At 46.2% G+C, this 70,487-nt stretch overlaps 2 protein-coding genes and 1 non-coding gene across 4 annotated transcripts; 1 reads left to right on the top strand and 2 right to left on the bottom strand.

The window, feature by feature from the left end:
• Positions 1-41,796: 41,796 nt before the first annotated feature.
• Positions 41,797-52,401, bottom strand: LOC131088568 (P2R1A-PPP2R2A-interacting phosphatase regulator 1-like). The gene is made up of 10 exons (XM_058032729.1): positions 52,240-52,401; positions 51,873-51,951; positions 50,535-50,591; positions 50,114-50,157; positions 49,979-50,033; positions 49,650-49,751; positions 48,279-48,367; positions 47,701-47,765; positions 45,355-45,451; positions 41,797-44,359 (listed from the first exon to the last, which is right to left on the bottom strand). The coding sequence occupies exons 1-10, from the start codon at positions 52,353-52,355 to the stop codon at positions 44,209-44,211; spliced, it is 855 nt and encodes a 284-aa protein (XP_057888712.1). The 5' UTR covers positions 52,356-52,401; the 3' UTR covers positions 41,797-44,208.
• LOC131088747 (small nucleolar RNA U109) lies at positions 44,431-44,573 on the bottom strand. The gene has a single exon (XR_009115164.1). It is a non-coding gene; the product is annotated as a small nucleolar RNA U109 (small nucleolar RNA).
• A 3,832-nt stretch (positions 52,402-56,233) lies between the features above and the next one.
• On the top strand, positions 56,234-70,242 carry LOC131088483 (P2R1A-PPP2R2A-interacting phosphatase regulator 1). 2 transcript variants are annotated; one of them, XM_058032588.1, is made up of 10 exons: positions 56,234-56,404; positions 59,635-59,713; positions 63,580-63,636; positions 65,690-65,733; positions 65,813-65,867; positions 66,294-66,386; positions 66,843-66,931; positions 67,549-67,610; positions 68,607-68,703; positions 69,827-70,242. In XM_058032588.1, exons 1-10 carry the CDS (start codon positions 56,256-56,258, stop codon positions 69,984-69,986), a joined length of 885 nt encoding a protein of 294 aa, XP_057888571.1. In that variant the 5' UTR covers positions 56,234-56,255; the 3' UTR covers positions 69,987-70,242. The 2 variants fall into 2 exon arrangements, with proteins under 2 accessions (XP_057888571.1, XP_057888570.1); XM_058032587.1 differs by having other exon boundaries at positions 67,546-67,610.
• The last annotated feature ends 245 nt before the right edge of the window (positions 70,243-70,487 follow it).

The following is a 70,487-nucleotide window of genomic DNA, read 5'->3' as shown; positions in this document are numbered from 1 at the left end:
CGCTCCCGCACCCCCGGCCCGGAGGGGCCCCGTCCGCCGCCCCCCGGTGCCGCCGCTGTCACCGCCCGGGCGGCTCGGCCGAGCCCCGCGGCCGCTGCCTTTGTGCCGCGCGGGGCGGCTCCCCCGGGGCGCTGCCGGGGCGCTCCCCACCCCCCGCACCACAGAAAGTTTCTTTAACAGTTTTTTGGGGAGGTGTTTGGGGGGTTTTTAAAGTTCTTCGCGCTCCCCTCGCAAAGTTTCGGCCGGGCCCGTGTCCGGCCGTGCCCCGCGGGGAGCGGCGCGACCCCGCCCACGGGGCAGCGGCGGCGGGAGGGGGTCCCGCCGAGCCCCCCCCTCAGCGCGCCCCGTCCCGCGTGTCCGTCCCGCGGGGCCGCGCCGGGCCGGGCCGTGCCGCCCGCAGCGGGGACAGGGCACGGGGGGAGCCGGCCGCCCCCCGCCGCGCCCCGGCCCCGCCGCCCTGCCCGCCCTCCCTCCTCACCTCCGAGTCCACTCGAAAATGGCGCCGAAACCGAAAAAACTTCGCAAATTTCATTGTAGGCGGCTGCAAAGGCTGCTGGGAGCGGGGGCGGCCGCAGCGCCGCCCGCCGGGGCGGGCCGGGCCGGGCGCGGCGCGGGGCGGGGAGCGGAGCGCGGAGCGGAGCGCGGAGCGGCCCCGGCACGGCCCGGCCGTGGCTGCGGCTGCGGCTGCGGGGAGCGCCGGGGCGGGGATTCACCTGCCCCCGGCCCGGGGCTGTGAACCGGCACCGCCGCGCCCCCGCAGCCGCCGAAAGCCGCGTGCAGAGAAAAGAAGCCTCAATTAGGAAAGAGTAAACAGATGTATGTAAAACACGAGAGCTGCGCGGGAGCGGTGGGAACGCTCAGTTGCGCCCTTCGTGCGAACCAGTTCGTTCCACTGCCTCTTCCGTCGGGGGTTTATGGCCGCTCATAACCCAGACGGAAAAGGGATGATGCTTTTCCAGCCCGGCTTGGTAAAAGTTGATGTCTTATTACTCAGTGTGGCTCTGTCCATGCACTCACATGACATCAGAGCAGGACTTAAAATCATTCTCTTTTTCCCCCCATTACTGTGATGCTAAGTTCTTTACAAACATTGATTCTCAGTCTGCGTTTCTCTGATCTGTAAGGCTTTCCCACGTCCAGCGGGCACAGCCTTATAACCTGCCCGGAGTCACACAGGAGCAGTGGGAGCAGGATTTCAGAGCCCACAGTGCACATCCTGGCTGTGCGATGGCACCACGGCACACTCGCAGGGTGGATGGGCTCTTTTGAGACATGGTTTCTTTTAAATATAAAGTCAGAACTTGGGGAGCATGGCAAGCTCAGACCTGGGAAAAGTGATGCTGAGGCAAAATGTTCCTTTCCAAAAGGAGAACCCAGATCTGGTGGTCAGAAACGTGCAGATTTGTCACATTCATCATTGGAAGTGGTTAAAGCTGCCAAGTCTCTTGTTGGCCTGGTGGGTTTGAATTCTTTCTGCAGTTTTTATTTCTACCCCCACCCCAAACAGCAAAAAAAAAAACCCCAAACCCTGTTGCTAAATAATTGCTCTGTTCTCACAGGTGAAACAGCGAAGCTCAATTAATTCTGCTTTGTAAAGTGCTTCTGATCCTCTGATGGAAACATGTAGGGGCAAAACACTTTTATTTTGCAACTTGCAAAGGCTGATAAGAGCGATGAAAACGGAAAAGCCTCACCACTGAGGGGGATTACAGCCCCACGCTTTTTCCACTCGAGATCTTAGAGATGAGCTGATGGCTGCTGCTTTTCATTTAGAAGGGTTTTTCCCCCTCTTTTGAAAGAAACGCAATCACTACCAAGTATTCTAGAGGGACTTCATCTTTAAACAAATAATGTTTTTCTTGTTGGGTGTGCACTATTATTTTCTTAATTATTCCTGGATTTATGCCTGTTCCACCAAGAGTTTTCTCAGGTGGCAGAAACAATTGGTCCTTTTTTATTACGCTAATAGCAAAAAGTATCCCTAATAAAATGACTCTGTACATCCCATAAACTCAAATGGGACACATTTTGCCAACAATCACACCTCTTCATTGAGGCATCTTATGTGCTGCCTTTTTTTTTTTTACTTTTTTTCCACATTACTATTGTTTACTACTCGGCCTCACTGGCTGGCTAAGTCTTGGTGCCAAAACGAAACGAATCAGGTCATTTATTTAGCACCAGAGCCCTCCCACTCACCCTTAGCATGAATGTTGAGATCTCAGCAGATGTGGTAGGGAATGAATGGGCAAAGAGATTCACCTACACAGAATCACATCTACTTGTGGGTGGCCTCTAATTAATTTGGCTTCGAGGCTCCGCTGCAAGGTAGATGGGTTAGGAAGTCTGGCCAGGAGTCATCTGGTTGAATCATACCTATTCTATGGAGAACTTCATTGTGTAGCTGTGTCTGACTCCCACCCTTGTGAGAACTAATTAAAACATAGGAAAAAAAAAGCGCCCCACACTTATTGGAAGTCAAATATAAATGTCAGCGTTTCGGATGAAATGGTATCTTGGGAGGCTCCTGCACATTTAATCAGCTGGTTGCACCATGTATATCATGGCCTCAAAAGCTGCAGTGAGAACCACGAAAGGCACTGGCTTAACATCAGCAAAAGTGTTTGCCAAGCTTGGATTATGTCACCATTTTATGATCTTGCTTTGTAAAGGGAGAATACTCTTGGGGAGAAAGGACTCGGCATGCCGGATCTACAGCGAGAGCGAGGAATGAATGCTGCTCACAGAGACTGGGGGAGGGCCAGGGGCTCTGTGTGCTGGGGTGGCTTTGCACATCCACCAAGCAGAGATGCACCCCACAGATCACTGGGGCTGAAAGCAAAAACCCAAAATACCCCAGCAGAGCTGTTTGCTGCTTGCCCTCCCACGGGCACACCTGTGGGGGCCCTGCCTGGGTCCTGTTTGTCACTGTCCCCTGGCTCTCGGGGCATCTCTGTCCCATTCCAGGGAATATGGAGATGCTCTGAGGCCCTCTGGTTTTCCCTTGCCTCAGGATACAGACACCCAGCCAGGCTGGGGCTTGTCAGACACTCAGAATGTGATGCCCTTGCGGGGGTGGCAGCCGTGGAACTGGTTAAAAAAATAAACATCCCCCACCACACATGTGAAATGTGGCCTGCTGAGATGCTTCTGTTCCCTGTCACAGGGGTGAGCTGTGGCCACTCCTTCCGTGCTGCAGGCTGGTGGTAAAGGCAGGAAACTCTTTGAGGAGACCAATTCTGTTTGCCCAGCACAGGCCCCAATGCTGAGCTTGCATCTGCTTCTGTCAGTGCAAGGAGAATAAAGAAAAAAACTTGGAGGCTACGTGCCCTTTGAGGAGGGCTGTTGGTGGGACAAGTGACATTGGAGGGGACATACAGCTGAAGAGAAACACCTCTTCAAAAGCAGCCCCTGGGGTCTGGGAGCTGTGCTGCCATGCTGCCCTTGCTTTCCTGTTGCTGCAAGAGCCTTGGGCAGCCCGTAGTCCCTGCTGCTGGAGCATCCTGCCCAGCCTGGAAACTTTCCACTGCTACTGGGCTCATAAATTGTGCTGCTTCTGGAGGAGTGTCTAGCCAGCTCCTGACTGCATCCTAACACTGGCCTTAGCATGGGCAAGGGGGTCCCTGTGCCTGCAGGGGCTGTGTAGGGCACAGGGAGTGCAGGTGGGCAGCCTGGGGTGCCTGGGACAGTGGAAAGGACCAGGTGTGGGTACAGCCACAGCATTTTGTGCTTCCCAATGAAAAGAATGATGGTTCCTGGTGTGCAGAATGGGGACCAGGGTCTTTTATTTATTGCATTACCCCTCTAGCCCAGTAAACTGCCCGTCCTGAGCTCTGGCTTCTGCACTAACCCTTCCTCCAGCCTTTCAGTCCCTTGTGACCAGACTGAACAGTGGGTTAGTGCTTGGTTTCTTTCCATGTCTCCTTCATCTGCCCTTGTGCACCAGCCCTGGCATTCTGCAATTCCCCCAGCTCTGTGTGTGGTGTGACAGTCCCAGCCTCGGCTTCCCGGGCACCCTCAGCGCTCGCAGCCGCCTCAGGCGCTCTGCAGTGTGGAGGACGGGTGTGGCGGCCATGCCGATGGCGTTTTGGCAGCATCTCCCGCCTTGCCTTGGCTCACAGAGTGCCCGGAGCGTAGCACTGTCTGGACAGGGATTTCACTGCCTGCCATCCAGGCTGCCAGCACAGCCTTGTCACTGCAATTTGTCACACGTGTCTGGTGTGTGCTGGGATGATGGAATTGCTCCTTGTCTGGCGTGAGGAGCGGCCGGGCCTTGCTGGGCCTTGCCGGGCCCACACGCGGCTGTGCCGGGCCCGTGCTCTGCTCCTGAGGTGTGAACCAGCACTGTGACATTCCCTCCCATCACCTCCTTTCTTTCACTAGAGTTGGGTTATTTTTGTAGAAAATATCTGGCTTTTATTGAAACACTAATTATAAAGGATCTTTTTGTTGTTTGGAGATGGAAACCTTCAGCAGAGGCACCAGCTCTCCAGTCCTCCCCTCCTTGCCTTTGCAGTTATTTGCTGTATTTATTTACTGCAAAATGTGCTGTATTGCCTGACATTTTTTGGTTATCAAAATATTTTGATTATGTGCAGGGGAGGGGGTGGGTTGATAGCACGGCCGACATCTCGATAGAAAACTGCCTGTAAAACATTCTAACTAAAGTCAGGGCGGGGAAGAGTGAGATATTCCAGCCTGTCCCAGGCAAGCCCTTGGCACTGCTGCTGTGACCTGGCTGTTCAGAGCCTGGGCTCAGCTCAGAGCCATTTCCCTGTATATTTCTGCCTCTTTTGTGAGCTCTCCCCATGGATGCATCAACCACAGCAAGCATGGAAAGGAGGGCAGGGTAGAAGGTGCTGCTGCAGGATCACATCCCAAAATTACTGCCCAGGTTTTCCCATGGAGTCTGAGAGGAGACAGAGGCAGGATACAAAAAGCAAAGGTCAAAAAAGCAAAGGGACGGAAGTTGCACATCAAGGTCACTCCAGAAAGGGCTGAAGCACTTCCCACTTTTTTCCCTCTGGCAGAAGTGTTGTCTTTGTGACATGACCACCAGCCCATTGGCTGTGGGGATGTCTGCTGACTCTGCCCTTGAGCAAATGCCATCAGCAGAAGATGTCCCAACTCATGAGTGAAGAGCTGCTCACATCTTGAAAGCAATTTTTGCATTTTGATTTGAAATAACATTGAGCAATTATCTGTTACAGCAGCTCTCCAGCTTCTGCATGCAAAAGTGTTTACAATTGTGAAGATCAATATTTATCAGCACACAATAATTTTGTGTGTTCCTGTGATTGTTCTGAATGTAAACAAGCTCCTCTGACTTCCCCAATGCCAGCACGCTTAAAACTTTTTCTGACTCGTGTTACCAAACCTGCAATTTGTCATTGATACAGTATTCTGTCAGAAATACAGTGCTGTGGGCATGTACATATAAATATTGTACTCTCTTGGCAAAGCCAAATGTCATGATAGGATAATGTGTTATTTAATACAGAGCTGTAGATTAGACAAGGACATTTGCAATACAAACCAGTCCCAACATCAGACAGTTGCAAAAGTTATTGTTATGCTGATACTGTAGGAAAACTGATATTTCTAGCTGAACATTTTATGTATTGTGCTCTGTGACCGTCCCATGGACCTCTGCCATATGACACTTAGTCTTAAATTATACTGTCCAAGAGCCATTTTGTACAATTCAAGGCAATAGCTCCAGGAGGAACTCCTTAGGCATGCAAGGAGTCTGAAATGGTGGGTTAGTGGTTGTCTTTAGATGCCCTTGGCCCTCCTCCTAGGAAACATGGTCTGGCTCCTAGCTTTTTACCTGGAAAATGTAATTCCTAAAGGCTGGGTCCTAGAACAGTCCAAAGAAAACCCAAGCAGTGAAGCTGTGTGTTTCAGAGAGATGGGCTGGGCTTGTTCAGGAACAAGGGTTCAAATGCTGGGGAGAGCCCAGCACACCAGTCCCAAGCTCTCTGACTGCTGGTGTTTCCCTGCTTTCCCACCCTGGGATGGAATGGGGAGGCTTTGGGAAGTGTCATGCAGCCCTCCAGCCCAAGACCACTTGCTTTGGTGTCTCTTGGACCCTGCCTAGGGAAAGTTTATCTCAGGGGGCTTTAGAGGGACCCAGCTCCCACAGAGGTTTTGATTGCTTTTGAAAATCCCGGGTTTTGTTGATGCTACTCCTGGAAACTGACATTTTTTTTCTGAAGTGAGGTGCTGCTTTCTAATAAGGCATTTTTGAGCTGGTGTAACCATTTTGTGCTGATCCCAGCTGCTTGTGCTGTGTTGCAGGGGGGGAAGGAAATCATGGCGCTGGGTGTGCAGGTTGGCTGTGCTCCAGTCATCCTATTAGCAGAGTTTTAACAGGAAGACAAGCATTGCTCCTGGGGATATACATTAATTAGGTTTCTGTATGGCCAGGGCACAATATACCTTCACACAAGCTTTTTACCCTAAATTGCTCAGGTTTTTTTAATTACTCAATTACCTTGAGTTGCACCTGCTGTACAACAGAGTGTTTTTCACTCTGAGGAGCACGATGAAGAATTGTTGCTCATACCCTTCCATCAGTGCTGGCAGAGCTCACAGGGAGGCACTTTGTTCACATCTTCCTTTCTTTTAAATGCTTTTTATCTCACAGTGCTTCCAACTAGCATGGAGACTTTGGAGATGAATCTGGGATTTAAAACCATGAAGATCTGATTTTCTGTGTAATATTGCAGGTTTGCACCAGGAATCAATTCAGCAACTCAAAGTGCACAAGAAACATCAAAACAGGCTTAAATTTGTGTTTCTCATATTGTCCTGCAAAGAGATGTTGTGTGAGCAGGAGGCCAAAGCCTGCATGGAGAGTGGCTGCACCACACACTGCTTTGCAAATTCACATACAGTTGTGTCTCTTGGGACAGAATACCAGGCACTTAGCTGCCACACCTGGCCCAATTGCAGTGAATTCTGTTAAGAGCTTTATCCTTGCCATTGAAAATACAAACTGTAGCATTATTTGTAGAGAAAGAAGTAGTATTTATATATGTGTGTGTGTGTCTGTCTGTTTCACATCATCACTGGACATTGTCTCTTGAAAGCTGCAGTCATTCCTGGGGCTTCCCATGCCTTGGTGTGTCTGTACCTGTGACCTGCCGTGGCTTCTGTGACAGTGCAGGTGTCCAGAGCACTGTGTGCTGGGCAAGGGTGGAACAGCCTGGGGAGATGGAGGAAATCCTGCACCCAGTCAAGGGGCAGCCAGCAGTGCCTTGTGACCCCCAGACACCAGGACCCAACAGCACAGAAATGCCCAAATGCAGGGATGGCTGTAGGTGCTGGGAAAGGTGAGAGAGGAGCAGAAGTGTGAGAAAGGGAAGCGGCAGCAAAACCAGTCTAGCCCAAAAGGCAGAACGCCAAAATGAGACCACCCAGAATATGTCTAATTAGTGCTTTTCCTAAATTAGTGCTTCTCTCTGCTTGTCTTTCATTAATTTTTCTCCTTTATGAAATGTCAAGTTTAGTGGGTGTGATAAAGCTCTCCTGGGGAGCAGGGGAGGATGTGCAGGCAGTGAGCGGGCAGTGCCTCCAGGCTGCCCTCAGGATGGGGTGCAGGATCAGGCCCATGCCAGCCCCAGATCCTGCCCTGCTGGGAGTGATGCTGCCGGGGGAACTCGACCAGGTGTGAAGGGACAGAGCAGAGCTCCCTGCAGGAATGCACGTGTACATCCAAACACTGTGCTCGGCAGAATCCCCACCCACCCTGAGAGCTGCACAGCTTGAAAAGGGTGTGTAATTATGCCTCTGCCCAACATTATTTATTTCAGTGGGTGCTGAAAATTGCAAAAAATAATTAATGTATTTTAATGGAGGGGGCATGGAAAGTGTCTTGTGGGGCAGCTCCTGTTGCTGTGCCCTGGCTGCAGCCCAGGAGAGCGGTGGCAGACCCATGGCTGTGTGGCAGTCATCAGCTTCCAGGAGCAGCTCAGCCCTTCCCAGAAGCCCATCACCCCAGCAGAGACGTGCATTGGATGGTCCTGAGTGTCCCAGCTTCATGGAGCACACCAAGGGGGCAGGAGACACAGAAACCCAGCAGAGAAGGACTGTGTAACCCACAGGGAATGCTAATGAGGAAAGCAAGGTGACCTCCCTTTGTTTTGCAGACTGATTTGTGATTTGGGAGAGTCAGTGATGAGACAGGCTATTGAAGCTGCTGCCTTTTAGTTTAGTATTTTGCACTGACTACATCTAACAAAGTATTCTAATCTAAAAATTAATTAATTCTCAATTTTTCTTCTGGGAAAAAAAAAAATCTACATTTCTGTACTCCTTGCAGGGAAGAAATCCAATTTTGTTTGCAGGGAAGAGAAATTTCATCCTCTTGGTGAAAATACCTAACTGTAAAGAGACAGAAGAAAAAGCCCAAATTAGTTTCATGATGTCAGTAAATGATACCATGAATTGGGAAATCCATGAGTTTCACTGAAACCAGTCACGGTTTCCATCTCCCTCTGCCTCCCATCTGCTTGAAAACACTTAGTTCAGTCTTGAGCCTGGAGGAGTGCAGAGGTAGCTAAATATTTCCACATCTGGTTTGGGGAAGATTTGGAAAAATAATTTTGCTGCAGAATTAACAAGAGTAACGGAGCTTATGTGTTTCTCTCAGTATAGGGCAATATATTGTAGAGCTTCTCCTTGAGCACATTTGTGCCAGACTGCTTCACTTGATGTTACCTACTTACCTGTTCTTCAGAGAGGAAAGTTTGCTGCCTCCCTGAGAGATAACAGGGCTGTTCTCAACCATAGGAAAATTTGTACTCTTTCATTTTAGAAAGTTTCACCATCTGAGCCCTGATTCTTCTATGCTTTCACTTACTTTGCCTGTGTGGTTTCATGGTCTGAAAGGATATCAGCTGTAAATGATACCAAGGAGAATTAACATGGGAGAAAACTACATGTGTTTAGCTGTTTGTTTGCATCCAGAAAAATGCTCAGAGGAATCAGTTTTAAAAGATGAGGGATTTTTCTATGGAAAATATTTTGCCTAAAAGTCTGTATGAAGTGAAAGGGTCAGTGAGGATGCTTCACCTGGAGAATGCCCTGTGCTGTAGAACACCAGCTGTGCCTGTCTGGTCCTCTATGGCTCTGCAGCAGTCAGTCAGATGTGGAGTTTCACCTCCTCTCAGGCAAGGACTGACCTGCAAAATGCAGAAGCAGCTGGTTCCTTTTAGCAGCCTGCTCGGGGTCACGGTGGCTGCCTGCACTGATGAGTGGCTTTTCCTTGCCAGTGGTGCCAGTGCAGAACAGGACACCCTAAAGGTACTTGGGTTGTGAGGTGGTGGTTAGATGGGAGTAGCCCTGTGATGTGCAGAAACCAACTGTGAGCTCTGCACGAGGAAAAATATCTGTGGGGCATCACCCAGCACTTGCAGCTGGTGTTGGCAGAAGCACCAGCAGCTCCCCCTGAAAGGGTTTCAACAGACTGGGCAGACAGGTGCCTTGGGGCTGGGGAAAAGCAGCAGCTCGTGGTGCTGGTCACCCCTAGGAACCAGCTGTGTCAGTGAAAGGCACTGAGACCTACTGAAACTCCTGTTCAGGTTTTGTTTCCTCCAGCAGTCACAGTTTACAAACTGGAGCCAGCACTCACCTCCTCTCTGCCGCCTCTGCCGTTCCCCCAGGAGGGCGGTGGGCAGGGAGCCACCACACTCAGGAAGAGCCTTTGTTGCAGGGCTCAGCCATTGAATTCAGTGACTTTCAGAGAACCTCACACTTATTTTAAAGTTTTATTGTTTGCTCTGGAAAGCAGCTCTCAAATACTGTGTCTGCACCCCCTGAACAGCAACATGCGCTTTTGGGAGCTGCTGGGCTGCCCTCAGAGAAGGCTGGACTTGGAGACTGCATTGAGTTGCCTGGATTTTGGGGTGGTGGTGGCAGAGGCCAGATTAGTGATCCACCATGGGTCACTGTGGCTTCAGAGTGCAGTGGCAGTGCTGGGCAGGAGGAGAAGCCTGTGTGAGGATAACAGCATTCTTTTTGTTGTTCAATTTGCATCCTCTTCCTTCCCCCTTGCTTTGGAGCTCCCTTTTATGCTGGGCTGCTCCTGGCGCACAGTGAGTTTTAGCTTGCTTGGGGCAGGTATTTCCTCCTTGGTAAGCAGTAACTCCTGTCTGAGTCCCAAGAATATCAGGAACAGGACCACACCATGGCAGTGAGTGGGGCAGCTGGACATCACTGCATGGACAGGGATGGGGATGGGGACACAGCACTTTGACCTGGGAGGGCTGGCTGTGCAGCAGCCTCCCGTGCTGGGTCACTCTCTGAGATGTCTGGCTAAGACGAGGCAGCCTGAGCCATAACCAAGTTATTATGGGGCCTTGGAGAAGGCGTCTTGGCAGCTGCCATTTGCGCCATGCAGAGAGGAGCTCCCCCACCTCAGTCCCTCGCTGGCAATAACCGCTAGAAAGCAGCCTTAAAACAACAACCAGCTTTCTAATAAAGCTGGCAAGTAATGCTGAGACAGAAAGGCAGGAGAACCCCGTGCAGTCCTGGAGCACAGCCTGCAAACCAGACCTTGCAGCACAAAGTCCTGGCCTGATTTGGTGAGTTCTTGTCCCCTTCAGCAGGCTGGTGTCTGACAGCCGCTGTGCTGAGCTGCAGCCTTTGCCCAGAACTGGTGTCCTCCATCTCTGCTGGTGGCAGGTTGGTGGCCAGCTGTACCTGTGTAATGTCAGGGCAGGGCACATCACCTCTGCCAGTGGTGACAGCAACAGTGCAAGCTGTGGAGGTGTTGGTGCAAAAAGCTACTCAGTGTGTTTTTACAAAACTGCAGCCCCAGTCCTTCTTTGCCATCTTCTTCATAGCCATGCCTTGCAGTCTCAGTCCCGAGAGCATGTTTAAGGTTTTTATTTTGAACATGCAGATCCCGTCTGGATGCTGGCACGCCCTGCTTGGAGCAGTCCCAGCAGCACCGTCTGTCCGGCTGGCACTGGAACCCCTCCTTCGCTGCAGGCGGGCTCGGAGACACGCTGAGGGCGCTGCTGGTGCTGCCCAGGGGGAAACGCGGCGGAGTCTGTGCGGGAGCGGTGCGGGAGCGGTGCGGGAGCGGCGGCGGGCTGAGGACCAGCAGAGGGAGCACAAGAGTGCAGAAATCCCACCGGGAAGCCGGGGGACCGAGGGCTCCGGCTGCGCCGGTGTGCGCGGTGTGTGCCGGTGTACGTGCTGCGGTGTGTGCCGGTGTGTGCCGGTGTGTGCCGGTGTGTGCCGGTGTGTGCGGTGTGTGCCGGTGTGTGCCGGTGTGTGCCGGTGTACGTGCTACGGTGTGTGCCGGTGTGTGCGGTGTGTGCGGTGTGTGCCGGTGTGTGCCGGTGTACGTGCTACGGTGTGTGCGGTGCGTGCCGGTGTGTGCCGGTGTGCGCGCTGTTTTTCGGTGTGTGCGGTGTGTGCCGGTGTGTGCCGGTGTGCGCGGTGTGTGCCGGTGTGTGCCGGTGTGTGCGGTGTGTGCCGGTGTGTGCGCGGTGTGTGCGGTGTGTGCCGGTGTGTGCCGGTGTGTGCCGGTGTGTGCTGCTGCGGTGTGTGCGGTGTGTGCCGGTGTGCGCGGTGTTTTTCGGTGTGTGCGGTGTGTGCCGGTGTGTGCGGTGTGCGCTGCTGCGGTGTGCGCCCCGCGGCTGCCCCATCCCAGAGCCGCAGGGGTCCCCGCAGGACCGGTGCGGAAAGGTGCGGGTGTCGCAGCCAGCCGTCATTGCCCTGGCTCTCCATCAGCAGCCCCCGAGCCGCTTTATCCGGTGAGAGATGCCGAGACAACCGGTCCTGCAGTCAGGACACAGCCTGCGAGGACAGTGCACATGCCTGTGCATGGCCAGAGTTCTGCAGTGACTTTGCAGACTCATCAGTCACATTTCAATTCATACTTCTCCTGAAACGGAGTCCTCCTCACGCTGCCGGAATGAGCAAACCCCCGGCTGAGGCTGGAGGGCAGGCAGTGGCTGCGAGCGGTGCCCCAAAGTGCCAGGCTGCCTGCCAGGCCCTGCAAAGGAGCTTTCAGCACCTCCAAGCCCGATTTGCTTTTGGAGTTCACTATGAAAAAGACACCGTGACAAATCCCAGAGGGTTATTTTTGGCAGAAAACTATATTTGAAAGAAAACAGAGCAGCCATCCTGTTGCAGCCAACGGAGCCTTGGATATCCCTGCTGCAGCTCAGTGCTGCCTTTCTTGCTGTCTTTTCTCCCAGAGGCAGAAATGCCACGAGACTCTGGTTATAACCAGATTATTCACATGGGAGTATCTGCTCACACTCTTAGTGTCCCCAGCCTGCGTGTCCTCATTGAATAAATCTCCAGCTGTCTGAGCAATGCATGACCCACCTGGGACCTCCTTGAGCACCCTGTGAAGGGCAGGGGCAGCAGGACAGGTCCCTGCACTGAAAGGCTCTGCCCAGGCCAGGGGATCACAAACTAAAAAGACAAATAATTCACAGCACATCACTGCTGCTGGTGAGGTACCAAGGGCTGGTTTTGCCAAGAAGAGGTGAATTCCACCCGGGAGGAATTCACTCCTCGCCTGTGCTAATATTAAAATGTGCTGGATGATTTAATTTTAGGCCCGGTTATCTTTCTCGCCACAGAGTTTAACACAATTGTGTGGCAGGATGTCTGCAGCAGTCAGATGGGAATAATAGAGGTGTTAGTCACTCCAGAAAAGGAATTAAATTGCGCTGGGCAGTTTGCACAGTTACTTCTGGTGCTGCTGCAGGGAGAACCCTTACGTCTTGTCTAGCAAAGCTTCAGCATTTTTTTTAGGAAAGCACAGCCAGAATTTTTTACATCTTTGTCTGTCTTTCATAGCAGAGCAGTGTGTCCATGTCGCAGCTGCTGTGGGGACTGTCCTGCTGGCATCCAGGCGCCGAGGGAGGGTCATTGTCCCATTGTGTGGATGGGAAATGAGAGCACAAGGATGCAGAGCTCTGCTTGGAGGCTCTGAGCTCAAGTCTCTGGGGGCCTTGGCCTGAGCTTTAACTACAAAACCATCTTGCACAGTCCTCCATGTGCCGAGCAAAGCATTTCAGAGCATCCCCCTCTCTACCCATGACCCTTTGTCAGCAGCTTCCCTGTACTTGCTGCAGGCTGTCCCTCTGGAAACTCAGCCACTCTCTCCAGCTCATGCAGCAGCATGGATAAACCTCCATCACAAAAGCTTGAGCCCCAGCCAGATTTCCCAGAGACCAGCCAAGCTCCAGCAGAGCAGAGGCAGTTCTGACTTGTCCTGGCACCCATGCCCAGCTCCAAACCCCAGGGGCTGGTCCCTGTGATGTGGGCACAGGTGCCACCATGCATGAGGCCCATGAAATCACAGGGATCTCATGACCCAAGGGCTCAAGCTGCAGAGCAAAGAGCTCATCCTCCTGGAGCCACCATGGAGGAGAGGAACTGAGCAAACCCCAGCAGAAGGGAATGGCAGTTTTGGAAATGTGTGAGTCACACTTGGGTCGGACATTCCCAAAAAAGAGCCTGTGCTGGTTTCCTCCATGGGTGACAAGGCTCTGTCAGGGCTCTGGTGGGCACATCCTCAAGGGGCAGCCCCACCACCCTGGGGCATCAGACACACAAGAGCAATTGTGGCTTTCTCACTGTTGGGCAATGAACTCTGAATGGTGGCCCTGAATACTGTTGGGGATTTCAATAGAAAATGCTTCAGATTGAAATGACCTTGATTACAGCTGGTTGAATAATTTATTGTGAATAAGGTTCTGTGCAAAGTTTGGCATTTTCACATTCATTATGTAACAATTGGTGATTACATTTTTTCCAATTTTTATCCTGTGCTGATCTTGATATTAGCCTGAAATGCCAGCAGTGCAATGACAAGAGACAGCATCCATGCCAACATCCATGAAAACATCCATGCCAGCTCGGGCATTACTTGCTTTTTATAGGTGAGGGACATCAAGCAACCCAGAACTGCCCCTCCCTCAGAAACACACAACCCACTGATGCTCATTTGGCTATTTTTAATTTGATTAAGGGCTCTGCAAGTCCCCTGGGGAGGACGGATGCAAATGGGGAGATGCATTTGTCACTGTGAACAACAACTTTCTGTAAACATGTATTCCCATGTAAACCAATTCAGTTCCAATTTATTCAGCAGTTTATTCAGTTTTCTTTTCCATCATTATGGGATTATGGTTTTAGTAATAAAGTAATAAAAACTAGGATGAATTGTCTCTGATAACTACACTGACAATTTACAGCAGCAGAATTTCTTGCCCTCTATGCAATTTCTGGCAGAAATTTGTCAACAGAATTACTCAACAAAATAATAATGCATATCAGTCATTATTTATAGAAATATTATGTAGATTCAGTGCATACTTTTACATGTGATGTGGATATAAGGACACATGTAATTGCACTTATTAAACTGCAAATGCAACACTTAAGATGGGAAAACCTATGTGACCACCACTGTGTCTTAGTCTTAAACCAGATATATCTAATTTTAATTGTTTGGAAGTGGGTTTTAAGTAAGCCACAAGGAAATTTGCTTTAAACCACCAGTCCTGTCTGTACAGGAAGTTGCATCAGTGTCTTTTAGCCGGTGCAGATCTTCGTGCAGACAAGCCCTGCGTGACACGTCCTCCTGGAGGCACATTCCAAACTCACAGCACACTGTACCTTTAGTGGTGGCAGGTCAGCACCAAGAGCTAGGGCAGGAACTTTAAAAAAAATGGAAGATTGTTAGTTTTTCTCTGTGGTGATCAATGAATCCAGGATAAAAACATTGCACTAAGTCATCAGCTGCAGTGAATTAATCGCCCAGGATTTGCTGTTCTGTTTCCTCCCCTGGGGTTCACTGAATAGTGGCATCAACAGGAACTTTATAGCACTTGTAAGAACTTTATGTTTTAGGTGAAATGGGATTTCTTTAAAGGATAACTATGACCTGCAGTCAATAACACCAATGACTTCAAATCCTCACTCTGACTGCCATTGTGGTGTGTTAGCTAACAGGATATGAGCCTGTTGGTCTCTGTGTGTCCTGTTGGTCTCTATGTGTGCTCAGGCTGTTGTAAAACACCAACAGGCTGCTGCTGCTGCTCTGAACCCAGCAATGCAAAGGGGTAGCTCCAAGGATCCACAGCAATCAAGTGAGAAAGGTGTTGCCATAGGTATTTTAGAAGGGCATGTCCAAGGGACTGTGCTGACAGGTGAGCTTGTGCCTCCCAGCAAAAAGAGATGGAAACACAGAGCTGGAAGGTGGGTTTGCAGCAGCAGAGCCCTAAAAGTAGGGCTTGTCCCATGCAGGAGTGGGAGCTGAGACCCCTCTGGCTCCTCCAGCCAGGACCCAGGGCAGCCCAGCCAGCTCAGCTGTAAATGTTATTGTGTATTTATAAACAAGGGCAGGCTGGAGGGATGACATGGCTCTGTTTACCCCAGTGGCATGCAAAAGTAAACACCCCAGATGAGCTGATCATTAACTCGCCTCCCCTGCTTTCATGCCTATGTGAATAGGAACATTCCCCCTCTCTCCTTTGCTCTGTCTGGTTTTGTTTGCTCTATCTCCACAGGGCTCATTTAATAGCCCTCCTTGAACTCAGAGAAGGCTATCATTTGCCTGCAGATCAAAACAATGCTGACTACCTTACATTTGAAAAACCCCCAATTTCTGCTTTATGATCGAGATAAAAATCCTCCTCTCACTTTCAGCAAACAGGCAGTGAAACTTAGTGTGGTTCAGGACAACCCCACAAAAACCAAGACTTTACTGAGAGGTTGGGAGCAAGCCAATTTGATGCATTAATCTCAAGAAATAAATCACATAAATAAGAGATAAGCACATGTTTCCCCCCAAGCAAATAGAGGCCACTTGGCTGTGAAAGGCACGTCCTTCTCAAATAATGAGTGGGAGACTCTAATTCCAGGCTCGTAGTCAGTATTTCTGTAGGGGCTTGCAGGCTGTGAGCAGAGGAGTAGCTGAGCATTATCAGGCATCTATTGAGAGGGTGTATGTCTGACACAGCTCACAGAGCCAGCAGAAAAGTCAGCACAGATTATTTTCCCACCCACACACTTTCACAAGGAGTCAACGGCGCCACTACTGCACAGGTCTCGTAAAGGGTCAAGGATTTATTTTTCTTGAGTGAGCAACAAACTTCTTTTTCCATCAGCAGTAATGTTTTGTGACAGTGAGGCACCATCCCTAGGATCCCAGTAGTCTCTGACCCAACAGACACTGAAACTGCAGGCACACTGTTGAGTCAGTGCCCAGCATTTGGTGGAAAGCCATTTATTTGCTGGTTAGTCCCCAGGGTGTCTCTGGAGGGAGAGGGGGAAGGTGGACACGAACAGGAGTGAAGGGTCCCTGCTCAGCTCAGGCTTCCTCAGGGATGTGAAACCCCAGCCAACCACAGTGTGCTTCCACTCACACATGGGGCTATTTTTAGTGCACCATTTCAACTGGGTTCCTGTTCCCTCTGCTCAGAGCCCAAATGCTCTCTCAGACACTGACTATTGTGAGCAGCCTGAGGCAGGAGGGTGGCACAGCTCCTCCCTGCAAGCTGGGCAGCAGTTAGGGCCCAAAATCAGGGCAGGTGGCAGATTCAACAGCCTTACCTGCAAAGCCCTCCTCTGCTGAGGTCTGGGCTGATAACTCACAGCACAGGACAGGAATCTGCTGCCCTTCTTCCTCTGCTCAGCTCTGTTAAACCCCTGAGCTGGGAGTCCTTTGCACGGACCGGCGGAACCAGCTGGGTGTGCAGAGCAGGACGAGCTCAGAGATGCTGGAGGGCTGCAGGTGACACAGAGGCTTGGCTGCTCTCAGATGCATCTCTCCATGCTGTCAGCTTGTGTCACACCTGCCTTGTAGCAGCTGAGGCATTGCAAAGGGTATATACAGAAAACAAGATCTAAACCCAATGCACCACTGATCTGCATCAACTCTTTTCAGGCTCTTCCCTCACCTGCAGGCAGGGAAGTTCTGGGAAATACTTTGACCTCCTGCTCAGAAGAGCATCCCAACTCCAAAACAGCTTTGCTTTTGCCTCCTAGCCAGCCCAGTATACCTTACTCTCCTCAGGAGCTTCCCCATCAGCTGTAGACATCTCCTTGGGACAATGTCTCTCCTGCACGTGGGGTCACAGTGCAGGGACAGGAATTATTGGACTGCTGACTCCGGGACATGACTCTATCCTTCAGGAGAAACAGAAGAAGATAGGAAATAAATACTCTGTTTTAATGGTTGGTTATGGAGACAGAGGTCATCACCACAGCAAACAGAGTCTCCTCTGGGGAAAGATGAGGGTTTGCAGAGCTGAGCTGGGTTGTTCCCACATGCTGTGTGCTCACCAAGATGCTTGGGAAGTGCTTTGTGCCAGTGAGCTCTGCTGTGTGTGCGTGTCTGCTGGGGCACAGGGCAGCTCTTTCTGTGCCTGGGCTGGAAACATTTTAAACAGGACACTGAAGAGTAGCAAATAATAAAAACCACACTGAATCTGAGATTACTGGATGAATAATCAGTGGTGTTGAAATACACGAAACTCTGTGAGTCTGGGCTCTCAGTGCTTTGTCTGGGCTCACAGTGCTTTCACCAGTACCCAGTGGATGTCCAAACACAAACAATGAGCAACCACAGCAAATGCAGTGTGGGGAAGGGGAGTGACAGTTTGTTCTGTCACTGGGCAAGGGGACAGGGACTTGCCAGTCTCAGGGGTGCTGTGGCCTCTGTGTGTCCGGGCTGCACAAAGGAGGTTTTGTGCCCAGACCCCCTCCCCAGCTCCTGGTTCCCTCTCCCTGTGCCTGCCTGTTCTGCTGCTGGTGGGCTGCAAACCTGGGTCAGCTGGCTCTGAGGGGCTCCCAGCCACACACAGCTGCCCCATCTGTGCCCAAGTGCTGTGTCTAGAGCTCACCCAGAGCTTTTTCCATGAAGAAATTGGTCTGGGAGCCCAAGGCCATGGCAAGATGATTCACACTCCCTCCAGTAACCTTTGGAAAAGGTCCATAGCCAGCTGAGCCATTGAGCTGCCAGCTCCAACCAGAGAAGCAGGTTACAAAACAGAGACAGATGGCCAGGGTTTAACTTGGGCACTTTTTCATTACTTCTATCACGACACAGCCATCAGGAGTGTCTCTCTGCCTTTGCTGTGACTGAAGGCCTGGGCTCCCTCTCACCCCCAGCTCGGTGGCACCCTGTGCCCTTGCTGGGATCTGGGGGCAGATTCTCCCTGCCAGGACTGGAACCAGCCTCTGTATACACAGCCAGGTTGGGAGCAGTGGTGCAGGGGCTGCTGTGTTCAAAGGGGAGGGGAGGGCAGGGGGTCCAACCTGCAGGGTGAGAGCAGTGTCCTACAGGGATGAGGAAGGAGGTAGGACAGGCAGGGAGGGATGCAGGGAGGTGCTGGAGCTGCTGGGGATGAGGACGCATCAGTGCAGGGCCACCATCTGTGGCCACATCATGGTAGCAAATCTGCCATTCCCCAAACCCCTGGCATCAGCACTGACTGCACAGATGTACTGAAGGACTTGGCTGCCAGATTGCACAAAAACCCCACAAAAACCCCACTCTAGGCTGGTGTCTGGGTTTAGGGTGGGCAGCAAAGGTTCCTGGGCCTCGTGCAGCACCCTCAGTGTCCAGTCCCACACGCTGCAGGGGATAATTGCACTGGCCATCCCATTGTCCTGCAAACTGGGAGCTGCAGTTCCTGGAGCTACCCTTGGCCGTGCCTGGCTGGATCCCCCCCAACCTCAGTCTGTGCAGGACAAGTCTGCAGGGGGGAGCTGTGCCACTCGTTCTTCAAACCTCACTGGCCCAGGCCAGTGTCCCCTCAGCCACACCTGGAGTCAGTTGGACCCTGATTCCAAATCCAAATCATTGTTAAATAAAACCAAGAGGGATGTATCAGTAACAGCATGAGAGAGATTAATTCCTTGCACGGGTGGAGAGAAAATACATGCCAGGCAATGTCTGTTTTCTATCAGCAATTTAAATGGCTCTCTGGATGTAAGATGAGTATGTTCCCTTTCTGGGGAGCACCACACTGCACTTGCAGGGCTTTTCCCTCTCTCAAGCCCAGCTGCTGCAGAAATACAGGCAGGCAAAATTGTCTGGGGATCAGGAGTCACCAGCACTTAATTTTTAAATAGTTTGGCTATTTTAAATGCTGACAGTGTTGGTTTTTTTGACCACAAACTTTGCCCAGCCTCCCACTCCAACTCCACCTGAAGCAGAGCAGCTGGCCACTGGCACAGTGCTGCTGTGGTGGCACCATGGTGTGACACATCTGCCCAGGGACACAGCATCACAGCAAATCCTTGTCCAGAGCCCCCTCAAGTGCTGTCTGCTCTCGTGTCCCTATTGTTGGTGGCCCTGAGTGACACCTGGCCATGGGTTCCTGGCTGGCATTGGAGTTGCTGCTTTGTGCTGGTCACGGTGCCTGTGCTGGAGTCTTGCCAGCAAACTTCTTGTTCAAACATCAGCTGTACTAAATTTGTACAAAGCATTTCTCATGCTGTCCAGATGCCACTGCTTCTAAAAATAGTCCAGTCTAGTCTGTTTTCCCAGATTCCTGCCTTTTATCAGCAATAGTTTTAATAGTCCTTGCAATATTTAATGAGTCATTTGTCCATGTCAGGCCAGCAACTCCTGGGTATGAGAGTCAATCCCAGTTGTCCCATATTCCCATTCATGCCCTACATTAAAAAAAAAAAAAGAAGACCATGAACAAACTTTTTTCATTGGAAAGCAGAAGATTTTTATGCACACTCAACAAGAGCCGGGTGGCAGAGGGTCAAATCCAAGCTTTCCCTGCAGGACTCCCCAGCACACAAAAGCTGCTGTGGTTTGGTGGGGAAAGCTGAGGCATACAATCCTGCCTCAGTTTCCCCATCTCTCAGTGGGTATCAGTGTGCTCCTTCAGAGCCTGGCAGCTCTGTCAGACTGGAAGTCACCACATCAGCTGTTTGGAGTGTCAGACAGACACTATCTGTGACACTGTTGTCTTGCTATTATTTTATTTCATGTAAAATTTATGCCATTTCTGAACCATTTCTGCAAACACAGCTTGTAGGGACCTTGTCACCCTTTAAGTATCCAGTGATATGTCCAGTTCTTGAATGCTGTGGCTTTTCCTGTGTTTATTTTTCCTCCTCCTGAACCTTTTGCTCAGCAGACAGTCTGGTTTTGGGGTGGTTTTTTTTTGGCTTTGCCTTCCTGGAGTGAGCATCCTAGGAGGTGTGCAGAGCTGGTGCAGGACTGTGTTGAAGTCCCAGGATGGTCACAGGGGACCAGGAGAAGGGCGATGGATGACTTAAAGAGTAAGTTCAAGGGAAGAGCAGGGGCAGAGCTTTCCTGAAACACAACCAGCACCAGCCTGGCTGGCCCTGAGATCTCAGTCACATTTCAAGGGGCGATGGAGACAGTTTGGGAGGGAATCATCCCTGCCTTGAATGCTGCACTGGGACGGTACCTGGGAGGCAGGGAGCAGGGGCTGCTCCTGGGGGATCATCCGGGGCACTCGGTGGGGTTTGCCGGGTCCCTCTCCGGGAGCTGCTCCCGTACTCTGCCCTTTATTCTGCTCCTTCCCGGCGCGGAACAAACAAGCAGGGGAACAATGCTGAGCAGGAACCCCGCACTTCCTGCGGCATCGCCGGGTCAGGCGGCGAGGGGAGCAGCCCGCCCGGCCAGCCTGACTGTGGGCTTGGTAAAAAAAAAAAAAAAAAAAAAAAAAAAAAAAAAAAAAAAAAAAAAAAAAAAAAAAAAAAAAAAAAAAAAAAAAAAAAAAAAAATTAAAACCGAATTGTGACTTATCCTCCATTCCCCAAAAGCGCGTTTGGATTCCCGGTACGAGGGCAGGAACGCATCGGTGTTCCAGGGAAGGCTCAGAAGGTGCTGATGGAGCATTTGGATTTCGGGACTTGCAGAGTGGAGGGAACACGCGTGGTGAGAGGCTCGTTCCCGCAGCTCCTCTAAAAAAATAAAACCCGTGCATTTTGTGCATTTGGAATGGGCTGCATATAAATTATCCATAAATAAGCTTAACATTAGTGAGCAGGTGGAACAGGGCAGGGTTGAGGAAATTATACAAAGAGAGTAGACAAAGAGCCGGGCTGCGATTGCTCTTTGTGTTGGGGAGCTGGGCTCACTTCGTGCAGTCACAACGAGTTAGTGCGAGGCACAAAGGCGGCAATTTTGGGTTTGATTAAACTCTCTGACAGCATTCATATGTTAAATGACTGTGTGCAACTATCTGCTGCTACAGCATGCATAGCACAGGAGAATCACAAACGAATCTGTTGAGGCCAGGCTGCAGTGTCACAAGAGATGTAATTAATAAGCCAAACAAGAGCAGGGTGAGAAAGCAAATTTGTTGTGGTTCTTACTCAATGACCAGGCACATCAAGTCAGGAAGAAATGACTAACATGGAGCAACACAGATGTACGTTCTGGCATTTGAAATTCTAATCCAGATGCAAATGTTGTAGTCAGGATCCTGTCTCCCACCTTCAAAACTCGAGACACACAAGAACCACGTGGTGGCATCCCCGGTGCCAGCCGGTGCCTGCGGGGGCAGGCCAGGGCTCTTCAAAGGCATTCCCGGCATAACCATTATCCTGCCCTCATGCTTGCTGCCCATACAGTCTTCTGCGAGGTGCCACGGGGAATCGAGTGACATTTGAAACAGGAGCAAGGATTAGACACGTCCTCCCTCCCCTGTGGGTCACACAATGCCTGGCAGAGAGCCCCCAAAGGTGCTGCCAGGCAGAGCCCCTGCACACCTGGATCACCTCCAGCAGGATCATCCAGTCTGACCATTAACCCAGCACCACCTAAACCACGTCCCCAAGTGCCACATCCACACCTTATGAATGCTCAGGACAAACACTGCCCCAAAATCTTTTCATTCCCATTCCACTATTGCCAACTTTCTTCTTGCAAAGCATTTTCTCCTCCCCTCAAAAGAGCAAAATGGAAATGAAGAGTGCATAAAGATTTTGATCTGGAGCCAGAGGGCTCTGGAAGGGTGTCTGCCTGCCTGGTGGCCGGGAGAGCAGGCTCTGTGGGGAGGGCTGGCTCCATGGGGAAGGCTGGGTCTGTGGGACCCCCAGCTCTGCAGAGAGCCTGTCCAGCTGCAGAGCTCAGCACAGGGCTGGCCAGTGCTCACCATGCAGCAGATTGCAGTGCAAGGTTTTATTGCCCAGTCAGCTCACTGGTATCAGTCAGCTATTTGGCTGAAGGGGAGGCGTCCACTCAAAGCCAGTTTACAGCAGAGGCTTTATTTTTATTTTAAAAGCATCTGGAAATTAAAAATCCCCTTTGGCACTCATCCACTTTGGAGAGAGAGCCAGGCTTATTGTCTGGCCAAGCAGCCCTGCTCTGGCTGAGCTGGGTGGATGCAGGGCTGGGACATTTTTCTGTCTCTAGCAGGAGTGGGGTGCTGGCTTTCTTCCAGCAGCCCCACGAACTCCCCATGCTGAATGCTGGTTTGGTGCTCACACCATGTGTGTCCCACAGTGGGCTGTCACCCAGAGGCACTCAGGGTGTGCTGTGCCCTTCCCCAACCCAGGGACACCTTTGAGAGGTGCCTTGGCCAGGACAAGAGTGATGGGACGGGTGGTGTGTGTAGGGTTCGCCTCAGGTGAAGGGCAGCCATGCAAAACATGGGTTGTTTATTTCCATTGTGGGATGGCTGCAGGTCTGACAGGTGACTCTGCCAGAACTGGCAGAACCTGGTGGCACAGGTGTGCTGACTTTATAGCAGAGCCCTGATAAGTTCTCCATGAGCAGTGTACACCCTCCAAACCCACAACTTTTTACTGAATTTTTCCTTGGCAGGCTGGCAAACCCAAGGTGGGTCATCCCTTGGGTCAAGGGGTGTTTTGGAGAATAAAAAGCCAAGGTAAGTAAATCCAGTGCCTGCCTGCAGTTATAGTTGCACAGACCTGGTTTGTATCCTGCAGGCAAACAGCAGGCACTGGAAATGTGCAGCCTGCTCTGGCAGCTGGCACCTCTGGCTGCCCAGCCCCTGTGTCCCTTCACCCCTCCTCAGCAGGAACGAGGCAGAGAACAGAGTGATGACAAGGATTTACCCATTCTGTGTCACAGAAAATTGAGAAGCCTCTGTCCAGCATCTTGGGATTGCCACTGTGGAGGCTGAACCTGCTGAGTGCATCAGCTGCAAGCCAGAACAGCTTCTTTTATCCAAAAAGTGAGTGAGGTGAACAACTGTGTGTTCAGCAAAGAGCTGAGGATCTCCAGACTCAGCTTTCACCTCCATCCCAGGAGGGCCTGGGCTGCCCTTGAGGTGGGAGCTCCACAGCCCGGGGCAGCTGCAGCCAGAGGTGTTCCCTGCCTGATCCACACCTGGAGGGAATGAGGATTATTGCTTGTGAGTGTCCTTTCTGGCAGGAGAGGGAGGGAATGCCCATCAGGCTGGGAGAGGGGATCAAACAGGCAGAGAACCAGAGAACTTCTCAGCCTGTCCTTCCCAACCTGCCCTGTCCCTCTGGCTCCATCTTCCAGGCACAGCCCCATCCCTGCCCCATCCCTGCCCCGTCCCTGCCCCATCTCTGCTCCATCCCTGCCCCATCCCTGCCCCATCCCTGCCCCGTCCCTGCTCCATCCCTGCCCCATCCCTGTCCCATCCCTGCCCATCCCTGCCCCATCCCTGCCCCATCCCTGCTCCATCCCTGCCCCATCCCTGCTCCATCCCTGCCCATCCCTGCCCCATCCCTGCCCCATCCCTGCCCATCCCTGCCTGCCCCATCCCTGCCCCATCCCTGCTCCATCCCTGCCCATCTCTGCCCCATCCCTGCTCCATCCCTGCTCCATCCCTGCCCCATCCCTGCTCCATCCCTGCCCCATCCCTGCCCCATCCCTGCTCCATCTCTGCCCCATCCCTGCTCCGTCCCTGCTCCATCCCTGCCCCATCCCTGCCCCATCCCTACCCCATCCCTGCCCCATCCCTGCCCCATCCCTGCTCCATCCCTGCTCCATCCCTGCTCCATCCCTCAGCACTGCTGGGCTGCCCCTGGTCCCTCCCCAGGTCCTGTGCACAGGAGATGAGGAAGATCAATTCCACCAGGGGCACAGGCCAGTGAGGGCCAGGCACGAGGAGACACGAGCAGAGACTCTTTTCTAATCTTAGCTAAGCCCTTGCAAAGCCCTGCTGCACAGACACAAACTAGACTTCTTCAGAGCCTCATAAAACTGAAAAAACTGTGGCCAGACCCTTGTTGTACTGTACTTATGGCAATGGCAACACGCCCTCTTTAGCACAAAGCCCATCTTCCCACTTTGGATTGCAAGTCCCCCTTTCAAAGTATGGAAGCATTAGATCTTTGCAAAGAAAGGATTTCCTGAATTATTCTAACGCTGAAAAAAAAATGTATTCTTCCCTGGCTCTTGCAGACCGTTGAAGTATTTGGCTGATTTTTTTTTTCTTAAAAAAAAACCCCAAAAGCCAGAGTCATGACATAAGAACAGGATCTTGTACTTAGAAGGGACATGAACCTCCAGAGCAGGCTGTGCTACCAACTCTGCCTCTAATAATAGCTGCCAACTTTGTGAGCATTGTACATTGTTTAAAGAATCTAATCAAGTTATATATTCCTTTTGAAGTCAGACAACTTTGATTTAACAATGGCTTCAGAGCTTTGAAAAACCCAATCTTTTCTAGTTTGTCTTTCACGATAGTTCCTTACCTGTCTCCCATTGCTGAATAAATCATTATAAACATAAACCAGATGCCTAATGCTAACAATAACTTTAGAGAGCCCTGCTTCCCCCAAGATGTATGGGCAATGACTAACACACTTTTAGCCTCCAGACTTAATTTAAAGCATTCTGGAATTGTGCACTGGTGAGATGAAGGCTGCCCAAGACAATAACTTTTACATTAAATGTAATCTCTCTCTTTTAGCAGCAACAAAGTCAAGGCTGTTCTCCTTCAGCCCTGGTGTCTCAGCTGGCCATGGGCTCTCTGTGAGCCTGGGGGCACTGAGAAAGGAAGACCAGGTTAGAGAAAATGAAGTGTTTGTGTTTGAATACATGGGAGCAGCAGGTTATGTGAGCATGCAGCAGCCAGGCACTGCTCCTCACAGCAAAGGCAGTGCTGCTCTCAGCACAGGTGTGACAGGGACAGTGCTGAGAGTCCAGGTGTGACTGTGCTGAGTCTCAGGTGTGACAGGGGACAGTGCTGAGTCCCAGGTGTGACAGTGCTGAGTCTCCAGATGTGACAGTGACAGTGCTGAGAGTCCAGGTGTGACAGGGACAGTGCTGAGTCCCAGGTGTGACAGTGCTGAGTCTCAGGTGTGACAGGGGACAGTGCTGAGTCCCAGGTGTGACAGTGCTGAGTCTCCAGATGTGACAGTGACAGTGATGAGTGTCCAGGTGTGACAGGGGATGGTGCTGACTCTCCACGTGTGACAGGGGATAGTGGTGAGCCTCAGGTGTGACAGTGCTGAGTCTCCAGATGTGATAGAGGACAGTGCTGAGTCTCAGGTGTGACAGGGGATAGTGGTGAATCTCCAGCTGTGACAGGGAAGTGCTGAATGTCCACGTGTGACAGTGCTGAGTCTCAGGTGTGACAGGGACAGTGCTGAGTCTCCAGGCAGTGCTGAGTCTCCATCCACGCCGACTCCCTCTGGCAGAGCAGCAAACCCTCGAGCTGCCCTCAGCCTCTGCCAGCAGCTGAATCACAACACTTTGAGAGCTGGAACTCACCTTTCCTGCAGACAGATGAGGGTGTGTGGAGCAGTCAGGGGCTGTGCTGGTGGAAGAGGAGCGTTCCTGACCCAGGGACCTCAGCCTGCAGAGCTCACAGCTGCTCCAGAGCTGCTCCACAGGGAATATATTGCTTAACAGAGGAACACATTTAAATGCATTACTAGCACAGCTAAATTAATGTCTGGAGATTGAGCTCTGGCAAAGAAACAAAGTTTTGAAAGCTTCCTTCAGTATTCTTTCACTTTCCTATGTCTGTGCACACTAAGCCTGCAATTGGGTTAATCTTGCAGTTTTATTTTCATAATTTTAGCCCTGTTCTACAAGGTTTACTGTGTTATTTGGTTTGGTTATTTGAAGCCATAACCAAAAAGCGGAGAGAAGAAGAAAGGATGGGAGGAAATCTTTGGATCTGCCAAAGTTAAGGGAATTAATATGAGATAAACTCTTCCACACTGAGGTGCTCTGCCCGTGTGACGTGTCTGGCACAGCGTGGCACAGGGCGAAGCTCAGTGCAGAATTTCCTGACACAGACTGAACTAAAAGGAGCCATTGCTAAAAATATACCCAAAAGGAGGCTCACAGGGAGCTTGATGGTGATTATTTCTCCTCCCTGAATTTCACAGCAATACCCCTGGTTTTTCTGAGGGACCTTTTGTGGGCAGTCTCCCAAGCAACCCAGTCACACTGAAGGTCAGGGATGTGTTTGAAACCCTTGTAAAGATACCCCATGAAAAAGAAATGCACCCCAAAACAACCAGAGGGAGCTTTTCGAGAAGGTCACCCTTTGCATGAAATTTGTGTTCCCTTTGCATCACAGCTTAGCCTTTCCTAATTCCCAGCTGCTTGGTAAAGCTTCAGCCCAGGACTGGGTTTTTTATTCTAATTTTCAAGTGAAACCTCACCGAATTATTTGATTTGGGGGGCAAGGTAAAGCACAGAGCTTGATGGGAGGAAAGACTCCAGACCCAGCATCTCCCAGGAAATTTTTGCCACCTGTTTCACTTTTGTGCTCAACAACAGGAGAGCTCCTTGCCAAACCAGACCCCACCAGCTCTGCAGCCACACTTGCAGCACCACCAAATTCATCTCCAGAGGAGGCACTAGGCCATTAGAATATAAAAGACTGTAATTTATGTGCTTTAAGCCATATTTTTGATTATGGTGGATAGCAAGGAAACCCTGAAAAATCATCTTTTACAGAAAACATTAATTCTAGATGATGCTTTTCCCTTATAAAGAATGATTTACCTGTCTCTGTGGGGTTGTACTTTTTGTACAGCGGAGCACATGTCTGTTCTGGTTCCATACATATGAGGTACAGATCCCAGGCAAGCAGCTGTCCTGGGGTACTCTGGGGTTTCCATGACAAATGGGAATGCTTTACAGGCACCTTTCATTTTTTCCTCTGCAAGCCTCAGAACACTGGCAGTTGTCAGAGTCCTGTGAACTTTCATATCTATTATGCCTTCACCACTACAACTGCTTCCAAATTAACAACCAGCCACATTTCCTCTCCATGACCAAGCAGGAAAATGAAGAGAAAAGACAGAAATTATTACATTACAGAATACCTTCTCCCCAGCCCCACTTAGCAATCACTTTGTAAAGTGATCTGAAAGGTTATTTGCATTGGGATACATCTAAGGGGATGAATAAGAGCAAACACTCCAAAAAGGGATCACAGATGTTTCCTTTCCTATCCCTGCCTGTCTCTGCTCCCAAGCAATCGCCCTCGTGCTGGTGTCAGGCAGAATCCTCACAAAATAGTAAGAAATATGCATTTTAACTAATCTCATAAATACATTTTTATTTCAGTTTTTTTGCTTATTGCTCTTTCCAATACCTGTTTGCCTTTGGAAAGGGGTATCTTAAATCTGTGCATGGACAAGGGCAGGTGATGCCTTGGGAAGGCTGACCTGGAACAGAGGCTGGACAGAGTTAAAGAACAAAGCAGGGATTTATTCAAAGGCTTCCATGGATATACCTTGGGCAGCACAAGAGCCCAGCCAGGGCTACACCCAAGGTGAAACCAAAATGGTCACAAAATGCACGACCGCTCACAGGGTCTCTCACTTTTATAAGTTCTGCTCCATTTGCACCTTGCAGTTCATTGTCCAATTCCAGCTTTAGCCCAGGCAATCCCACCCTGCTTGTTTTTCTCTCTCCAGCCCACGGTGTTTGTGCTCCTGGGCTGAGATTTGGATTGGTTGTCCTTGGTCCCCAGCTAGAGCAGGAATTGTTTTGTCTCCCTGTTCTGTGCAGAGAGCTCACCATTCCTTAATATGAAGCTCAGAACTACACACTAAAGCAGCACAGAACCTGAAAAATATAAAAGCTAAAACCTGAGACATCACACAGGTACACAGAGAGCAATCCCTTCTGTAGGAGCAGATCCACTGCTGCATTGGCAGTGACAGGAGCAATAGAAAACCAGGAGGAACAGAATAAAAAGCAAGACAGCACTGCAAGAGGAAAGTTTTCTAGCAGTATATTTGCAGAGCTGTCCCACCACTGCTGACACAGGCACATGGGGTGGGATGCACAGCAAAAGGCTGGAATGCTGCAATCTCAGCCCAGCACCTTTTCTGTGTAAGACATCGGGGTCCATTTCCTGCATCTGGCGCAATGATCTTACATCTGAAAAAAATGAGAGAGATATTTAAAAATTAAGGAAATTCACGATTTCACGGTCTTTTCTCACAACTTTGAATTCTTCCTGTTAATTTCTCCATCTTTTGACAGTGCCTTTTCAAACCACCCTCAACAGCCCCATCTGCTTGGCAATGAGAAGTGGAGCCTCAGTCTTTGATGAGGACTTGCAGGGCTCCAAGACCTTCCATGGTCACTGGTGGGAGATCACATTCAGGCAACCCCAGGGATCCTCCTGGCCTGGCAGCCTATGGATAAAATCTGTGTGAGTGACTTAAAAGCCTCAAAAAATTGCCATGGTGAGTAATCCCCTGAGATTTGGTGTTGCCCTCATAAACACAGGCTGTTCTTTTTTATATTTAAACATCAAAGGATGCCATTTGCTTTTAAAGTGATGTTTGGTGTTAATATTCTGCTCCTACAAGCCAGTTGGATCGTGGGGAGGATGCAGTCATCTCAAAATAAAGGCCTGCTCTGCTGACTGATAGGCTTGAAAAATTGTGCAGCAAATGCCAATGCACAACTCATTTATATGGACACAACTGGTGGCAGATAATGTTCTGTCCTGGAAATGTGCACAAACGTTTTATTTCTATGTTCACTGAGAAGGTAGAAATAAATGTTGTGTTCCTATACTTTTTATAGCTCTTCCCTCACCCTGCTTCAAGGTTAAAATTTTGCTATTGTGGGAAGATTTTAGCCCTGAAGAAGTGCAGTGGGGGAGCTTTCATCAAGGGCACTCCTTTATGCCACAGGTTCAGCCAAAAGGAGCTGCCAGGGTGTACGTTCAGGCCAAATTTTTCTTTCTAAATGGTGATGAAAAAATCAGAAAAGTAGCAAATTTTATTATGCTTGTACTTCTGGAGCAGACTGTGGATCTTCAATGACTTTTGATGTCCCGGGGATGAAGTGTCCAGGTTTTGTTTCCTCTCATCCCTGTGTCTCGCACAGCTCTAGGTGTTGTATGAGAGGAGATCACAGCAGAGAGAAAGGAAGACACAAACCCCTCTTTTCCTGCCTCTTGGCCAAACTCCAAGCATTTTAAGCATTTCTGGTGGGGGTTGATTCCCCCAGCGAGCCCCAGAGCTCTCATCTCTGAGGGCTGTAAATCAAAGCCCGTTCACAGGAGATCAGCACATGCCAATTCTGCTTTAGGCTTTATGGCATGCACGCTTCATACATGGATAGCAATGGGCCATCCCTCCCTGCAAGCCCTTCAGTGACCCCAGGATTGTGTTTTGATTTACTGGGCAGGGGAGAAAAGCACAATGGAAGTCAAAGAAATGAGTACATGCAAAGATCTATTCATCTTGTGAGACCCCTTGTAAATAATTTAACAAAGACCTTTAACAAGCCTCACTCTAAAGGGAAAAGTTGGTCCACTTTAAACCTTATTTTTCCAATTTGGATGTTTAAATCAATCAAGCAGTATTTTAAAACAGCCAGATTCTGTAGAAATTGCCATAGAGAGGCAGACACAGAGTTCTGGTTGCCAAGTGTAAAGGAGAAAAATGTGAGAAACTCTGTAACAGGCAAACATGGGGTAATCTCCCTTCCCCAGGAGAGCTCATCCAAGCCTTGGAGACCAGTTAAAACATTAAAGCTAGAGGTTTTGCCCTTCCCAAACCACTGTTCACTTGAACTCTGCAGTGATGCTTTTCTCCACAGGAAGACTCAGCAAAGCTTTTGATAATTTTACGGGAACACCTCATTGCATATTTTAAGTATTCCCTTTACCATCTCTCTCTCTTCCAGGAGGACACAAACCCCTCCAGTAAAGCACAGCTGGAGACAGCACATCCAGGGCTGTTGGGCTCCTGCCCATGTGGGGCAGCCTGCAGTGCTCCAGGGCTCTGTGAGGAGCGTGGATCCTCCCAGGAGACACCTGATCCCCAGGGAAGGGAGGCCAGGGCAGTTAATCACTGTAAAACCCTCTAACGAGGCTGCAGAAACTGCAGTGGCCCACGCTCCAGCAAAACCAAGTGCTTTATGTGCCTTGAGATGCAGTTGGAGGAATCTGGCTAATCTTCTACTCTGCTAGTAAATCATTCATTGAGGCCATCTGTGAAATATGAGAAGAGCAGCCTCAACCCAAGGTTCCTGCTCAGCAAAGCTCTCGCTGGCTTGGCCGGAAAGAAGCTTTCCTGATAAAGCTGATAGCTGGTCCAAGCCCTCATGATTTCCAGAGGCAGCAATCCTGCTGGGGAGATTAGAGAAGCAGCCCTTGGAAGTCCTGAAGTATGGCTGTGCACTACAGCAAAATTAAAGGGAACAGAAAAAGGTAAAATCTGCAGCACTCACCAGGGCCTGGCCCTGATGCACCCCTGGATGCTCTCAGCTCCAGTGGCCTCTGCAGACAGGGCTGAGCAGCAGCCCCAGACAAGCCACAACCTCTCTGGGACACTGAGCATTTACAGAGCTCTGGAACAGCACCAAGGAAAATACCCAGTGCCTTGATGGCCAAGATTGAACCGGGGTTTTCTTCAAGAAGTGTGGATGCCCATCTGGAAAGTGATGTTCAGCCCTCACAGCTGAATGCAGAACCCAAAATTCCCAGCTTCAGGGAAGTTCATGCCTGAATCAAATGAGTACAGCATGAGGCCGGGTAATAATTCATCCAAACCAGCCCTGCCAGCTCCCCACACCAGGCTGCCTGGCTGTGTCCTCCACCCAGAACTGACAGATTTTTAAGAAGCAGTCAGTCTTTCTCCACAGGCATTACCTCTAACCTGGGGATAGAATAAAGTTCTTGGGTAAATATTTCATATGGCAAAATAAACAAAATTTTCATTTACAAGAGAAATGGGCTGAGCACCTAAGCAGGGCATTCAAGGACACGAGTTACAATCCACCTCCTACGGGAATTAAGACAATACAGTTTTTAAAGGCTTTATTTTTTTATATCTTGTAGCTTCCAAATTCTTAGGATCTGCAATTCCCAGGTGACTCAGTAGCTGGTAGAACAGAGAGTTTCAAAGTGAAAGACGAGATGCAACAACTCCTAGAGCCAAGTGTTTGAAGGGAAATGAAGCAAAGGCCCCAACAGGAGACAAAATAAGAGCTCAGCAGGGCTGGAGGCAAAAGGCTCCAGTCTCACCTGGTGCTGGATTCTCAGGGAAGGTGAGGTTTGCTCACAAGCACATCCCACCTCTGAACTGTGTCAATCCCTGCTGTGTGAATCCAGGCATTCTCATTGCGTTTGGGTGCCTGCAGAACTACAGCCACGGGAGGGAAAATCCACCCCCTCCTGCCCTGTGCTTCAGCTGAGCAAAACCATCCTTGGTTTAGTCTTGGTCCAAATTACAGCCCTCCTGATGACCAGGGAAAGCTGGGCAAGTGATTTTGTCTTGGAGCAGCATGGGGGACAAACAGCAGGAGCTGCAGTTCCCAGAAGACAAAGATCCTCTTTGCCATGTGAACTTAAACCAAGGTTTGGAGTGATAATCCATCCATGTTGTGGTTTATAAGATTTTAACTATTCTTTCTGTTCTTCTTGGCTTCCTGCTGTTTGTTGCACTGACCTTGGGGCCAGTGACTGTCTAGAATACATCAAATTTTCTGCCTTCTCCCTAAAATCTCCTCAGAGCTAAGTGAAACAGCATCTCATTGACCATTATCCTGACTAAGTTTATTAGTGATGCATTTTCTGCTGTGGAGAGAAACAAGTCAACACAAGTAAGACTGGAAATTGTTTTATTTTGGTTTTAAAAGTGAGGGGCTCTTCCTTGCCACTTCCTAAGTACCTAACTGCTGAAGAAAGTATCACCCAGTGCATCAGCTGAGGCACTAAGGAAGCACTTCCTCTAGTCATAATTAAGTGTAATAAGCACTTAAATGCCCCTTCCTGTATTGCTGTTTCTGTTCTTAGCACATTCTGCACCATCCCTGGGAGTCAGGGCTGTGGGGACACAAACTGAGGCTTGGATCCCTGAAAACAGAGAAAGTCTGGAAGGAGCAGCAGCAGGGAGAGCAGCTGGCAGGTCAGAAGTGAAGGAAAAGAGGAGGAAGGTGAAAACCAAAGGGTAACAGAGGAGTGCTCAGCCTCAGCAAGAGCAAGGACAAACCCTGGCTGTGGCACTGGACACAAACAAACAACCTGCCCACCCCAAACTCCAATGAACAGCACCTCATCTTTCACTTTGAAACTCTCTGTTCTGAGTCACCTGGAATTGCAGATCCTAAGAGTTTGGAAGCTACAAGATATAAAAAAATGGAAAGGAAAGGAAAGGAAAGGAAAGGAAAGGAAAGGAAAGGAAAGGAAAGGAAAGGAAAGGAAAGGAAAGGAAAGGAAAGGAAAGGAAAGGAAAGGAAAGGAAAGGAAAGGAAAGGAAAGGAAAGGAAAGGAAAGGAAAGGAAAGGAAAGGAAAGGAAAGGAAAGGAAAGGAAAGGAAAGGAAAGGAAAGGAAAGGAAAGGAAAGGGGAAAGGAAAGGAAAAAGGAAAAGGAAAAAGGAAAAGGAAAAAGGAAAAGGAAAAAGGAAAAGGAAAAAGGAAAAGGAAAAAGGAAAAGGAAAAGGAAAAGGAGGAGTAAGGTGAAAACCAAAGGGTAACAGAGGAGTGCTCAGCCTCAGCAAGAGCAAGGACAAACCCTGGCTGTGGCACTGGACACTGCCTGAGCAGAGCTGCTGAGGAGAGGTGCCCCAGCACACCAGAGCTCCTGCAAGAGGGGATCTCAGTGTCAGCTGGGCTCTGGGATTTTCTGTTTGTGTTGCTCAGCACAAAGCTGCCCTGGGCTCCCAGGCACAGCAAGATTGGTGCATCCTCCACCTTCCAAATCACACAATGCAGGCTGCTGAAGCATCTGTTATAAATCCTCTTCTCTGGGCAAGGGCAGGAAGCACAACTTTCACAAGACTCCCTTAAACTGGAGAAAGTCATCCAGGCCTTTTCCTTGGAAGTGCTGCACCCCTCCTGGAGCCCTTTGTGATCTGAGTTGTTTAGAAAGTAAATGAAACAGAGTGAGCCAGAGAGGCAGTAATGGTTATTTCTCCAAGAAGGGAAAGCTTAATTTTACCATGGGGATCTTGCCTCTGCCATGACCCCTCCAACAGCTCACAGGAACACAGGGGGAATTAACCAGCACTGAGGACTGGTCCATCTTGCAAATTTGTAAAGAGTTTCATCTTAGTTCCTAACAGCAGTATCCTTGATCCTGAAAAAAACCCCAGCAAACAAACAACCTGCCCACCCCAAACTCAAATAAACAGCACCTAGTCCCCAGCTAGATGCACTCAGCTTCTCCATAGCTTACAGCACCCTCCTTTTCCATCTAGCCAAGACAGAATTAGGGCTTGTAACCTCCTTGGAGAATTCCCTGGGCTGCAGCTGAGATAGTCAGCGCACGGAGAGCAGTGAGCATTCACAGGCAGCAGCCCTGGAGGGGCTGGTCCCAGAGATGAGAGGACAGGGAGCAGGATGAGGATTGCCAGGCTCAGAACCAGTTGTGTTTGCTCAAGGTTGGTATCTGTGCAGCTGACTGGTAAATGAGACCAACAGGATTTTTCCATCTAATCTAAGCGAGCAGTTGGGTTTTATTCAAGTAATTCTTCTAAGGGATAATAATGTCTTATTATGACTAGAGGGTTTATTACTAGAATGCTGCACTAAATTCAATAATCTGAACTCACCAATATCATCCCTCTTGTGGGAGCTTCAGCTGCTTGAGAAGGAGCCCCAGAGTTGCGTGATCATCCCGAAAACCTTCTCCCCTAAGTTCCAGCTTTGGAGAACAAGTTGTTCATCATATGCTGAATTCAGCCTTGGAGTAACTCCAGTGAAAACAAAAGGAGTAACAACAGGAATGGATTAGGCCCAATTGCTTTCACATTTCTCCAACTTGAATTTTCAATTCCAATACTAAAGGAGGAGTAAAAAAAACCTGACCCAGCTCATGGCACAGAGACAAATACACTCCAAAATGTAAGTCTACTTTGTGATGTGACCTCGTGCCCTTTGGAAAGTGCACCAAGGAGGGCTTCCCAAAGCCTGCTTAGGGAAAAACTCTGCTATCATCTGGCAGGAGCAATAGATATTTCTGTTTCTGCCACTGTATTGTACCAATTTTTGCACAGAATGGTCAAACCCTGCAGTTCTAGGCTGCTACATTTGTGACTACTGACCTTACACATGTCTGAAAAAAAACAGTATCTGCCAAGCTGAGATATAGAGTCATGAGGATTTAATTTCATTTCATAAAAACATATTGAGGAAGATTAAACAGTGTGTTTTCTGCACCAGCCCCATTTTCCAGGGGCAGCTGTGCTCAGATCAGGAGAGGGCACAGTCTCACCTGCAAACCCTCATCTGACAGATCATCACCTTGGCACCTCTTTGGTTAATCAGAAGTGAACAAGAAGAGAGGAAGTGGAGTAAGGACAGAGACAGAGAGCCCCAAGCTCCCTGCTGGCTGTGGAGCCTTGCAGTGCCTGCTGCTCCTCTCACTCATCAGCTTTTGAGTTCCTTCTAACTCTGACCTGCTGTTTCCTGCCAGGGCTGATGAGCCACGAGTGCAGAGTCCCTTCCTCTGGGCCAGTTCTTCAGAGCCACTTACAGTGGCTGCCACATGAAATGAGCAGAAAAAGAAAACATTGCTCTTGTTTTGACTGGAGTTATTCCCAGTGAAATTCCCAGGCTATTCCAGTGCGTTATAAAGGGGGTAACACAATTATCCAGTGATCAAAGAACTAAACTGCAAGTCAGAAATGCTTGGTTCGATTTCTAACTCAGATTCAACCAACACTAACCACATGACCTCTCTGTGTCTCCACACACTCGAGGGTCTCAATAATAATGATGACACTCAAAGCTACTCCCAAACAAATGAGAAGTTTATTAAACATCACAGAAGCAGAAAATACTGAGGCCACGTTTGCCCCATGAGCCTCACTAGGTGAGTGCAGAGCTCTGTCCAACTGACAGGCTGGAAGTGGAGGAGTTCAGCTCAGCTGCTATCTAGCTCAGAAATCACTGCACATTGTTTGCAAACTTATCAGGAGTGACTAGAATTGTGAATTAGCTTCAGCAAGGCAGCTGGCAGGCTGCTGAGGCACACAATGCCTGCTGAATCTGCACTTCCTGCTGGAGACGTGCAGAGGAGAAGGCAAACTATGAAAGAGCAGAGAAACCCTCCCAGCTCCAGCCAGACCTACGTGCAGCACGGGCTCAGCAGGGCCAGTTTGGTCCAGGGGCCAAACCAGAGCTCCCAGCAGCAGCAGCAGGGCTGACAGAGCTCAGCTCAGTGCTGTGGAGGAGCCCAAAGCCCTTTGGGGAGGTCATGAGGCTCCCCCACCTTCCCCCAGCTCTTTTCCACACTGGGTAAGGCCACAGAGCTGGAGGGCAGCACTTGGACCATGCCAGCCCACACTGTGACCCTGCAGGCAGCTCTGACACACAGCCCAGAGCTGGTGCTGCCCCTTTCACACCTTGGTTTTCAGTAAATAACCAAAGCTCTGTCCCAGGCAGCAGCAGACACTGAGTCCTGTTCTGGCCAGCCTTACCTGAGCTCTCACCTGGCCAGGGCAGCAGAGCAGGGCTCCATGGATGCTGCCATGCAGGCAGGCATTCCCTGGGAGCTGCAGGCACAGGGCTGGAGCTGCTGCACCTTCTCCAGCATCCAGGTCTGTGTGTGCCCACTCAGAGAAGCAACAGGAAGATGTGCAGTCTGATGGGAACACTGCAGCATCAGCACTTGGGGAAACCCCAGCTTGTACACTGCAATCCCCCAAAGCCAACCAAATTGTGCCACAGCAAGGAAAAGAGACAATGTGCAATGCACTGCTAGGAAAGCTCTCTTACTGTGAGCAGGGCCATTCACTCATCTCAGACTGTCAAATAAATTTGATCCCAGTCCCCTCCAGCACAGAATTGAGTTATTCTTGCAGCCACAGAGAAGTTTTTTTTTTAAATCAGTTTTAAGGTTATTGGCATGAAGAAGTCCAAACCCTCACTCTGGGGAGTTCAGCGTTGACTCTGAAAGAAGAGGTTACCTTTTAAGTGAAAAGGAAGAAAACATTAGAAGTTTCTAGCACAGAAGCAGCAGGGTCAGTGCAGATCAGAGCGCTCCAGGCAGCATCACCGCTGCTCAAACACCTCCCTGCGCTTTGCAAGCCGCCAGACGCCATCCCGTGGCCATCCCCATCCCCGCCAACCTCACCAGCGCTCCAAAGCTCCCGGCCCGCTCAGGGATGCGCTGTTTGCTGGCTCCGAGTCCTTTATGCTCCATGCTCTGTGCTGCTGATGGAAAGCAAGGCTGAAAAATTCTGCTACTTCCCAAAAATTCTGCTACTTCCCCAAAATGCACCCAGAGAGGCGCAGGCTGCGGGATGTGCCGGGGCAGATTTCAGGATGCATCCAGCTGTGCCATCACCTTTCTCTCTTCTGCTGGCTACAAGGACAGCCCCAGCCCTGCAGGAAAACCAGGGAATGCTCCACACCGAGTGTGTGCCCCGGGCCTGTGCCAGCCACGGCCATCCCGTGGGGTGACACTGCTGCCCTGCTCAGTCACGGTGCTTCACTGTTGGGTTCCAGGTGGGAGTTTCTCTGCATTGAAGGCACTTGAGATGATATTTCATGTTCACACTCAGGTGTTTATTATTTCCTGTCAGTAAAACAGTCTCACTGCTACGAGTTGGGCAGTTTTTCATTCGAAGGCACAAAATGGCCAACAATCTCTTGTACTTGTACAGGACTTTTAAGACTAAATTATCCAATTAAGAGCTGACACTTAGATTCTTTTCCCTTTTAACCCAATAACTGATCCCACAGAGCCCACAATGCAGCCTTTTCTGCCCAATTACAAAATGCCACCCAAACCCATGGAGAAGGAGGAAGAAGCATGAAGAAGAAACCCAGGATGATGCCCTGTGCCCTCCATCTTGCTTCCATCCACAACACACTAAAAATCCCCAAACCCTAAATTTCTCACCAAGTAATACACCTACACTACTCTCTATAATCTATTCACGCTTTTGTGGATTCCAGTCTATCTTGAAGTCTGGGAAACTTTCTCCATAAGTCAGGGTCAAAGTCAGTGCTCCCTTGGGTCAGGGCACCCCAGAGCAGACAGAGAAATATTCCCAATGTGTTTGCACACTTTATCCACAGTCCCTTGTCCCACCAGCTCCCTCCTGCTCTGCCACAGTGCCCAGAGCTTCTGGAGCACCTCTGTCCCACTCCTGCTCCCTTAATTCCCCCCTCATTCCCCCAGGAAGGGGCTTTGCCCCCATGCAGGACCCATCTGACAGAAGCTGACAATCCCATGTGCTCCCTTTCCAGCTGAAGACACAAAGCTGACTTCCAGCCTTGCTTTGGTTGCCCAAAAAACACAACATAGCCTTTAAGGCTGATGCAAGCTCCATGTGAAGGGGTGGGAGGGAAGCTGTGCAATCTCACAGAAATTCAGCTGGCCCTCCGTATCCCCCCCTTGTTGGCCCTCCAGCTCACCCTACCCATGCTCCCTTTCTGTGTTTTAATACAGGAGGGGGGGAAAAAAGAGGAAAAAAATGAAGTGACCAGAAGCAAAAAGAGTCCTCAAAGGCAAATGTTTTCTATTACAGCACTGGTTCTTTCAGGGCCTTTGATGTTGCTTCTCCCACACAGAGCTGTTTCTTTCACAGTCTGTTCTTGCACATGAACAAGATGTTACAACGTACTCTACACAGCACATCCTCAGCTCTTATTCAAAGCATATTTGTCCCAACTCACTGTACTTTGTAACATTTTTCAAACCAGAACTCATACATCATAGGAACAGAGGCATTTTTATTCTAGTTCCCCCCTTTTCATATTTAATTTTCTTCCAAGTTCTTGAGGTTCTGGTCATAAATAGGGGAAGTGTTGACATTAACTAGGGTTGAGAGAGAGCTGTTAAGTTCATGGCAGTAGATGAATTTTTCCAAAATGTTAGGGGCTTGTAGAGCTTTGTCAGAGGCTAGATCCAACATTTTTATTTAGATTATTTGGATGCTTGATTAGGTTAACTTCCATTACATTCTTTATTTTACTGGGCCCACAGTTTTTAATACCACCTGCTTCCTACCTGCCTATCATGAGCCTTAACTTTTGCATGCTGAAAAAAATTATTGAGCACACATTGCATTGATAAATGATTACAGTTCTCATGATAAATTTAAATTGCAAATTATTTGAGGGAAGTGAAAATATTTTGTTCTAGCACAAGAGGGTTTTCGTAATCTGTGTTATAAACTATCCAAACACAAGTAATAGCTGGGAAGCTTCTGCCAACTTACTCAACTTTGGTGGTAGTTCAAAAGTGATGCCAGAATGCAGGACGTTTCATTAGGTCATGGAGGGGGTTAAGCTACTCTTAACTTAAGATCTTCTGAAAAAAATCTCATGTCATTGTCTCTCCAAGATTCATTTAACTCATGTTGTCAAATACGACTTACTTCTGCATAAAATCTAAACCTTGCCAGAATCAAACTACAATGGAAATTTTTCTTTCAGAAAATATCTGAAAAATAATCAAAAATACCAAATTCTGTTATAACCCAAGATAAGAGACAGTCAAGAGACCACCAGGAATTTTACCACAGCTATTCAGTAAGATAGGCAACCTATAGTAATTTAAACCATAATTGTGTTTGTATAGCAGGTAATAAAATTTTATGGGCCCTCAGAATAAGCTAAGGAAGAACAAGAGTGTTTGAACTGTTGTACAGTGTAAGATGATGCTTTTTGGAACACACAGGAACTGCTTGACAGCCTGGTGTCACTCACTGTCCTGTTGAATCACAGGGACTGTCACTGCAAACTTAGGCAGAGACCAAGAGAGACCTGGTCTGGCTGGTTAGAGATGAGCAAAAACCTGTGATCTTTCAGTAATAAATTCTTACTTTACAGTAAGAAGACTTTGAAGGTGGAAGCACATTGGGTTTTGTTGCTGCTACTAAAAAATATGCTCAGAAGACTATTGCCTGTGTTTAGAAAAGTATCAAACCAGCCAAATTGGTTCACTAAAAATAGGCATTTCTTTGTTCTGTGTTTTCAGGTCTCATTTCTTTTAAACCCCCACAATCTTTTGTGATCATCCAAGCTAACTTGCATTCTTTGCTAAGAGCAAGAACCCACCTCCTCTCCATCTCCAAACTTCATCATGCAAGAACAACAAACCAAATTGCTCCAGGTTTAAAAAGAAAATGCTGCCCTGGCATGATAATCAGAGGCAAGACTCAAACCAAAAGGCTTTAAGATCTAAGAGCAACTAATAAAAAGCAGCTTGAATGCAAAAAGGGTTTGGATTGAAACAAGAGACTTCTGCCAATGCCCAGTCCACTGTGAAGGGATGAAGGATAGCCTGGAGGTGCAGGGACCCTTTGCAGGGGTTTCTGTGCCTGTGCATTTGTAGGAGCAGCAGCCCTGTCCCTGCAGCAGGAAGCAAACCCAGCTGTCACCCTTAAACCAGCTCTGCAGCAAAACTACTCCCTCAGAAAACAGACTTGCCCTAAAAAAGATCTACTTCTGATTTTAGCCTGATGACAAAGGTCCTTGTTGGGACCCTTGGGAATTTGATAACCAGCCCTTAAGGAAACCCAGACACCAAACCCCTGCCCTCCCCAAAACCAGCTGGAACTGAGAGAATGCCACTCCAATTCTGACTGGCAAGCCCAGCTCTCATTTTTGGAGTGGATTAAGGAAAACAGCCCTAGACTTGCCCACAAGGAACCTTTTCCTCTAAGTCTCTTACTCCCATTAAAAGTCTCAGTTGTCTGAAAAATGCATTTTTCCTTTGAAAATTAGCTGGGCAAGATTAACTCAAGGCTAAAACTCTTAATTTATCATTAGGGGAGCACATCACTACTTCCTTCTCACTGGGTCTTCTGGTACCTCCAGTGACCCATCTTACACTGAATTTGCTAAGGATTACTTCACATGCATCAAGAGAGAGTAAAATACTCAGTGAGAGGCAAAGATCCTTCCCATCTCCTGTGGACAGCTGCCATTCATGTAATAGCCTTGGAATACAAGGGGCAGTTTGTATAGCTCCAAAAATATTCCTTGGCCTTTACTCCAAAAAAGAAGCAAATGCAACAGGCCTATGACTTCATGAAATTCTTGAACTCATGTTAATGCAAAGCTTTTTTATTATTAAATTACCAGGAAAATTACATGCTGATTAAATTCCTTCCAGGAAAAACAAGTTCTCATCTTTGTTGTCACACAATGTATTAGCAGGGTCTACAGATAAGAATGTGAATATTTGCAAAAAATCATTTCCCTGGGCCAGTCTATTGTGTTTGTGCACCAGAACCTCAGTTCCAAATCTGCCTGAGCCTGCTCAAGTTCCACCTCTGCAAACAGCCCCCAACACAGACCTGCCTGGAGAAACATGCCAAGATAAAGCCTTGCATTTAAAATGTTTTTAGCATTTTGAATTATTAAAATGATTCTCTATTTTTATCATGACTTACAAAATAATTTTTTTCAAATCCCACTTTAGTTTTTATGCAGTATAGAGTTCCTCAAGCCTTTCAAAAATGAGTTTTCCAATAAAGTCTGCAGGACTCAGATTTACATCCTCACCCACTGACAGTTTAATTACTTCCATTGTAGGAGAAAGTATTTAATCACATACAGTCAGAAAAACAGCCCCTTAAATACAGGCTTTTGGGCCCATCATCCCCCCATTTGAAATTCAATGAAGGAGAATGAAACATGCACACTGTGATCCATTTCCTGATGCAGAACACTTGATATTATCAAAACATACAGAGTTCCACAGCTGACACACACATTTTTCTAAACCATTGGTAAAATCCTTCCAGCATTTCAAGGCCATGAAATGAGGATTCAGTGTGCTCTGGATATGATCTAAAGGCAGTGCTGGTCAATGAGCTGTGCAAAGACCATTGCTGTAATGCTGTGCTAATTAACATACTAAAAATAGTCCATCTAAGACGCTGCTTGAATTACACAGGTATTTTAACTTAGTTCTCAACTATTACAACATTAAAGGTAATTCATCACTGTGATTCTCAGAAAAAGATATGCACTAATGATCCCTTTTAAAAAGAAGGAAGTGGGGGAAAGACAGGAATTCTCAGACACTCATCATGGCAATTCAGCAGCAATAAGTCTGGTGAAGTCATAAAAAACAGTTGTTAAATGTCAATAGTTATATATTAAAGCTGCCTATGAGCACCAGCTGGCCTTCTTTCCCAACTGGTGTCTAATTCCCTCGGCCAAGGCAGGTAACAAATCCAGAAATGCAACTTTTAAAAGTCAGTTATAGAGTATGCTGCAGTATCAATGACCCCTCTGAGCAGTGACAACTCAAACACAGTGAAGTGCAAGAATCAATAATCAGCACGTTAGAAAACTTTGTTTCAAAATGAAGAAATTGTGCTAGGAGTGTGAAAGAGAACCTAGGCCTACCCTGGGCCTGTTAACAGCAACATCCATTTGTTCTGAAACAACAGACACAGCCAGAGAGGGCATTACGGATATATTTTATATTTTATAAAAGAGCAATGTCTTGTACAAGACCTTCCAAGAGTGGGGAATAGGCAGAACACTACAAAAACTGCTGCAACAAGAGTGGCTGTTTGTGCGCTCGCTTTATGCAGCTTACATTCGAATGTTTACAGAGGCCAGCACTCAGACAGGACTCTCCACTAACAAACAAATCTGGAATACATCAATTGTACAGGTAAATCAGCCAAAATGAAGCAATAGCTATGCTCTTCTCAGGTTTAAGAAAGCATGCAATAGGTTTCCCCATCCTGGCACCCCTCAGATTTCCACACCACAGCACCAGTAACAGCACAGTGGAAGGGAAGCAGGGCACAGGTAAGGGGGTGGATTTCATCACAGATTGTTTATCAATATTTTGCAAAATGGAAAAGCAGCCTTCCTTAAGCACCAAGAAGGCAGAGAAGATACAGGCATGAATAAAAAAATAAGTAAGCGACTTAAGACATCAAAAATTCAAGAAATAGCACTGTGCATATACAAACAAAATTAACATTCAATACTGTAGAGCTCATTTAAAAATGGCACCAATGGACAATATTTTACAATATGCACATTTATTTGAAGTGGGGAACTAATGTTCCACAGGTGGAAATGATCATACAAATAATAGTGCCACTGTTGGCCCATTCTGGTACTTCTTACAATTTAATGGAAACACTTTTAAAAATAATCTGGTATGTACATGTCTTCTGGATACCCAACGGCTTCTTCAGAACAGAAAAAACTACAGTTCTCCCCCTCCCTTTTAGCCAGACAGTATTGCCAAAGATTGTGCTCACATCTAAAGCACATAATCTTACTTTAAATTCAGTGCTATTTTCTTTCAGAAAGATCACAAGTTGTACTTTTTAGGTAACAAAAGCATTTATGTTACAAACATTCAAAAATGGAAGCTTATGATTCTGGCAGACAACGTTGCGTATTAAATACAAACCAGCCAGCAATTACTGAACATAAAAAACTTATTCAATCATAAAAAAATACTATAATTCATCACCACAGACTTTTTACAGAGTTATAAATAATAAATAGCATAACACAGTAGATTACAAACGGATTTATTTTGCCCCGTTATAGTCTTTAAAAAGTAAAATATCTGTTCCTACCTCAGACTGACCAAGGTACTGTATCAAGACTACTCATAGCTCAAAGGGAATTCCTTCACCAAGCAATTTGCAGAGCTTGCATCCAATCCAAAGCCTTTCCTTAGGGATCCAACCTTTGCTGAGCTGTTTGCTCTGCTCATGACCAAGAAAGGGACAAACCCTGCCCCGAGCAGCTGCAAAGGGTCTCACCCTGGCTGCCCCTCAGAGCTGGGGCTGCCCCAGCACCTCCACACCTCAAAGGGAACACAAAGGGAAGCAGCACCCCCGACAGGCTTGGGTAAGCACTCTATAAACAAGCTGTACACAAAGGACTTTCCCCACCCACCCCTCTGGTTTACATTCCATAATTTTGTAACAATGTCCCCTAAGGCACAAAAATACTTATGACCTCAATGCCACAGGAGACATCGATGGTGCCATACATGGTTCTCCTACACAGTAGTTTAATTAACTTAGTTATCTGTACTGTATGTCTTCAATCGAGGTGTGGATTAATTTTTCCTGGCCAAATCTTGCTGAATAATGACCTTATTTCATACAATCTGCAGGACAAATGTTCTGGGAAGAGAACTATGCAGCTAATTTAATTGTTTGCAGAATATTATTATTTCTTCACTGATGGCAAAAGTGACAGTCATTAGTTATTTTGCTGTGGGGTTTTTAGTTTAATGTAATAAGAGTGAGATTTCCACACTCAATGTGGTCTTCTGTAAATGAATTCATAAAAATGACTAGCAGCACTAAGGAAATAAAATATTTTTTTCTCCCTTCCATAAAGGAATTTGAGGCTAGTAACTGAAAAAAACAAAAAAAAAGCAAGAGTAATTTTACTCCATAGTAGAAGTGCCAGAGAATAAATTAGTATTTTCAAATCCTTCCAAACCAAGTTATTTCCCTAGACATAGCGACCATGATAATGATAGAAGTACATTCCTAAAAATTGCAACACTAATAGGTAGATACCTATTCCTGGAATCAAAAAGTGTATGCAAGTTCCTGAAAGCAAAAGTTAGTATAATATCAGCAGACATCTTGTTTAAAAAATAAATTCGCAAAACCAGACATTAATATGGTCTACAATGTCCATTAAATGGATAAATTAAAAAAAAAAATCACTGGAAAGTAGCCAAGGATTACAGTAACAACAATTTTTCCTTTTAATAAACCTCATATGAATGGTTCAAGGATCAGAGTTCATTTCTCTGTACGAGCGTACAGCAAGGGGACAGCACAGCCAGACACTGACTCAGGACTTGGTAAAGTCACTTGGGTGAGAAGTCATCCATGAGAATGAAGGAGGAGCAGGAGTTGGAGCAGGGCACTGGGGACTCCGTGGTGATGCTGCCTTTAGTCAGGGAGTCAGAGGAGGAGCCGACGCTGCTGCTGCTCCCGTCCAGAATATCCGAGGACAGGCTGGGGAAAGGGAAAAAGCTCCTTTAGTGCAGGGCCACGAGGCTCTGAGCAAAGCTTCCCCCTTGCACAGGACTTGTAGGAGACCTATACTACCACTCAGTCTTTCCTGCAAGACTGGCAGCCCTGAAAACTCCTTGTTTTCTGTAGCATGTTAGAGATATTCATGCTCCTCATGGGAACGAGAAGCAGAATTATTGGGTTTTTTAACATGCAGAATAAATCATGAAGCTGACTTTAATCAAACATAGAAAGGAGGTGACAACAAGTAAGTATAAAACCTAAAAGTAAAGGAAAATTAATAAATTAATCAGCAATGCAGCAAAGGTATCATTAATTAGCTGGTATGCTCTTTAACATGGCACTACTCAAAGCAAGACTGAGACCTATTTTTCTCACAGAATTCCTGTGATTGGAATTTGAAGTCTAGATACAAGATCCCAGAGGGCACATTAATTGATGCTTTTTCAATTTAGGGAGAAGCAACATGGAAAAAACCATCCAGGCAGTTACAAGTCTACAGTGAAAGTCTGAAATTACAGCAGTAACAGCTGATATTTTTGAATACTTAGTCTCTGACTCAACACCAAAAACCCCTTGGTATTTTATGGTTGTAATAAAAAAAGATAAGTCTAAGAACCATGAACTTAGGGACAAGAACAATTAAGTACTCACACACATTTTCTAAGTATTCAGTGAAGTGCCACAGACACTTTATGACCACTGCCTATAACATACTGCAATGATGAACTGAAGTAAATTTGCTTATGAATCAACAGGGATTTGTAACAATTATATTCAGTGTAAAAGCTTTGATACCCAAAATCTAGGCTAGGGTCTGTTCAGGAAGAATTGACTAAAGGAGAAGGACCATTGTCACAGGGCAGCTTCCATTAATACACATCCACAAGAGACACACAAAGTATTTTTTTCCTGGAAAAAAATCAACTAGAAAGCTTGTGATAAATGCACATTCCTTTCCATGTGAAATATTTTACCATGAACTGAGATCTGTCAGATGTGTAACATCTGGAGAAAGCATGTTGGTGGTTCCTTGGAAAAGTCTCTTTGGCTGACTTTCAGTTTCCATTTCACCTAAGGAAAACAGTGCAAATAATCAAACTCACTTGAGCCTGCAACATACATTTAATATTTGCCTGCTGTAAAAGACAGGTTTGACCTACAACACCCCAAGGTTGCATTTGTAACACCAGTTCTCCAATTCAGCCAACCAAGACTAAGACATCAGTTTGATGATAGCTTTTGTTAGACCATCCAGTTCATCCTTAGCTAAAATTTCAGCAGTATCTGAGGGCCTACAATGATCTCAAAAACATAAAACTTGCTGCTTGCACTGCAATCAGACAAAACAATCTAAAGCAAACTAATTACCATGACATATTTTAAGTAAACAGCTGAGATGAGGTAACTGATATAAGTCAAAATATGAAGTTTAAAATTGTTAGTGATTATGAAAATAAGAATGACAGCTGGGTTCAGTTTCACCCTCCCCTGTACAATGAATTCTGATGCATGGGTACACTTTTACAGGGAAGCTGAATGGAATAAATCTGTCATGTATGAGCATTTCCACTTACTCATCATGGATCAGACTATCTTTGTACCTGTAATCATCTACAGACATTAAGAGATTAAAAACGATGGGGAGAATTAATGTAATCTCTTTAGTATAATCTGCAGTGAGAATGAGCTGGCTCAATAATAGCTGCTCTACAACACACATTTGAAAATATCATGAACTTGAAAATAAATTTTAAAAAGCCACACCCTCTCATCTACAGTATATTTTCATTCTTACTTTGGGGAAAAAAGCATGAAATGGGAACAATTTTTCTGGCTTTTACCTACACTTGGCAGTAGTTGCAGAGTCAGCTCAAAAATCTGACAGAAGCTGAACATTATACCAAACCAGTCTATACATTCTGCAACAGAACCACACTGCTACACTTTATAGAAGACTGGTAACTTTCAAAAGTCCCATTTCCTTCAGCCCACAGGGATACATTCCTATGTTAAGGCAAGGAATAATTACTTCTAGCAAGCAGAATGGGCAAAAAACATTTATAAAATATTTGGTCTTGCAGAAAAATTAACAAAACACCAACACTTTTGCCCCTTAAATTTCACAGAGACAAATCTGCACTGCTACAATACATTGCAGAGTCCACCAATATAAATCCCCTATGGCAGTGAAAAGTTCTTCAGTTCATGGCTTTCCTTCTCCTACTGTAAATCTATGACTGAAATTCAGAAAAAAACAGGACCACATATTTAGGAAAAGAAAGCAAGTTCATTTACATGGATTAGATGTTTCAAAATTAGGCAGCATTTTGAAAATTCCTTGATATTTCAAGTAAGAAAAGGAAAACTCATACCTCCACTTTGTAAAAGATGTTCCATGGGAGCACATGGATTTGGTGAGGAAAGGCCTGTCCCTCTACCTGCACTGCTCTTACAGTTTGTGTAAGGTGTAAGTGTGGATATTTATTCCTTATTGATCAATTAGTTTAATAAACTTTTGATAAATTTTAGTGCCTCTAAAATTCACAGAAAATAAAACTCAAGATAGAACTGACATCTATGAGAAAACTTTTCTCTCTCCTCTGTCAAATCAGTATCAGTTAGACAATGCTCTTTATCTGACAGGACAAGCAGTACTAAAAAAAGCCAACAAAACCAGTAACTTTTCTCAAAGCCTAAATCTAAGTCTTGTACAATAAAAGGATGTTTTTGGTGCAGTTAAGAATGCCCAAGTTAAAAAAAAAAAAAGGCAGAAATTATAAGCACAGCTAAAGGCACACTTTTAGGAATATCTCATTTTTACAGTTCTACTGTGGAGATTTGTTTGAGGATGTTACTTGTAAATATCTAACAAGGAACAGTTCCAGGAAAGAATGTATTTTCCTCCTTCAGGAGGAGAGGGCACTGATCTATTCCATTTCTCTAAACACTCACCTTCTGAACTTTCAGAGTGAAAACAAACATTCAGTACTAAGTTTAGCAGATACTGCATGATAAGCAACATTCCTAAGATGATCTGAAGGGTGTGCACTGTTCAGTGGTACTTGGAGGAATGTTTTGAACATTTGTAAGCTCTGACATTTAATCTGATGTATAACAAAGTTTGCCTCTGTCAAGCAGTAGCTGTTTTTTAAGTTTTTCATTCCTGTGTTTTAGATTAGCTACTTTACACTGTATTTTTGAGTTATGCCTGGCAAATTCCAGTTCATTGTGGATACAAGTGCATTATATCTACAGAATTACAAAAAAATGTATCCAGCTAGAAAACTACATCCATATTAAGGTAAGGTGAATACACATACCTTTTCTTTTAATGGGGCCAAGAACACTGGGCCTGATACAGTTGATTGGACTTTGACTCCTCCTGCTGAAGAGAGAACACTGAGAGTCAGGCCAGTAAAGGTTCCAGTTTGCATCAAATCAACACAATCACAGCATATGGAGCATTCTTCAAAGTTATTCCTGCACAACTGGGATTCTTGTGGAATCTAAATACATAAATAACAAAAAAGGGCTGCCTATTAGAGCAGATTATCTGCCACACAAAGTTATAGAAGATTTTCTAAGGTTCTCATTCCCTTCGTGAATCACATCCTCATTTCAATCCTTTTCCAAATTTTGCAGTGTATTTATGTAAAACCAATCTGCTGACAAAGTTAATTTGAAATACCTGAGGACTTCTCCCCAAGTTACCAAGTCCAGTTTAAAGTTGACACTTGCTCTATAAGAGCACAGACATAAAGGATGAACTTTTAGAGCATTTTTATGTGGCAATGCTTCAGCACTTGTAAAACTGAAGTCTCTTTTAATGCCTTAACATCAACTTGAATTAATGTTTGGCTTCAATTCCAATGTTAGCACAACAGAAATCATTTCTTACTTGCAGAATCGCCTTGTTGGACTGGGAATGGGGCTTGGAGGTAATCCATTACTGCTCACAAACATCTGCAATGATGGTGAAAAACATTGCTGCAGGAAGAAAGTTCAAATAAAGATAGTTTAGAATTTCCTTTAAAATACTCAGATGTTACACTCCACCCTCCAAAACAAATATCCCCTCTTCTATTCCCTTTTTATTCTTAAAGAAAAGCTAGCAACAGATTATACAGATTATCAAATATAATCTTACAAGTATTAGAATTTAACTTAAAAAACATAGTGGCCCATGCAATTCTGCTCAGATTAACTAAACTTGAAACCCACAAGAGAAGTAAAATTGAAATAGAATTGAAATAGACACTATTCTCTAAATAAGAGAATTGTTTCTGTTCTTTGCTACATTTAGAAACAGCAGTACAGTACTCAGGACTTCTTTCAAGGGGCTTTTTAAACAAACAAGTTGAGTTTACTCAAAATACATCTGACCTGGAAACAATATTCCAGAGTAAAACAGGATATTTGGCTCTGTGATTCTGCAACTAATTTGAGCTTAGCCTATGAATGCTTCTAGCTAAACACAAAAATCTTTGTGTCAAGTTATCTGCTAGTGCTTTACAGTCAGAATTCCAAAGGTGCAGGACCAGCTGGCAGCATCAGTGTTTCCCCAGGAAAACATTTACCCAGCACTCATGTGGGGCTGTTACATGCACCAATCTGGTGGGAGCAGAGATTGCTCCTGTTCTGTACAAAAGCAGAATCACACAAGAGGGTGCCAGCAAGGTCAAGCAGCCCATCTTCACATCCAGTGCCAGCTTCTCTGTGCCACATTTCAGTTTTCCAATCCTCACTGGAGAAGCAGTTTATCTAACATGCAGCTCTTTCCCTGGCATCTGCCACCAGTTTTCAGTATAAGTTCAACACACCCAAGTCCTCCTTCAGAGAACATTTGTGCCTTCCTTTCCATAACTGATGGACACATTTTCATCTCTCACAAAAAAAATTTGCAGTCCAATTTTGGTGCTTCTTCCCCAAAATCCCCTCACTTCTGCACCTGGAGATGTTGTCCGTGACTACTTCATGGACAGGATCTCCAGGTTCCCTAGAAGCAGAACCCAACCCACCCAACATTGCACAAACAGTAACTGAAATCATCCAGTGTTTCACTGCTTAAACTCTGCAGGCTCCCAGAGGGCAACCATTTGATTCTAAGAAACCAACAAAATATGGATTTGGTTTTTTTTGTGCTTGCTCAGTTGTGCTGTTGAGGGGTTTTTTAAACTATGGAATAATTTGTGAAGTTACAGATCTTGACAGTTTAGCTTGGTCCAGAATTCAGAAATATTGTCTCAGCCTGGTATTTCACTTATCCTACCTTTCCTATTCCTCTTGTAGGTGAAGGTGCAGGTGAAACTGGAACAAAGTCTATTCTCTTTGGGGAAAAAGATTTCTCAGACTTGTCCAAGTCATTGTCGCTCTGTGAATACAAAGTTTCAGACTTAACCCTGGCACAGGACATTACCCTGAAATCCAAGGCACAACCTTCTAATGGAAAGTCATTGGGTCAAATGCACAAAGTAGCTAAAAGCAGACGGGCTTAAATTCTTCTTAAATTATTTTCACAGTTAATTCCTCTCTTTCCCTTAAATTCATCATTTGAGTGTAAAAATGGAATTAAATAGGAAACATCTATAAAAAGATTACCAGGCTCAAGCTTTCCTCCCATGACTGGCTTATCTGCATTGCTGTCTGCACTTCCCTAGAATACAAAAAACCCCATCAGTAGCTACAAAGAGGATAACTCTGGCTATTTTATCACCTTCTTTCAGTAACACTCACCTTTCATGTGCTGCTTCTCTGTTCATTAAATCCACTCCTTCCTCCTGCAAGAGATAAATGTCCTAAGTTTTCCCATAACATTTGACTCATCACAGGTACTTGAAATAACACTTGTGATTCCATTATTTGCCATCAGGATTGAAAAATGAACAGCAGAACCAATACACAGAGAGACAGGACAGCCACCAGTCCAGCTCACTGCTTCTCTTAAATGAAATACTCCTAAAATGCAAGGTAGCTTAAACACAACAATAAGCCTTGCAGGGCTTCTTCCTTGATGAAATTAAGTTTTAAGAAATATTCAGTTTTCTTTAGTACTTGAAATACTCAATAGGAAAGAAACCCTCACTGTGCAGGTACTTCAATATCATACAGTACTCTTCATTCTGTTACTGAACACACAGATAAAAACTCCACTCACCCTCCTGATCTGATGAAGTCGGCTGCTAGGAATACGAATGGGAGATGATGACAAAAACTGGGGAAAAAAGTGACAGCCACAATGATTAAATCACACACCACTGCTTGCATGCATACTATTTACCATCAACTTCATTCTTAGGGAGCTCAAAATGAGCTGCACAACTGCATGTGGGTGACTCAAATAATGTTGCAAAAAAGCAAACACTGACCTTCAAGAGAAAAGACTTGTTTTACCACTCACAAATTCCTGGTATCACCCAGCAAGTGGCATGGATCTGACTTGCAGGCAGAGACTGCTCAGCATCTCCAGTGCACACATAGCTACAGATGTCATTTAGACAAGGGAAATACTACAAATGAAACTGTGATTGTTACACAATTCCCCACTGCCCGGGATATGACAAACTCCTGTAGGACACCCAACTCAACCTGCTGCCTATTGGAAAGGAGAAATCTCAGTGCTTCAACCCAGTCTTGAACAACACTCCCTAAAGCTTAACTTCTGCAAGTTTTCAATTGCGTGCAATTTTATGCATTTAATTTCTCTGGAACTCTAACACCACATAAAAATGGGCCAACAGTTCCCACTCAGGATGGCCATGTGTCCAGTGTCACATCTACTGACATGCTCCAAAATTCTGGATTCTTAACAAGTCTCACAACAGAAGACTTTGAATTAAAAATCCCTGTCACCTTTCCTGAACAGAAGTCGTAGAGGAAACTTATGTCAGGAATTTAAGGCCTTGAGAAAAGCAATATTTAATCTTCACTATCCTCAGACAAGACAGAAAAATTTCAGCGGAAGGAGCACACAAATGCCTCACCTAACAAGGATAGGGTAGAAAAAAGAAATGGAACATTTCTGAAAAGTTTAACAACTGCAGTAGTGTACACTACCAGAGAGCAACAAATAAATCTCTCTTCTTTCAGTGATTTTCTGAGGTCTAGTGTTCTGCCTTTGCAAAAAAAGAGCACTATGTCAAACAGGTCAACAAAGAACCGTGACACTGTCCATTTTCAGAACACAGTAAAACACCCTTTCAGGATACTTAATTCTGACAGCATTTTACTCTTCTAATACAGGCCTAAATTAACTTTAAAATTGGACTTAATATGGGGAGTCACATAAAATGCCAACTACTCTTGTCTTCTTGGGGACAGTCAACACACCAGTATTATTTCACTATACATTGCAGTTAGAGATGAAAAACTGCTTATTCTGCAGCTTGGAAGCTTGCTAGGATACTTAGAGCAAATACAAATCAAGTTTAACTTCATTTCTCTACTCCAATTATGCCCTGATGTGTGTAAACATGACATGCTTCAGATTCCTCACCATTCCATGGCGGCTCATAACTGTTGTGCTGTTCCTGCGAGTCCGCAACACGTAAGGCTGAAACACCTGGGAGTTGTCACTGCAGGGGGAGAAAACAAAGTTTTGTGAGCAGCTTTTTTGGGTGCGCTTTACTTAAAGCTCCACAGCGCTGTGACACGCGCTGCAGCCTGCACAGCGCTGCAAACACCATTTGATTGGAACGGGAACGCGGCGAGCAGTGGAAGAAGGGGACAAGGGGGCACCGGCGGTCGCGGCCCCGCGGGACAAGGGACACGATCCGCAGGCCGCTGAGAGAGCGCCGGGCCTGGCCCAGGCCCCGGCGGGCAGCGGCGGCCCCGGGGCTGGCTGAGCCCCCCGGGCCCCTCACCTGAGCCCGTGGATGAGCGGGGCGCTGTTCGACCGCCTCAGGCCGCCGCCGTCGCCCGGGGCCGCGGCGCTCCCCGGCGGCAGCTCCAGGTCCAGCTCCATCTTCTCCTGAGCCATCGCGGCGGCGGCGGCTCCGGCTCCTCCGCCCCGCGGCGGCGCCCATTCACTGCCGGCGGCCGCCGCGGCTCCTCGGGCCGCCGCTGCCCCGGCCCTACAGGCCCCGCGGGCGGCGCCGCGGGCTCAGCCCGGGGGCGCGCCGGGCCCGGCGGGGGGGGCGGCCGCAGCAGCGCCGCATCCCGGGGGCGGCCCGGGGGCGGCCGATTCCTCCAGCGGCTGCAGCCGGTGCCGCTGCCCGCGGTGGCGGTGGGAGCGCTCCCGCTGCTCCCGGTGCTCCCCTGGGCGCCGACCGCGCTCCGCGCCCGCCGCCGCCGCGCACTGCGCATGCGCGGGGATCGGGGCGCAGGCAGCACCGCCCGCCTGGAAAGGCGCATGCGCAGTGGCTCCGCACCCCGGCACTGCTTCGGCGAAGGGAGAGCTCCCGACAGCCCCCGGGGCCGGCGCGCGCGCTGATTGGCTGTAGGAGGAGCGTGTGTGTGTTTGAAACGCCGCAACGGTCGCTAGGACGCGCGCGCCTCGGGGGCGTGGCCGGGCCGTGACCTGCAGCAGGATCCGGGTTCGAGGCCCGCCCCGGCCACAAACACGGCGCGTTTTCCCATCTCTGGGGGCAAAAGGTTTTATAACCTGCTTCGAGATTATCTCCTCTCCAACCTGAGTCCCGCGGGCTTTCCCAGTGTTCTCCGCAGCCCTCCCTCGCTGCTGAAGCACGTACCAGAGATTTGATTGCAATGAGAGTGGGCTCAGCATTCAGAAATCTGCTGTAAAACTCGTTGTGAGGCGTGATCCGAGATCTTGACAGTGTTCGGGTTTGGACTGACCTGGGCAAACCCACTCTAAGTGATCAAAGCATCAAAGTTTGTGCTTTCTTTACAGTATTTTTCTGCAATAATTGTTGTGCATATTTGTCTCTTACATGTAGGGGGCTTCAGGGTCTTTCCCAGCACCAAATTTTAAAAGGTCTTCGTTTTCTCCTGGGATGAAACAGTTCTTTTGCCAGAGTGCTAGGTGTCGAAACTGTTAAGATAGAAAAGTTAGGGTTTTTCAACATTTCAACTACTTTAGTTGGGAATACACCTGGATGAACTATTCTCTTAAACAATTGAGGGTAGATGCTTCTAGATAACTGGTTAGAACTCTTGTTTCTGTACCTTAATATTTATTATGGTACTTCTTTGCATTTTTTATTAATCAAGACTGACTTTAGCATATTCCATTTTTCTGTGTTCAGGGACTCTGTATCTCATCAGCTGTTGGTGATGCTTACACTCTTTCATTGAAATGATACTATTAATGAAGAACTTTGTGCTGACATGCACAAAGATGCATGGAGTTGAGTTAAAAGACCCACGAGATTATATTTAAAATATTTACAGGATTTTTTAAATATGCATTTATATTGAAAAACCCAGAGAAAAAAATCCTTATCTTCTATTACTGCAGAGGAGAAATACCTTTCACAGTCCTGTGCCCCTTACACTATGGCCTACCACAGCCCATAATGACACCCTTCTGTGAGGTGGTACAGAATTGCCATCTCCAGCAAAGACTGAGAATATAAATATGCAAATAATTTTGCCTAATTTCTAATAATTATGACCAGTCTGATTCATTGGAAACTTAGGATCTGCAGCTGTGAAATTAATATACTGTTAATCCCCTTTTGCTGCCACCATTCTCTAAAAGCAATACGACACTTTTACAGAACCTGCACCAAAATCCTTGTCTGGTGCTTCAGCACAAGCATTTCACAGCTTGGAACAGCTTCCATACCTTCATTTTCCATGGCTAGAATTGCCTAAAAGGCAATTCAGGTGAAAGTTCCTAGCAAAACTTCTAGCTCTGAATTGAAATCTACTCACAAGTATGCTGGTTCTCTTAATACAAAAGCCACCTGCAGGATCTGACTACAGCACTAAACTATGTGGATTTTGCTATTTATTTTTATTGTGGAGTTATTATATTATGTCCTTGCCACTAAGGGCAGCAAACAGCTTCAAATGCCATGTAGCAGGATACTGTTAAGGAAAAAGCCAACAATATCCAAAATGTGGCTGAGAGCTCAAAAACATCTGCTCCATGTTCTCAAATTTTCCAGTGCCAGGCAGATCATCCTGCTCTCTGACCAGGATTTACTGTAGCCAAGAGAACTTTAATGGGAATAGCTGTAAAAAGAAAAGTGTCAGGCTGACCCTCAAAGGGCTGAGGAGGGTAATGAGGGAAAGTTGTGCTGTGGAACAGAACTATTGAAATGAGGAAATCTGAAGTTTTTGAGTTAGATAACACCATGGCAAGAGGGTTAAGAAAGGAGAGAACATATTAAAAAAGAGCCTTGGGAGGGTGAAGGATGGATATTCATAGTGGGGCAACAGAGACTGAAAGAATGAGATATGTGAGTACAGTGATGCAGAGGGACTGGTGGGCATGAAGTGGGTGATGATGTGGGGGGTATTTAATAGTGTCAGGAAAATACCCCTGTGGGTGAAATAAACACAGCCATAGTCACAAAATGCCATCAGCCTTAGATAAATTAGGAGCCCACGAAAAAATGTTTTAGCTTTCCATAATCTACCCTCTTTCTCTGGTTATTTCTGCTCCTAAAGACTGCCTGAAACTCTCACTATAAACAGATGAAGGGATGGAGCACCTCTTGTATGAGGAAAGGCTGGGACAAGTGGGATTGTTCAAACTGGAGAAGCTTTGGGATGACCTAATTGTGGCCTTCTGGTACTTGAAGGAAATTTACAAGAAAGATGGAAAGAGATTATTTACAAGGGCCTGGGTTGACAGGACAAGGGGGAATGGCTTCAAATCAAAAGCGAGTGGGTTTAGATAGGATATTAGGAGGAAGTTGTCCCGGTAAGTGTCCAAGGCTGGTTTGGACAGGGCTTGGAGCAACCTGGGATGGTGGAAGGTGTCCCTGCCCATGGCAGGGGATGGATCAAAATGGTTTTTAAGGTCCCTTCCGATCCAAACCATTCCATGATTCTACGGTTAATGCCCTGTTAAGGCAAACCAGATTTCCACTTCCCAAGTTAGCAGCCTGAGCACTGTCCACCAGCCAGTGTGGCACTGCCCTTCCAACCTATTTCGCCACGATTTCTCTAGGTATAAACTAGGGCCACACGTAGCTATTAAAGTATTCTGAAAACGTTTGGTTTAATTCTTTATTCGTGGAGCTATCTAGGCCTGCACAGAACCACCCGCTGGTATTTCTGCGAGCGAGAACAGCTCGGTACGATATTTTCGCTGTGTAGCGACCAGCGCGGTGTGCCCTAGCCGCAGAGCTCTGCGGGACGAGCACGCTACGGTGCGATCAGAGCGGTGTCCCCTGGCCGCAGAGCTCTGCGGGACGAACACGCTCCGGTCCGATCAGCGCGGTGTGCCCTGGCCGCAGAGCTCTGCGGGACGAACACGCTCCGGTCCGATCAGCGCGGTGTGCCCTGGCCGCAGAGCTCTGCGGGACGAACACGCTCCGGTCCGATCAGCGCGGTGTGCCCTGGCCGCAGAGCTCTGCGGGACGAACACGCTCCGGTCCGATCAGCGCGGTGTGCCCTGGCCGCAGAGCTCTGCGGGACGAACACGCTCCGGTCTGATCAGCGCGGCGTGCCCTGGCCGCAGAGCTCTGTAGGACGAGCTCCCCTCCCGTCTGTCCCCTCACGGAGCCGTGCCCGAGCGGCCGCGGCCCGAGCGCTGCGCCTGCGCCCTGCGGCCGGGCCCGCCTGCGCTGGGGCCGGGCGGGGAGAGCGGCCCGGGGCCCGCGGGGCCGCGGGGGCTGCGGGAATCAGCGGGAACAGCGGGCACGGGCCGGCCCCGGAGCCCCGGGATGCGGCCTCGCTGCTGCGGCAGCCCCCCCGCCCGCGGGCTCGGCAGGGCCGGGGCAGCGGCGGCTTGAGGCCGCGGATGGGCGGAGCGGGAGGAGCCGGAGCCGCCGCGATGGCTCAGGAGAAGATGGAGCTGGACCTGGAGCTGCCGCCGGGGAGCGCCGCGGCCCCGGGCGACGGCGGCGGCCTGAGGCGGTCGAACAGCGCCCCGCTCATCCACGGGCTCAGGTGAGGGGCCCGGGGGGATCCCGGCCCGGCCCGGCCGTGCGGGGGCTCCGGGGATGCTCCGCGGCGCCGCGGGGAAAAGCGGGATCCTGAGCGCTGTCCCGGGCTGGGAGGGATTTGGGGAACACACCAACGTATGGAGGGGTGCGAGGGAGCCCGGGAAGACGGGATTTGGTTTTACTGGAACGCTTTGTTTTCACCAAGGGCTGCTGTGTGTTACAGAACACCGTTCGCAACGTCAGAGTTGTGGCTGTTCTTATGCATCGAATAACAATCGCGATGATCGGGTCTGAGCAAAATAAATCACTGCTGTGTGTATGATTACAACAGTAAATGCTTTCGGAACAATCAGGCAAATTTGGTCAGGAAGGTTATTTCACGGGACCTTGACGTAAGTTTTGCATTTAGTGTGAAGCAGTGTGTCAGGTGGCCAGGCATTTTCCTGGCTGGTACTAATTTCTGTAGTATGCATTACCGGGACAAATACCGTGTGCTGTGAGGACAGTCGTGGTGGATGTTGCCACCAGCCTGTGGCAGGTCTGTTTGCAGGAGGGTTGGGTGTTTGCCAGCTCTGGCTCTCTTCAGCCGACAGGACACAAAGTGGCAGGGCAGGCAAGGGCAGGTGAAAGCTTTCAGACAGGTAGGGTTTCTTGTAGTACAGTTTTGTTTGGGTAAGTTTATAACCCAAAGGGCTGTTGCTTATCCCCTCTGGGCTGTTGAGAAGCTGGGAGATGCCCCATCTGCCACATGGTGTGGCTTCCATCCAGCTGTAAGGTGGTCCATGTGCTGTTGGTGGCGTGTCTGCATTTGGGGAGAGCATATTGACAATAAGTTTCATAAACTCTAGTATATTAAATGATAAGTGCTTCCTGGTGGATTGATTTTTTCCCCCTTTTCTGTTTCTGTAAGGAACTGGATATCAAGAGATGAACAAATCTCACATACCTCTTTTACCAAAATGGTTAACAGTGCCTGACAGTTCAGATGAAATACTGCTTTTTATTCTATCGTGAATTAATGTCAAGTTAATGTAAATTTGATTCTTTTACATAATCACAATGAAACTCCCATTTTATATTTTGATGCAGTATGGAAGGGTTATGTATGGCCACTCTCCCCTGGGAGGTTTCTGAGCAGGTAAACTAATTGTGTAACTGAGACAAGACATTTTTATAATCTCAGCCTTTTGTAAATTGGAAATTGAAAGACCCTTGACTCTTAAAAAAATCCCCAAAAAATTATTTAGTTCAGGGTTTGGGCAGATAGATGGGTAAGCCTGAGCTCTTGCCTTGGCACTGTGCATACACTGTGGGTTAGGTGTTCATACAAATAAAACTGAAATGCCATTGAACTAATCTGAGGTGGTTGCAGTGGTTTGCCTGTTAGTTTGGAATTTTCCACCAGAATACTGTTTTTGCAAGATTGCAGCTCTTGGCAAGAAACTTCAGTTTTTCCCAGAATGGCTTTGTTGGGTAAACTGAAACAAAAGCTCTTGCTCTCACACAGCTTGCTTTTTCTCCTCTGCCTCTTGTTTTGACTTCCTCATTTTTTTAGTAGGGAATTTGGAAAATGAGTTGCCATAGATCCAGAGAACAGTTATAAGTGGAATATTTTAGATCACAAAAGTTACATTTCACAGAACTTTTAACTCTTGTTTTTGTGCCAAATAAAATTGATTTTTAATGGGAACTGTAGTTTTCTGTGAAAAGTAAGTCTGAGATCTGTCCAGTCCTGGTGTTTTTGCAAGGGAGATTAAAGATAGGATTATTTGTAGGTCTTTTTTTCTCTCCCTCTCTGCTAGTTAGCACTGAGTATTGGACTCAGGCTGTGGTAATGTGGGACAGGATTGTTCCAGCCTGTTTTCTTGACTCAGGCCCTGGATTTCAGGATGAGCTGTTTGTCCTGTGTTTGCATGCCAGCCAGTGCACTTCCACTGAAAGGAATTGTGGCTGGTGGCCTCAGCCAAAACTCATCTCTAAACATCATGTCATGGGTCCCTTCAGCTTCTCCTCTTCCACCTCTGTCACATGGCAGCTGTTTGATCTCCCGTGGGTGTGAGCTGAGTGAAACTTCTTGGAACATTGGAAGTGATGTCTGATCCTATGTACTTGACATTTTGGAGAAGTAGAGCCTATGCATTTTTCTTGGCAGGAAGTACAGTGCTTATGCCAGTTGCTGTTGGCTTTTATTTCACAGCATAAGATTTATTTGTTTTTTATTTGCAGCTACATAAAAGCTGTCTAAAACTTATGTGTCAACTGGTGTGTTTTAAACTAGAGGATTCTGACAATGGTGTGTCATGGAAGTGCAGTAGGATTATCAGTCCTTACCGTAGTGCTGTTGGTCAGGTTAGTTTTAAAGAAATTGTATTTTGGGGGGCTTTTGTTCATCCCAAGTGAGCAGCTGAAACAGAAAGATAGAATGTGAATTCTTGTAATTTGAATCTTATTACAGTCTTACATTTGGATTTGTTCACCTTTGCAGTTCCTCATTGATTTTTGGGGATTGTAGGGTTGTGGCTCAACATTTTTTTATGGTTGCTAGAAAAAAAGTTTATTTCTGCAGTTGCATTCATTAAGTCCTGATCATTGGCTGTTGATAACATTGATGATGACATGACCAGTAAAACTTGCTTTAGGAATCAATAGAACTGAAATTGCCTTGAGAAAGAAGTTCATTTTGTGTCAAATAAATAATCCTATACCATTTCAATGGATTCACTGCTGTGGGGCCTTAAAAACTGGGTTTACTATAAGTTTAATTTAACTTCTGCTGGAAAAATGTTCAGAAGATATTAAATGTTTGTAGTGATAAGATTTATCAAGATGCTGTATTTTTTAATTCTGTTTTATCTGTGGGATCGAAGCTTGTTTCAGTTACTGCTTACAAGCCATTGATACATTTGTTCTGTTGAATGACATCTGAAGCAATATACAAATAGCAGCCTTTCCAAACACAATAAATCCTCACAGTCTAAACAATTCTTCAATTATTCTGAAGACACAAAATGATTAATTGAAATCATTAATTGAAGTAGCTGGGAATTGGAGGATGAACGAGTTGATTTGCACTCTCTGCCAACAAGCTGAAAGAGTTCTCACCTGCCTGTCTCTGGAGTGCTTTGTCTCCACAGGAGAGCTGTCACAGCCCTGGGAAGTGGGCTGGTGTGAAGAGGGGCTCTTTGCTAGGGAGGAAATGGCTTTGACACTGATTTTGGGATTTTCTCTTTGCAGTGACAACTCGCAGGTGTTCCAGGGCAGCGTGCTGCGCACCCGCAGGAACAGCACCACGGTCATGAATCGGCACAGCCTGGTGAGGAACCCCTGCAGCACCCACAGCTGCCAGGCAGAGCTGTGCAAGCAGCAATAAACAAAATTAGACTGCAGCCTGTGAAACCAATACCACACTGCTTTCTAGACTGTGACATTCATATGCTGTAGCTGGAATGAAATGTTACCTATAGATCATTGGGCTTGGAGAAAGCTTGCATTTCATTGTGATCATAACTTTGCTTGTAAAACAGATGTTCCAAGGTAGAGTAAGAAAGGTAGCTTGCTAAGAAAACTGATTATATAACTGTACTGTTAACAGTAATCAGTGTCTTAAATGATTTCTGATGCTTAACAAAAAAACTACAGACAAATATTTCAGCAAGGTTGTAACAGAACCAGAACAGTTATGTATAAGAAAAGATTGGTGGAAAAGCCTTTCTCCTGCTGGCATGAAAAAACTGAAAGAAAGTGTTATGGTCAAGATTTCTTAATCAAGTCTCTTTCTTCATATTTTTAGGACAGCAATTTACTATAAATCAGTTTGGGCTTGTGGTCAGGCAAGAGGAGAAACAAACAAAGGCAAAAGCTCAGTTTATTGTGTTTATTCCTGAAGATCCTCAGTTGTTGGGCTAAAAATATGCTAATTCAGGATGCCTTGCCCAGAACTTGCTAGGAAGCAGGAGCTAATTCACTGATGGGCTGCTCTTCTGCCTGCCCTCATAAATGGTGCAGTCTCCTGGAGTTAAGCAGTGTTTCCATCTTCATGGGATGATGTTTCTAAACCTTCCCCTCACACTAATGTTATTGAAAAGTGTTCTTTTTCTTCCCTCCCAGCTAACCAGGTGGTGGCAAAATACATGAAATTTTACTTACATGAAAATCAAGTTCCCCACTGACTGCTAGATCAGTGCTGTGTCTGCTTTGGAATGCTCCTTTGAGTTTTGATCTGGGTTATGGTTCTGTTGGGTATGTCAGGGAGGATGGAATTGGAAAGGATCTTAGAGATTCTCATCCTTCTGTGGCCTTAAACCAGGATCATCCACAGATAAATGATTTTGTGATAGAATTAAACTTTCAGCATCAAGGACCCTAAGCAACCTTCCCTGGTATTCTTCCTATAGCAAAAAAGTACATTTAGTTTTATGATGTTAGAGATATTCTAAGGAGTTAGATCACATCTACTTTTGTAAGTTAAATTTTACATAAGAAGGTGATGAAGTGTATTTAAAACCCCTCTTCTTTGTATTTAAGAAAACTAATCCAAGTTTTACTGCAGTGTAAACTCTAAGAGGGTTAAAAGATTCAGTAAGCAACTGAAACTTCTTTATTACAAGTATTACAAATACAGCTTAAATTTTATATTCTGTTTTTTTCATAGAAAAAAAGTTGATTAGTGTTTGTCTAATTTGTGTGGTGTTCCCTGTCAGGGGAACAACAGGAGTTGCTAAAATCTGTGGTAACTGGGGGTCATACACCATCAGCTCCAGCTTCAATGCTGTCCCAGTTGCTCAGCTGAATTCCACAATCTGGTTTTGAGTGGCTTCTCCAAGTCTCAAACTTCAGCTGGTTTATAATGATGGCTGCAAGGGCAGTGCTGCTTTTTGGGCTGGGGCTTGATCTGCAGTTTTCTGACACTACATGTAATTGCCAAGGAGGGGTTAACCAGGCTCTGCAGTATCTGCAGTTTATTTTCTTCCAGGAGATACCAATGAGTAAATGTTTTGATGGTTTTTTTGATTTGTTTTGCAGGCTGGGGTTTTTGTTTTGTTGCTTAAGCAGAGTCTGTGGTTAGATGTTTAGGTGCTATTTCAGCAGAAGCTGATGTTAAATTTTTTCTATTTTTTTTTTTTTTTAATCTGGGTATTTTCCCTGCTGGGTTCAAGTGGCTGTGCTGCAGGAGGCAGAGGGCACTGCAGGGCAGGGCACGGGCACTGGGGCAGTCCCTGCTCACCTGGGCAGTGCCTGCTGCCAGCCTGGCACCTCTGGAACTTTACCTGCTCTGGAGCACAGCACCTGGCACATTATACTGGGGGAAAGGTCAAAGTATATTAGTTTGTAATGTTTTTAATAAGCTTTTTGCTCTCCTAAAACAATGGGGATTTGAGTAGCATAATTGTAATATATGGGTTCAGTTTAGCAGGTAGCCTTTGAAAGTGACTGAGGTTTCTTTCCACAATCAAAGGATGCAAACAGGGCAGAAGTGAGTTTTACACACTGACCAAGCAAGGATGATGACTTGTTGGAAACGAGATGTGGGATCCTCAGAGCTGTGTTAGTGCATCAGACCCTGCAGAGGAACACTTCATTGTCTTTTTATATTGTTTGTTTTATACTGCAAGCCACTGGTTTTTTACATATTCTGTTAATGTCAAACCTTAAAGTATGTGGATCACAGTTATAAAATTAGAATATAATGAGTGGAACAAATGCATTTCTACTGTGGAATGACAGAGTGAATAGGCAGGAATGCACTATTGTCCAGATCTTTTTCTGTGTGTGAGAATCAAGGTCAGCTCAAGGTCTGCATTGGCTGGTGCAGCTTGGAGGAATTTTTATTAGGTGCACAGGATTTTGGGAACCCAGTATAATAGTAAAGCTGACCTAAACTGGACTTTAAAAGTAGCAAACCTAGATATTATAGTTGTTAGACTTTAGTAATATGTGTTATGATGACTGAATTCTGGCAGAAATTTAGTCATCCTCTGTGTGAGCCTGATAGGCTGAATTCTTTTGTGAGAAGCAGGGTGTGATGTCCTCATGTTTGTTTTTTTAGAAGGAGGGTTCTGGGTGTATGAAGCATTAATAGTCTGTGCTAACTCACCCTGTCAGGCAGCAAAATCCTTGTATTCTCCATGGCACTGCTTGGAAAATGGTGCAGTAAGAGTTAACTGAGTGTTTGTCTCCAGCTTCAGCATGATGAAGAGCTCCAGTAATGTTTTGTGAAGCAGATGAAACCTTATAATGAATGAAGTATAAAAACACCTATAATAATGCAAGCCTTACTTGCTGAACACATCCATTCTGAAAAGACGCCTTATTTTTTGGAAGGATTGTCATCTTACAGAGAAGCTAAACCTCTATTCAAGGCTTCAGTTTAGAATTTTTGTTCCCTGAATGGCTATGACATAAATAAACTGAGGGCAGACAATGGGAGGGGTGGGAAATTTATGAAAGAAAATGATATTTTGAGAAAATAATCACTTTAAATTACTCGGTTTGGGGTGTGTAGTTTTAGATCATAGCATTCCAGTGAGATCTTGATGCAAAACTGTCAACATTAACAGAAGGCCATTTTTAGTGACGTCTTCTCTGATTTCACCCAAATTGGTGAAGCTCTTGAGAAACCATAAAGAAAGTGTTTAACTCTTTGTTAGCCTTCTAATGGCTGATTTTTTTCACCTGTCAAAGTACTCATTTATAAGCAGACAACAATCCAGGAACCTTTATGTACAATTTGTTGGTTTGGCTTTGTATTTTAAAGGATCTATTGGGGAGCTTTCTGGACCACTTAAATGAAAATAAATATTCTGAGTCACATAAAGGAAAATACATATGCCAACATGCATACTAGGGGTGAGAGTGTGCTAATGAAAAGCAGCTCCATTCTGTGGGGAAAGCTGTCAGTTCTGGTTGCCTGGAAATGGAATGGAAGCCAGGCTGATACCAATTAGCATCTGTGAGCTTACAAAGCAGTATAATGTGGAAATACATATTAACATGCAAGAATGCAACATTCTTGCAAGTAATGTAGGTTATATATACACGGAGAATGTTGTAAGTGACATGGGGTTTTTTAAAGTTAGTTTTTAAATTTTAGTTTGGGGAAACACTAGTTTACTGACATTTCTGTGGCACCTTGCCCTCCCTTCTGCTGTACTTTCAGTTGTGTGTGCCTTTGTTTTGCAGTTTGTGCCATCATCTCCTATCCGGATTCCTAGCAGCCGTCTTCATCAAATCAAACAAGTAAGCACAGATTCTTCTAAATGAATTTTTTATAGGTGACTGGGGTTTTTTGCAGTCAATGTTTAATGTCCTTCAGCTGGCTGGAGATTTTATTTGCAAACTGCCTGCCCAGTTCCACGTTTCATGAAGCAAAATGCATCTTACAGCAAGGAGAAGATTTAAGCAGAGAGAGGATTCTTAAAATGGGCATTTTAGAAAGGAAACCTTTAATGTAAACCCTTAGGGTAAAGTTTCACCAAGTTTCTGGCAGCAGTGCCAGCATAAATATTCGGGGCCAATAACAAAGTGTTCCTTAACTTGTGTTGGCACAGGACTCTTGTGCAGCCAGAAAATGAGCAGGATAAGGAAGCACTCTGGCTGAAAAATAGTCTGTACTCTTCTGGCTGGGCTATTTTTCATCTGTATAATTTTCTTATCCAGATCCCTGTACTTGTGCTGTCACAGCAGGAGCGGAGGGGGAAGGGCAGCAGAGCAAACACTCGGGCAGGGGGGTGCTGTGGGGAATATCTGAGCAGGCTCAAATAGCTCTGCCCCAGCCAGCACACCACAGGCTGAGGGCTCTACTTTAAAATCAACAAGCTCCAAATCTTGTGTCTCCTTCATTTTATATCTCCACTTTTCACAGTAAAATGGTTATAAAATTGGCTTGATAGTGCTTAATTTTTTTAAAATTTTTTTTAGCTGGCTAGTTTTCAATGGACAGGCTTGATTTTTACAGGGTCAAAAGTTAAGAAAACAATTTAATGCTTCAGGCAGCATTTTTAGGGGACGGTGCCTGAGTGGTGGAAGGCACTTCTGCTTCCTACCTCAGTTATTTAAGGTAGTTGCACAGTAATCCTGAAGAGAATAACTGCTTGCTTTCATTATGTAAATAATTTACTGGCTTGAGTAGACTCTGAAGCACTCAGGTCTGTTGTACAGCTCTTTTATCAATATAAAAATGCTTAGGATTAATATGTAAATATCATAGAATCATAAATTAGTTTGGGTTGAAAGAGACCTTTAAAGGTCATCTGGTCCAACCCCCCTGCAGTGAGCAGGAAGATATAATGAGAAATATGCTAAGAGCAAAGGAATGAACTCTTGTGGCTCTGCTCTGTTACCTGAAGTAAAATTTGATAATTCAATCTTCTGGAAAATGTTTCTGCATTCATGTTTGTGTCTTTCATTTATTGAAGCAAACAGTGTAATTTCCTAATTTGTGTTTGAGCTTTAGATTCACTAGTTGGAATTAATTCCATGTCCTGTATACTCACTGAGAACCTGTGTGATTCACTTCTGATCTCTTTCAAATCTGAGCAAATTATCACACAGGTGGAGAAGTTAGACTCTTCCTACTTATGATGAGGATTGTGAAGATGTTTACTTGAACTTTTACTTTGAATTAGGGAACCTACTCATTCACTGAGCAAACTGGGTAGCATTCAGTTAATTTTAAGGAATGGTCTCTGCCTAAGAGGAGATTGAGTCATGTTTGTACTTACTGATAATGTTTAGTTTAATTTTATATATTTGATCCATTTTAATAATATTTTATGGATTTTTTTAAAGAAAAATACCCTCACTGACCCCTGAATTCATTGTGTGCAGTGCAGTGTATTGCAAATGAGATGCTGACAAGTGTCTAGTTAGTCACTAATCCATAGGGTCAGGTAAGAATCCAGCCATGTTTTTGAGGTTTATCTGTGCTAGCATCCCCTTTGTAAAATGAAATTACTCAGGACTGCATAAAGACACACTGACATGTGCAGAATTTCTGGTTCATACTATCATTATTCAGTTTGGTAGCTACTTCTTGGTTAGTAATGAAAATAAAGCAGCTTGGGAAACAACCAGCTCACATAAGCACTTCTTACATGATGGGGTCTCCACTACATCTCTTTCTCATCCTCTCCTCACTTCTCTCCATGGATGAGAACTTGAGGTTATTGTTGCTTAACCGAGTTGAATTAAATTTTCCACATGCCAAAGGGAAATGAAACCACAGCTTTTCTGATTTGCTAGACAAAGAGGGGTTTTTTTGACCTTACTTCTTCGTGTGCTGATCTTTTAGGAGGAAGGAATGAATTTGCTGAACAGGGAAACCGTTCGTGAAAGGTGAGCACTAAAACAAAGCAGAGCAGTCACTGCAGCCATCTGTGGGCCCAGCACAATACATTTCTTTTCTTCTTTATAGAGAAGTGCAAGTAGCAATGCAGATGAGCCACTCATGGGAGGAGAGCTTGAGCCTGGTAATGCATTCATGCTTTAATTTGTGTTTCTATCATCAGTATCAGGACACTAGAGACTCTCTCATGTCAACATTTCCTTTGATAGTTTGACCTCCAGTTAAGTTGTTATCATAGTACTGCTTTTGATCAGCAATTTATCACACTAACAAGGCATAGAATTATCAACTGTTCAAGGTACATGAGGGTTCCTTGGGCTGCTGTGTCAAAAGGAAATTGCATAGATGTCTGCCCGTTCAAATTTTCTTCCATGTTCTGATAGTCTCCATGTAATGTTTAAGGCCTTTTTGTTTTTGTTAAGCATAAGCTCATAAATGGCTGCCTAATAATTGTTGATATGATAGAGGATAACTTTGGGATTTCACACCAATCAGTCCTCTTTTTGTTAAGGTACCTGCCTGTGAGATTAATTATGTGTACTGTTTACAGAGTGACAATGATTTTGAAAAATCACTATCACCAAAGCAAGTAGACTTTGTTCCAGTTTCTCCAGCTCCTTCACCTACACGAGGAATAGGGAAGGTGAGCAAAATGTGGTAATAATGGTTTTATCTTAAGTATAGCTAAATAAATTCAACCAAATTAGTAGCAAAAGATTAAGCCACCTGCTCCTTTCTACCTCAGTTGCAAACAAGAAACTAGAGAGTAAATAAAACCCCCTAAAACCCCAAACCAGAAAATACCAGCTGCTCATGTTGTGGATGGGAATTTCTGTGGAGTGTTCAGCTGTTGTGCTGTGGTTAATAAAAGCCAAATAAGTTTGTTTAACCAGAGTACAGTGAAATACATCTGCATGAAAATGGAATCTGTCCAATTTTAATTTTTTTTTCTCAGTAGCAAAAAGTGATGTTTCAGTATAGCCAATGACTGGCTGCTGAATTTGTTACTGGGTTATTTATTTCTCTGCAGTTAAGCATCAATTGTTACCACATGTGAGTGATACAGTATTTATAATAACACAAACTCTTTTCCTCTCAGCAATGTTTCTCACCATCTTTGCAAAGTCTGGTGAGCAGCACTGGGTTGCCTCCAAGTCCCAGCCCAAGTCCAACAAGAAGATTTTCAAGGTAGGTCACCAGATCATAGCAATGCTAGAAAATTAACAAAGCTTGTTCATAGCAGGCATTTGAAATACCAGAATTTGTTGCATCCATAATTGATTTCTGAGCACAAACACAGTTTCATATACTCATGCAGAGTTTAGATTTTACAGTGTTGTAAAACATTTGTCAAAATCTCATGTCATAGCATTGTGGCATCTGTCTTGCCAATGCAGTCTCTATATTGCTCTCATTCACATCTTTAGTAATTGAATTCTGAGGGAAAGGAAACAAACAGATTTAGGGTTTGTTACTCCTTTGAGTCATGTGGGCATACAATTAAATTTTACTAGGCCCTCACAGTTCAGCCTGTAAACTGAGATGTAGTCAGTGCCTGGATGAGATCTTTTTGACTGCTCCAGTTGTGAAATAATGTAATTAAACATTTCCTGCTCACTTCTGTCCTTCCTGGCCTATCTTCAGAGGGGGAAAAAAAAAGATCTTTTTTTTGATAAGCTGTTTTAATGCCTATTTTCTTAGTGGTTTCCACCCAGTAGTTTGTTTTCTAAATATCTTTTGATTCGTTTTTTCGACCTTTCTGTTTCAATGGTGATCTCAGTGCAGCATTTGTCTTCTTTTAGCAGGAGAAGCCAGAGCCCCATTAACTGCATTCGACCAAGTGTTCTTGGATCAATGAAAAGAAAAGGTGCAGTATTTGGGTTTGGCAAATACAACAGGCCAACTTGTTAGTTATGTAATAATTCCCATAGCTTTCTTCATAATTCTGTCCAGTTGGCTGATACTTCAAAAAATAACTAGAAATAGAATATTGCACATAATGAAACAGATAAATCATTAAATTAGATTTTTCTATTTCATAAAGCTAATAATTGTTTTGTTCTAATTCCTCCCCATTGCTGTGGTCATGTAGATGTGATAAAAAAATCTGATGTAACCTGCTTAACAAAACAATAAATACAACTACTGATTGGTATACTTAACTTAAACAGAAAACTTTGAAAGTCCTGGTTAACTGAAGCACACAGCTACTGTACATTAAAAATAACTCTTGAAAACCTAGAGCTGATGCACAGGCCTGGTAGGCACCTTACAGCTTTATTAGGAAATGTTTCTCTGTCTTTCTGCATTTTTCTTGAAGTTTAACTTCTGGAAATTTTATTGCACCTGTTTTTATATCTTCAAGCTTCACCTCTGTTACAGAACATCTCTGGCTCTGAGACAACTTTTAAAATCCTTTCATCAGAGTTCTGTCATAGCCTTTTTAAGCACATATCTATCCCCTCCTCTTCCACAGTGTTTGGAAATCAAAGTCAATAGAAAAGTTTTGTGATCATTCTGGAGCTTGTTCCTTTTCCTTATTTTCAGCTTTTCTACTCTGGTGAAGCTGGTCAGCAAAGTGATAGCTGGGTAAACTGAAACAAAAGGATTATTCTTCACTACTGAAGAATAAATATCTGATATCTAAACCTTAGTTAATTATTCACTAAACTGTACTGCAGCTTGGACAAAATGGATCCAGAAAATAGACCGTCTTTAAAAATTCAGCATCTAAATTCTATGTTCATAATATGAAACGTTGTTAGTTTGAACCCCTGTTCTGTTTGCTCTGTAGAAGTACATTGAAAGCAGATTTTAGTTTAGGTGAGTTGTAATTTTTACCACTTGGTATCTCTTCCCAAAGGTGTGACAGAGATGGAAGATCACCCAAAAAGATTATTCCAAGGATCCACCACCATGCTAACCCCTGAGGCTGCACATCAGGCGGACCTTGGGGCATGGTAAATCTGTGCTCTTTATCTCTTTGTTGTCCCTTCAGCAAAAGCATTACAAATCTCTTTTTTTCCAGCAGGGAGAATGCTTGAAGTTTTTTGTGTTTGTTTTTGTCTTTTTTTAATAGAGATGCCTCATAATGTTGCAGCACTGAAATTATCACAGTGAGCAGGCAGCAATGTTCCCTTCAATTCTGCAGTTTCTAGGCCTGACTGATAACATGGGGTGTTGAGCATGTTTAGGAAAAGACACCTCAGGGATGACAGCTTTTGGAGTCTGATTCAAATTGCAATCAAATGTGAATGCTGATGCTTTTTGGATGAACTGGGTTTTTCTTCTTTTCCCTTGATCTTAGTCACAGAGGAACATGAGTCTGTCTGACCCTTCCCAGAGGGTCAGAGGAGCTGGGAGGAGATAAAAAGTACTTTGTTAAAAATTGTAGTGCTTGGTAATAGCAAGGGATTTTGATCTAGTGTTTTAGTCAAAAGGTTTATCATACATAGGGTGTGCCCACACAACTGTCAAGGGTTGTTCACTGTATTTCTGTCTTTTTGCCTCTCAGCTGATGTACAAGTCATGTAGAAGCTTTGAGTAGCAATAACAAAATAGATGTTTTAAAGGTAGTTTAAAACCATATCTTTTTTGCACATCCTGTTTACAGTGGGGATAGCAGTTTGGGTTCAATTGCTGCCTCTTGGTGTAGGAGATGGTAATTTTAAAAAAATCACTCTGCTGCTATCACTGATGACAGATCAGCTGTAGTTATGAATTTGTGTCCTGTGAAATACATAGTACCATAGAAGAGGGATGATTTATCATTGGCTCTCTTGGCACAAAGACCTCAGGCTGTTGTGCTGGCCCAGGGCTTTGAGGATGGAGTAAAGCTGGAGTGGATTTTGGTCTGGAACTTCTGATCTGTGCCCCATTTTGGGTGAGCAAAGGAAAACAAGGGCAGAGTGTCCTGTGTGAGTCTGGAAGTGGCTGTGTGTGGCTGCAGGGGTATCACAGGGCTTGCTGCTCCTTCAGAGCTGCACATGTGTCTTTAGGATGGCTTTGGGGTGATTTGGGCTGGTTTTGGGCACTTTCCTGAGCCACTGCCTCGTTTCTCAGCCCTGGTGTCTCTGTTTTCAGTCTGTCCTCGCACGCCCTGGATGACAACAGGAGCAGTGCAGGCTCCTCCTGTGACTCCCCAGCTGAAGCTGGCACCAGCACAGACTCTCCAGTGTCACTCTCTGACTCCAGATCCCCGTTTTTGCCCGTGGATCTCATGGCCAAGTTACCAATGAACTGAGGAGCAGGAATCTGCTGCTGGACACCAGGAAACAGGCAGATATTGCCCCAACTTTCTGTTGTGTGTGACCCATTCTGTTCCTCATAGGAACTTCCAGCAATGTCATTACTTCTAGAAAACTTCCAGAATAGTTCCTTGAGGAGGAATTCACCTTTCTAGTGATTTGTATGACATTTACTACAGTACAGAAGCATTTGGGCTGCAGACACGTTGGGTGCCCAGGTCAGTCAGCAGGCAGGTTTGCAGTGGTGTGATCTCCTTGTGTCCTGGACTTGTGTCCTGCTTGTGGAAGACTTGGCTTGCCAGCAGCCCCTGTCCTCCCTGCCTGTGGAGGAGCAGATAACTCACATTTGTCCTCAGCCTAAAAGCAATGAAGCAGCTTACTAATTGTTTCTATTCCCAGAGTGTTAGATCTTTATATTTTTTTTCCTTCTTCATATGAAAAGGAGAATATTGAAGGGGGGAAATTGATTATTATTAATATTATTGTGTTCTCTTATG

This window comes from Melospiza georgiana, chromosome 12 (assembly GCF_028018845.1).
Source record: "Melospiza georgiana isolate bMelGeo1 chromosome 12, bMelGeo1.pri, whole genome shotgun sequence".
Lineage (NCBI taxonomy): Eukaryota > Metazoa > Chordata > Aves > Passeriformes > Passerellidae > Melospiza > Melospiza georgiana.
This window is presented reverse-complemented; position numbering and strand designations above follow the sequence as displayed.

Excerpts from the sequence above, each read along its gene's own strand:
- LOC131088568 (XM_058032729.1), bottom strand. The coding sequence starts at position 52,355 with ATGGCTCAGGAGAAGATGGAGCTGGACCTGGAGCTGCCGCCGGGGAGC. Across the intron at positions 45,452-47,700 it reads TGGCCCCATTAAAAGAAAAG|GTGAAATGGAAACTGAAAGT; the intron begins GTATGTGTATTC and ends TGTTTTCCTTAG. Across the intron at positions 44,360-45,354 it reads CTGACAGATCTCAGTTCATG|CCTGTCCTCGGATATTCTGG; the intron begins GTAAAATATTTC and ends CCCTTTCCCCAG.
- LOC131088483 (XM_058032587.1), top strand. The coding sequence starts at position 56,256 with ATGGGCGGAGCGGGAGGAGCCGGAGCCGCCGCGATGGCTCAGGAGAAG. Across the intron at positions 56,405-59,634 it reads CCGCTCATCCACGGGCTCAG|TGACAACTCGCAGGTGTTCC; the intron begins GTGAGGGGCCCG and ends TTCTCTTTGCAG. Across the intron at positions 66,932-67,545 it reads CCAACAAGAAGATTTTCAAG|CAGGAGAAGCCAGAGCCCCA; the intron begins GTAGGTCACCAG and ends GTCTTCTTTTAG.